The sequence below is a fragment of the Oncorhynchus nerka genome, linkage group LG26, assembly GCF_034236695.1.
Source record: "Oncorhynchus nerka isolate Pitt River linkage group LG26, Oner_Uvic_2.0, whole genome shotgun sequence".
Lineage (NCBI taxonomy): Eukaryota > Metazoa > Chordata > Actinopteri > Salmoniformes > Salmonidae > Oncorhynchus > Oncorhynchus nerka.
This window is the reverse complement of record NC_088421.1, coordinates 55,339,109-55,411,197: the sequence shown is the minus strand read 5'-3', so window position 1 is coordinate 55,411,197 and position 72,089 is coordinate 55,339,109. Positions and strand designations below refer to the sequence as shown.

At 40.5% G+C, this 72,089-nt stretch overlaps 1 protein-coding gene across 1 annotated transcript; it reads left to right on the top strand.

Annotated features, from left to right (window-relative positions):
- The first annotated feature begins 28,379 nt into the window (after positions 1–28,379).
- Positions 28,380–66,747, top strand: LOC135564962 (uncharacterized). The gene is made up of 10 exons (XM_065011040.1): positions 28,380–28,717; positions 44,174–44,248; positions 51,024–51,077; positions 51,189–51,230; positions 52,557–52,625; positions 55,113–55,343; positions 55,961–56,089; positions 56,932–57,000; positions 57,924–57,977; positions 66,538–66,747. The coding sequence occupies exons 1-10, from the start codon at positions 28,549–28,551 to the stop codon at positions 66,657–66,659; spliced, it is 1,014 nt and encodes a 337-aa protein (XP_064867112.1). The 5' UTR covers positions 28,380–28,548; the 3' UTR covers positions 66,660–66,747.
- The last annotated feature ends 5,342 nt before the right edge of the window (positions 66,748–72,089 follow it).

Sequence of the window (72,089 nt, the reverse complement as noted above, 5' to 3'; positions counted from 1 at the left end):
TGGCCATTCAGTTAGTAGACATCATAATGATATGGCCATTCAGTTAGTAGACATAATGATATGGTCATTCAGTTAGTAGACATCATAATGATATGGTCATTCAGTTAGTAGACATAATGATATGGTCATTCAGTTAGTAGACATCATAATGATATGGTCATTCAGTTAGTAGACATCATAATGATATGGTCATTCAGTTAGTAGACAATGATATGGTCATTCAGTTAGTAGACATAATAATATGGTCATTCAGTTAGTAGACATAATGATATGGTCATTCAGTTAGTAGACATCATAATGATATGGTCATTCAGTTAGTAGACATAATGATATGGTCATTCAGTTAGTAGACATCATAATGATATGGTCATTCAGTTAGTAGACATAATGATATGGTCATTCAGTTAGTAGACATCATAATGATATGGCCATTCAGTTAGTAGACAAGGATATGGTCATTCAGTTAGTAGACATAATGATATGGTCATTCAGTTAGTAGACATCATAATGATATGACCATTCAGTTAGTAGACATCATAAAGATATGGTCATTCAGTTAGTAGACATCATAATGATATGGCCATTCAGTTAGTAGACATCATAATGATATGATCATTCAGTTAGTAGACATCATAATGATATGGTCATTCAGTTAGTAGACATAATGATATGGTCATTCAGTTAGTAGACATCATAATGATATGGTCATTCAGTTAGTAGACATCATAATGATATGGTCATTCAGTTAGTAGACAATGATATGGTCATTCAGTTAGTAGACATAATAATATGGTCATTCAGTTAGTAGACATAATGATATGGTCATTCAGTTAGTAGACATCATAATGATATGGTCATTCAGTTAGTAGACATAATGATATGGTCATTCAGTTAGTAGACATCATAATGATATGGTCATTCAGTTAGTAGACATAATGATATGGTCATTCAGTTAGTAGACATCATAATGATATGGCCATTCAGTTAGTAGACAAGGATATGGTCATTCAGTTAGTAGACATAATGATATGGTCATTCAGTTAGTAGACATCATAATGATATGGTCATTCAGTTAGTAGACATAATGATATGGTCATTCAGTTAGTAGACATAATGATATGGTCATTCAGTTAGTAGACATCATAATGATATGGCCATTCAGTTAGTAGACATCATAATGATATGGTCATTCAGTTAGTAGACATCATAATCATATGGTCATTCAGTTAGTAGACATAATGATATGGTCATTCAGTTAGTAGACATCATAATGATATGGTCATTCAGTTAGTAGACATAATAATGATATGGTCATTCAGTTAGTAGACATCATAATGATATGGCCATTCAGTTAGTAGACATCATAATGATATGGTCATTCAGTTAGTAGACATAATGATATGGTCATTCAGTTAGTAGACATCATAATGATATGGTCATTCAGTTAGCAGATATCATAATGATATGGTCATTCAGTTAGTAGACATCATAATGATACGGTCATTCAGTTAGTAGACATCATAATGATATGGCCATTCAGTTAGTAGACATAATGATATGGCCATTCAGTTAGTAGACATAATGATATGGTCATTCAGTTAGTAGACATAATGATATGGTCATTCAGTTAGTAGACATAATGATATGGTCATTCAGTTAGCAGACATAATGATATGGTCATTCAGTTAGTAGACATCATAATGATATGGCCATTCAGTTAGTAGACATCATAATGATATGGTCATTCAGTTAGTAGACATAATGATATGGTCATTCAGTTAGTAGACATCATAATGATATGGTCATTCAGTTAGCAGACATAATGATATGGTCATTCAGTTAGTAGACATAATGATATGGCCATTCAGTTAGTAGACATAATGATATGGTCATTCAGTTAGTAGACATAATGATATGGTCATTCAGTTAGTAGACAACATGATATGGTCATTCAGTTAGTAGACATCATAATGATATGGTCATTCAGTTAGTAGACATCATAATGATATGGTCATTCAGTTAGTAGACATCATAATGATATGGTCATTCAGTTAGTAGACATCATAATGATATGGCCATTCAGTTAGTAGACATAATGATATGGTCATTCAGTTAGTAGACATCATAATGATATGGTCATTCAGTTAGTAGACAACATAATGATATGGTCATTCAGTTAGTAGACATCATAATGATATGGCCATTCAGTTAGTAGACATCATAATGATATGGTAATTCAGTTAGTAGACATAATGATATGGTCATTCAGTTAGTAGACATCATAATGATATGGTCATTCAGTTAGTAGATATCATAATGATATGGTCATTCAGTTAGTAGACATCATAATGATACGGTCATTCAGTTAGTAGACATCATAATGATATAGCCATTCAGTTAGTAGACATAATGATATGGCCATTCAGTTAGTAGACATAATGATATGGTCATTCAGTTAGTAGACATAATGATATGGTCATTCAGTTAGTAGACATAATGATATGGTCATTCAGTTAGCAGACATAATGATATGGTCATTCAGTTAGTAGACATCATAATGATATGGCCATTCAGTTAGTAGACATCATAATGATATGGTCATTCAGTTAGTAGACATAATGATATGGTCATTCAGTTAGTAGACATAATGATATGGTCATTCAGTTAGTAGACATAATGATATGGCCATTCAGTTAGTAGACATCATAATGATATGGTCATTCAGTTAGTAGACATAATGATATGGCCATTCAGTTAGCAGACATAATGATATGGTCATTCAGTTAGTAGACATAATGATATGGCCATTCAGTTAGTAGACATAATGATATGGTCATTCAGTTAGTAGACAACATGATATGGTCATTCAGTTAGTAGACATCATAATGATATGGTCATTCAGTTAGTAGACATCATAATGATATGGTCATTCAGTTAGTAGACATCACAATAATATGGTCATTCAGTTAGTAGACATCATAATTATATGGCCATTCAGTTAGTAGACATCATAATGATATGGCCATTCAGTTAGTAGACATCATAATGATATGGTCATTCAGTTAGTAGACATCATAATGATATGGTCATTCAGTTAGTAGACATAATGATATGGTCATTCAGTTAGTAGACATCATAATGATATGGTCATTCAGTTAGTAGACATCATAATGATATGGTCATTCAGTTAGTAGACATAATGATATGGTCATTCAGTTAGTAGACATCATAATGATATGGCCATTCAGTTAGTAGACATAATGATATGGTCATTCAGTTAGTAGACATCATAATGATATGGTCATTCAGTTAGTAGACATAATGATATGGTCATTCAGTTAGTAGACATCATAATGATATGGTCATTCAGTTAGTAGACATAATGATATGGTCATTCAGTTAGTAGACATCATAATGATATGGCCATTCAGTTAGTAGACATAATGATATGGTCATTCAGTTAGTAGACATCATAATGATATGGTCATTCAGTTAGTAGACATAATGATATGGTCATTCAGTTAGTAGACATCATAATGATATGGCCATTCAGTTAGTAGACATAATGATATGGTCATTCAGTTAGTAGACATCATAATGATATGGCCTTTCAGTTAGTAGACATAATGATATGGTCATTCAGTTAGTAGACATCATAATGATATGGTCATTCAGTTAGTAGACATAATGATATGGTCATTCAGTTAGTAGACATCATAATGATATGGCCATTCAGTTAGTAGACATCATAATGATATGGTCATTCAGTTAGTAGACATAATGATATGGTCATTCAGTTAGTAGACATCATAATGATATGGTCATTCAGTTAGTAGACATCATAATGATATGGTCATTCAGTTAGTAGACAATGATATGGTCATTCAGTTAGTAGACATAATAATATGGTCATTCAGTTAGTAGACATAATGATATGGTCATTCAGTTAGTAGACATCATAATGATATGGTCATTCAGTTAGTAGACATAATGATATGGTCATTCAGTTAGTAGACATCATAATGATATGGTCATTCAGTTAGTAGACATAATGATATGGTCATTCAGTTAGTAGACATCATAATGATATGGTCATTCAGTTAGTAGACAAGGATATGGTCATTCAGTTAGTAGACATAATGATATGGTCATTCAGTTAGTAGACATCATAATGATATGGTCATTCAGTTAGTAGACATAATGATATGGTCATTCAGTTAGTAGACATAATGATATGGTCATTCAGTTAGTAGACATCATAATGATATGGCCATTCAGTTAGTAGACATCATAATGATATGGTCATTCAGTTAGTAGACATCATAATCATATGGTCATTCAGTTAGTAGACATAATGATATGGTCATTCAGTTAGTAGACATCATAATGATATGGTCATTCAGTTAGTAGACAACATAATGATATGGTCATTCAGTTAGTAGACATCATAATGATATGGCCATTCAGTTAGTAGACATCATAATGATATGGTCATTCAGTTAGTAGACATAATGATATGGTCATTCAGTTAGTAGACATCATAATGATATGGTCATTCAGTTAGCAGATATCATAATGATATGGTCATTCAGTTAGTAGACATCATAATGATACGGTCATTCAGTTAGTAGACATCATAATGATATGGCCATTCAGTTAGTAGACATAATGATATGGCCATTCAGTTAGTAGACATAATGATATGGTCATTCAGTTAGTAGACATAATGATATGGTCATTCAGTTAGTAGACATCATAATGATATGGCCATTCAGTTAGTAGACATCATAATGATATGGTCATTCAGTTAGTAGACATAATGATATGGTCATTCAGTTAGTAGACATAATGATATGGTCAGTCAGTTAGTAGACATCATAATGATATGGTCATTCAGTTAGTAGACATCATAATGATATGGTCATTCAGTTAGTAGACATAATGATGTGGTCATTCAGTTAGTAGACATACTGATATGGTCATTCAGTTAGTAGACATAATGATATGGTCATTCAGTTAGTAGACATAATGATATGGCCATTCAGTTAGTAGACATCATAATGATATGGTCATTCAGTTAGTAGACATAATGATATGGCCATTCAGTTAGCAGACATAATGATATGGTCATTCAGTTAGTAGACATAATGATATGGCCATTCAGTTAGTAGACATAATGATATGGTCATTCAGTTAGTAGACAACATGATATGGTCATTCAGTTAGTAGACATCATAATGATATGGTCATTCAGTTAGTAGACATCATAATGATATGGTCATTCAGTTAGTAGACATCATAATGATATGGTCATTCAGTTAGTAGACATCATAATGATATGGCCTTTCAGTTAGTAGACATAATGATATGGTCATTCAGTTAGTAGACATCATAATGATATGGTAATTCAGTTAGTAGACAACATAATGATATGGTCATTCAGTTAGTAGACATCATAATGATATGGCCATTCAGTTAGTAGACATCATAATGATATGGTAATTCAGTTAGTAGACATAATGATATAGTCATTCAGTTAGTAGACATCATAATGATATGGTCATTCAGTTAGCAGATATCATAACGATATGGTCATTCAGTTAGTAGACATCATAATGATACGGTCATTCAGTTAGTAGACATCATAATGATATGGCCATTCAGTTAGTAGACATAATGATATGGCCATTCAGTTAGTAGACATAATGATATGGTCATTCAGTTAGTAGACATAATGATATGGTCATTCAGTTAGTAGACATAATGATATGGTCATTCAGTTAGCAGACATAATGATATGGTCATTCAGTTAGTAGACATCATAATGATATGGCCATTCAGTTAGTAGACATCATAATGATATGGTCATTCAGTTAGTAGACATAATGATATGGTCATTCAGTTAGTAGACATAATGATATGGTCATTCAGTTAGTAGACATAATGATATGGCCATTCAGTTAGTAGACATCATAATGATATGGTCATTCAGTTAGTAGACATAATGATATGGCCATTCAGTTAGCAGACATAATGATATGGTCATTCAGTTAGTAGACATAATGATATGGCCATTCAGTTAGTAGACATAATCAAATCAAATCAAATCAAATCAAATTTATTTATATAGCCCTTCGTACATCAGCTGATATCTCAAAGTGCTGTACAGAAACCCAGTAAAACCCCAAACAGCAAACAATGCAGGTGTAAAAGCATTCAGTTAGAAAGGCCAAACCTAGGAAGAAACCTATGGTCAGGCTTCCAGTCCTCTTCTGTTAGTATAACAGAACATGACCAAGATGTTCAAATGTTCATAAATGACCAGCATGGTCAATAATAATAAGGCAGAACAGTTGAATGATAGTCAGGTGGACTGGGGACAGCAAGGAGTCATCAGTCAGGTAGTCCTGGGGCACGGTCCTGGGCTCATTCCTCCGAGAGAGAGAGAAAGAAAGAGAGAATTAGATATGTGGGGTCATCCTCTTCTGGCTGTGCCGGGTGGAGTTATAACAGAACGTAAGATGTTCAAATGTTCATAAATGACCAGCATGGTTGAATAATAGTAAGGCAGAACAGTTGAAACTGGAGCAGCAGCATGGCCAGGTGGACTGGGGACAGCAAGGAGTCATCATGTCAGGTAGTCCTGGGACATGGTCCTAGTTGAAACTGGAGCAGCAGCATGGCCAGGTGGACTGGGGACAGCAAGGAGTCATCATGTCAGGTAGTCCTGATGGTCCTAGGGCTCATTCCGAGTTAGAGAACGACACTTAGATTCACACAGGACACCGAATAGACAGGAGAAGTACTCCAGATTCAAACTGACCCTAACCCCCCACATAAACTAATGAGCATAAATGGAGGCTGAGACAGGAGGGGTCAGTTGGCCCCAACCCGAGGACACCCCGGACAGGGCCAAACAGGAAGGATATAACCCCACCCACTTTGCCAAAGCACAGCCCCCACACCACTAGAGGGATATCTTCAACCACCAACTTACCATCCTGAGACAAGGCCGAGTATAGCCCACAAAGATCTCCGCCATAATGATATGGTCATTCAGTTAGTAGACAACATGATATGGTCATTCAGTTAGTAGACATCATAATGATATGGTCATTCAGTTAGTAGACATCATAATGATATGGTCATTCAGTTAGTAGACATCACAATAATATGGTCATTCAGTTAGTAGACATCATAATTATATGGCCATTCAGTTAGTAGACATCATAATGATATGGCCATTCAGTTAGTAGACATCATAATGATATGGTCATTCAGTTAGTAGACATCATAATGATATGGTCATTCAGTTAGTAGACATAATGATATGGCCATTCAGTTAGTAGACATCATAATGATATGGTCATTCAGTTAGTAGACATCATAATGATATGGTCATTCAGTTAGTAGACATAATGATATGGTCATTCAGTTAGTAGACATCATAATGATATGGCCATTCAGTTAGTAGACATAATGATATGGTCATTCAGTTAGTAGACATCATAATGATATGGTCATTCAGTTAGTAGACATAATGATATGGTCATTCAGTTAGTAGACATCATAATGATATGGCCATTCAGTTAGTAGACACCATAATGATATGGTCACTCAGTTAGTAGACATAATGATATGGTCATTCAGTTAGTAGACATCATAATGATATGGTCATTCAGTTAGTAGACATCATAATGATATGGCCATTCAGTTAGTAGACATAATGATGTGGTCATTCAGTTAGTAGACATCATAATGATATGGTCATTCAGTTAGTAGACATAATGATATGGTCATTTAGTAGACATCATAATGATATGACCATTCAGTTAGTAGACATCATAATGATATGGTCATTCAGTTAGTAGATATCATAAAGATATGGTCATTCAGTTAGTAGACATCATAATGATATGGCCATTCAGTTAGTAGACATCATAATGATATGATCATTCAGTTTGTAGACATAGATATGGCATTCAGTTAGTAGACATAATGATATGGTCATTCAGTTAGTAGACATCATAATGATATGGTCATTCAGTTAGTAGACATAATGATATGGTCATTCAGTTAGTAGACATAATGATATGGCCATTCAGTTAGTAGACATAATGATATGGCATTCAGTTAGTGACATCATAATGATATGGTCATTCAGTTAGTAGACATAATGATATGGTCATTCAGTTAGTAGACATCATAATGATATGGTCATTCAGTTAGTAGACATAATGATATGGTCATTCAGTTAGTAGACATCATAATGATATGGTCATTCAGTTAGTAGACATCATAATGATATGGTCATTCAGTTAGTAGACAATGATATGGTCATTCAGTTAGTAGACGTAATAATATGGTCATTCAGTTAGTAGACATAATGATATGGTCATTCAGTTAGTAGACATCATAATGATATGGTCATTCAGTTAGTAGACATAATGATATGGTCATTCAGTTAGTAGACATCATAATGATATGGTCATTCAGTTAGTAGACATAATGATATGGTCATTCAGTTAGTAGACATCATAATGATATGGCCATTCAGTTAGTAGACAAGGATATGGTCATTCAGTTAGTAGACATAATGATATGGTCATTCAGTTAGTAGACATCATAATGATATGGTCATTCAGTTAGTAGACATAATGATATGGTCATTCAGTTAGTAGACATAATGATATGGTCATTCAGTTAGTAGACATCATAATGATATGGTCATTCAGTTAGTAGACATCATAATGATATGGTCATTCAGTTAGTAGACATCATAATCATATGGTCATTCAGTTAGTAGACATAATGATATGGTCATTCAGTTAGTAGACATCATAATGATATGGTCATTCAGTTAGTAGACAACATAATGATATGGTCATTCAGTTAGTAGACATCATAATGATATGGCCATTCAGTTAGTAGACATCATAATGATATGGTCATTCAGTTAGTAGACATAATGATATGGTCATTCAGTTAGTAGACATCATAATGATATGGTCATTCAGTTAGCAGATATCATAATGATATGGTCATTCAGTTAGTAGACATCATAATGATATGGTCATTCAGTTAGTAGACATCATAATGATATGGCCATTCAGTTAGTAGACATAATGATATGGCCATTCAGTTAGTAGACATAATGATATGGTCATTCAGTTAGTAGACATAATGATATGGTCATTCAGTTAGTAGACATAATGATATGGTCATTCAGTTAGCAGACATAATGATATGGTCATTCAGTTAGTAGACATCATAATGATATGGCCATTCAGTTAGTAGACATCATAATGATATGGTCATTCAGTTAGTAGACATAATGATATGGTCATTCAGTTAGTAGACATAATGATATGGTCAGTCAGTTAGTAGACATCATAATGATATGGTCATTCAGTTAGTAGACATCATAATGATATGGTCATTCAGTTAGTAGACATAATGATGTGGTCATTCAGTTAATGATATGGTCATTCAGTTAGTAGACATAATGATATGGTCATTCAGTTAGTAGACATAATGATATGGCCATTCAGTTAGTAGACATCATAATGATATGGTCATTCAGTTAGTAGACATAATGATATGGCCATTCAGTTAGCAGACATAATGATATGGTCATTCAGTTAGTAGACATAATGATATGGTCATTCAGTTAGTAGACATCATAATGATATGGTCATTCAGTTAGTAGACATCATAATGATATGGTCATTCAGTTAGTAGACATCATAATGATATGGTCATTCAGTTAGTAGACATCATAATGATATGGTCATTCAGTTAGTAGACATAAATGATATGGTCATTCAGTTAGTAGACATCATAATGATATGGTCATTCAGTTAGTAGACATAATGATATGGTCATTCAGTTAGTAGACATCATAATGATATGGCCATTCAGTTAGTAGACATCATAATGATATGGTAATTCAGTTAGTAGACATAATGATATAGTCATTCAGTTAGTAGACATCATAATGATATGGTCATTCAGTTAGCAGATATCATAATGATATGGTCATTCAGTTAGTAGACATCATAATGATACGGTCATTCAGTTAGTAGACATCATAATGATATGGCCATTCAGTTAGTAGACATAATGATATGGCCATTCAGTTAGTAGACATAATGATATGGTCATTCAGTTAGTAGACATAATGATATGGTCATTCAGTTAGTAGACATAATGATATGGTCATTCAGTTAGCAGACATAATGATATGGTCATTCAGTTAGTAGACATCATAATGATATGGCCATTCAGTTAGTAGACATCATAATGATATGGTCATTCAGTTAGTAGACATAATGATATGGTCATTCAGTTAGTAGACATAATGATATGGCCATTCAGTTAGCAGACATAATGATATGGTCATTCAGTTAGTAGACATAATGATATGGCCATTCAGTTAGTAGACATAATGATATGGTCATTCAGTTAGTAGACAACATGATATGGTCATTCAGTTAGTAGACATCATAATGATATGGTCATTCAGTTAGTAGACATCATAATGATATGGTCATTCAGTTAGTAGACATCATAATGATATGGTCATTCAGTTAGTAGACATCATAATGATATGGTCATTCAGTTAGTAGACATCATAATGATATGGTCATTCAGTTAGTAGACATCATAATGATATGGCCTTTCAGTTAGTAGACATAATGATATGGTCATTCAGTTAGTAGACATCATAATGATATGATCATTCAGTTAGTAGACATCATAATGATATGGCCATTCAGTTAGTAGACATAATGATATGGTCATTCAGTTAGTAGACATCATAATGATATGGTCATTCAGTTAGTAGACATAATGATGTGGTCATTCAGTTAGTAGACATAATGATATGGTCATTCAGTTAGTAGACATCATAATGATATGGTCATTCAGTTAGTAGACATCATAATGATATGGTCATTCAGTTAGTAGACATCATAATGATATGGTCATTCAGTTAGTAGACATCATAATGATATGGCCTTTCAGTTAGTAGACATAATGATATGGTCATTCAGTTAGTAGACATCATAATGATATGGTAATTCAGTTAGTAGACAACATAATGATATGGTCATTCAGTTAGTAGACATCATAATGATATGGCCATTCAGTTAGTAGACATCATAATGATATGGTAATTCAGTTAGTAGACATAATGATATAGTCATTCAGTTAGTAGACATCATAATGATATGGTCATTCAGTTAGCAGATATCATAACGATATGGTCATTCAGTTAGTAGACATCATAATGATACGGTCATTCAGTTAGTAGACATCATAATGATATGGCCATTCAGTTAGTAGACATAATGATATGGCCATTCAGTTAGTAGACATAATGATATGGTCATTCAGTTAGTAGACATAATGATATGGTCATTCAGTTAGTAGACATAATGATATGGTCATTCAGTTAGCAGACATAATGATATGGTCATTCAGTTAGTAGACATCATAATGATATGGCCATTCAGTTAGTAGACATCATAATGATATGGTCATTCAGTTAGTAGACATAATGATATGGTCATTCAGTTAGTAGACATAATGATATGGTCATTCAGTTAGTAGACATAATGATATGGCCATTCAGTTAGTAGACATCATAATGATATGGTCATTCAGTTAGTAGACATAATGATATGGCCATTCAGTTAGCAGACATAATGATATGGTCATTCAGTTAGTAGACATAATGATATGGCCATTCAGTTAGTAGACATAATGATATGGTCATTCAGTTAGTAGACAGGTCATTCAGTTAGTAGACATCATAATGATATGGTCATTCAGTTAGTAGACATCATAATGATATGGTCATTCAGTTAGTAGACATCACAATATATGGTCATTCAGTTAGTAGACATCATAATTATATGGCCATTCAGTTAGTAGACATCATAATGATATGGCCATTCAGTTAGTAGACATCATAATGATATGGTCATTCAGTTAGTAGACATCATAATGATATGGTCATTCAGTTAGTAGACATAATGATATGGCCATTCAGTTAGTAGACATCATAATGATATGGTCATTCAGTTAGTAGACATCATAATGATATGGTCATTCAGTTAGTAGACATAATGATATGGTCATTCAGTTAGTAGACATCATAATGATATGGCCATTCAGTTAGTAGACATAATGATATGGTCATTCAGTTAGTAGACATCATAATGATATGGTCATTCAGTTAGTAGACATAATGATATGGTCATTCAGTTAGTAGACATCATAATGATATGGCCATTCAGTTAGTAGACACCATAATGATATGGTCACTCAGTTAGTAGACATAATGATATTCAGTTAGTAGACATCATAATGTATAGTAGACATCATAATGATATGGTCATTCAGTTAGTAGACATCAATGATATGGTCATTCAGTTAGTAGACATCAATGATATGGTCATTCAGTTAGTAGACATAATGATATGGTCATTCAGTTAGTAGACATCATAATGATATGACCATTCAGTTAGTAGACATCATAATGATATGGTCATTCAGTTAGTAGATATCATAAAGATATGGTCATTCAGTTAGTAGACATCATAATGATATGGCCATTCAGTTAGTAGACATCATAATGATATGGTCATTCAGTTTGTAGACATCATAATGATATGGCCATTCAGTTAGTAGACATAATGATATGGTCATTCAGTTAGTAGACATCATAATGATATGGTCATTCAGTTAGTAGACATAATGATATGGTCATTCAGTTAGTAGACATAATGATATGGCCATTCAGTTAGTAGACATAATGATATGGCCATTCAGTTAGCAGACATCATAATGATATGGTCATTCAGTTAGTAGACATAATGATATGGTCATTCAGTTAGTAGACATCATAATGATATGGTCATTCAGTTAGTAGACATAATGATATGGTCATTCAGTTAGTAGACATCATAATGATATGGTCATTCAGTTAGTAGACATCATAATGATATGGTCATTCAGTTAGTAGACAATGATATGGTCATTCAGTTAGTAGACATAATAATATGGTCATTCAGTTAGTAGACATAATGATATGGTCATTCAGTTAGTAGACATCATAATGATATGGTCATTCAGTTAGTAGACATAATGATATGGTCATTCAGTTAGTAGACATCATAATGATATGGCCATTCAGTTAGTAGACAAGGATATGGTCATTCAGTTAGTAGACATAATGATATGGTCATTCAGTTAGTAGACATCATAATGATATGGTCATTCAGTTAGTAGACATAATGATATGGTCATTCAGTTAGTAGACATAATGATATGGTCATTCAGTTAGTAGACATCATAATGATATGGCCATTCAGTTAGTAGACATCATAATAATGATATGGTCATTCAGTTAGTAGACATCATAATGATATGGTCATTCAGTTAGTAGACATAATGATATGGTCATTCAGTTAGTAGACATCATAATGATATGGTCATTCAGTTAGTAGACAACATAATGATATGGTCATTCAGTTAGTAGACATCATAATGATATGACCATTCAGTTAGTAGACATCATAATGATATGGTCATTCAGTTAGTAGACATAATGATATGGTCATTCAGTTAGTAGACATCATAATGATATGGTCATTCAGTTAGTAGACATAATGATATGGTCATTCAGTTAGTAGACATCATAATGATACGGTCATTCAGTTAGTAGACATCATAATGATATGGCCATTCAGTTAGTAGACATAATGATATGGCCATTCAGTTAGTAGACATAATGATATGGTCATTCAGTTAGTAGACATAATGATATGGTCATTCAGTTAGTAGACATAATGATATGGTCATTCAGTTAGCAGACATAATGATATGGTCATTCAGTTAGTAGACATCATAATGATATGGCCATTCAGTTAGTAGACATCATAATGATATGGTCATTCAGTTAGTAGACATAATGATATGGTCATTCAGTTAGTAGACATAATGATATGGTCAGTCAGTTAGTAGACATCATAATGATATGGTCATTCAGTTAGTAGACATCATAATGATATGGTCATTCAGTTAGTAGACATAATGATGTGGTCATTCAGTTAGTAGACATACTGATATGGTCATTCAGTTAGTAGACATAATGATATGGTCATTCAGTTAGTAGACATAATGATATGGCCATTCAGTTAGTAGACATCATAATGATATGGTCATTCAGTTAGTAGACATAATGATATGGCCATTCAGTTAGTAGACATAATGATATGGTCATTCAGTTAGTAGACATAATGATATGGTCATTCAGTTAGTAGACAACATGATATGGTCATTCAGTTAGTAGACATCATAATGATATGGTCATTCAGTTAGTAGACATCATAATGATATGGTCATTCAGTTAGTAGACATCATAATGATATGGTCATTCAGTTAGTAGACATCATAATGATATGGCCTTTCAGTTAGTAGACATAATGATATGGTCATTCAGTTAGTAGACATCATAATGATATGGTCATTCAGTTAGTAGACAACATAATGATATGGTCATTCAGTTAGTAGACATCATAATGATATGGCCATTCAGTTAGTAGACATCATAATGATATGGTAATTCAGTTAGTAGACATAATGATATAGTCATTCAGTTAGTAGACATCATAATGATATGGTCATTCAGTTAGCAGATATCATAATGATATGGTCATTCAGTTAGTAGACATCATAATGATACGGTCATTCAGTTAGTAGACATCATAATGATATGGCCATTCAGTTAGTAGACATCATAATGATATGGTCATTCAGTTAGTAGACATCATAATGATATGGCCATTCAGTTAGTAGACATCATAATGATATGGTCATTCAGTTAGTAGACATAATGATATGGTCATTCAGTTAGTAGACATAATGATATGGTCATTCAGTTAGTAGACATAATGATATGGTCATTCAGTTAGTAGACATCATAATGATATGGTCATTCAGTTAGTAGACATAATGATATGGCCATTCAGTTAGCAGACATAATGATATGGTCATTCAGTTAGTAGACATAATGATATGGCCATTCAGTTAGTAGACATAATGATATGGTCATTCAGTTAGTAGACAACATGATATGGTCATTCAGTTAGTAGACATCATAATGATATGGTCATTCAGTTAGTAGACATCATAATGATATGGTCATTCAGTTAGTAGACATCATAATGATATGGTCATTCAGTTACATCATAATGATATGGTCATTCAGTTAGTAGACATCATAATGATATGGTCATTCAGTTAGTAGACATCATAATGATATGGCCTTTCAGTTAGTAGACATAATGATATGGTCATTCAGTTAGTAGACATCATAATGATATGATCATTCAGTTAGTAGACATCATAATGATATGGCCATTCAGTTAGTAGACATAATGATATGGTCATTCAGTTAGTAGACATCATAATGATATGGTCATTCAGTTAGTAGACATAATGATGTGGTCATTCAGTTAGTAGACATAATGATATGGTCATTCAGTTAGTAGACATCATAATGATATGGTCATTCAGTTAGTAGACATAATGATGTGGTCATTCAGTTAGTAGACATAATGATATGGTCATTCAGTTAGTAGACATCATAATGATATGGTCATTCAGTTAGTAGACACTTATCCACAGAGAATCAGTCATCTCTCTGCCATCTACAGGAAGTCAGGTGTGTTCATGCCGGCAGCTCTTGAAATAACACTGGTTCTCTTTGACTATGTTTAGTTTGGATTTGAGTCAAAGCTGCCGTTTGGTATTTGAGTCCGATTGAAAGACCAGAGAGGTGGTGTGTGTGGGTGGGGTGGGGGGGGGGGGACAGTGCTTGGAAAAATTACCCGATTTGTTGTACTTGAGTAAAAGTAAAGATACCTTTTAATAGAAAATGACTGTAACCGAGCCTGTTTCTACTGTGTCATGAGGAGAGGTTCAAGGCAGGTTGGATTGATGTGCCCACCCAGGAAGAGAGCAGTGAAATCTGATCACAGACCCCAGTTGTTGTCAGCGAGAAACACATTTCATTACCAAATGACTGTAACCGAGCCTGTTTCTACTGTGTCATGAGGAGAGGTTCAAGGCAGGTTGGATTGATGTGCCCACCCAGGAAGAGAGCAGTGAAATCTGATCACAGTTGTTAGCTAGAAACACATTTCATTACCGAATGACTGTAACCGAGCCTGTTTCTACTGTGTCATGAGGAGAGGTCAAGGCAGGTTGGATTGATGTGCCCACCCAGGAAGAGAGCAGTGAAATCTGATCACAGACCCCAGTTGTTGTCAGCTAGAAACACATTTCATTACCATTTGTAGACGCAACCGAATCTCCATCGGATAGTGATCGGATCGGATGACGATAACCACATGTTAATGCAAAGGTGTAACCGTGGCGAGAGAGAGACCAGCAAGGTGGGAGAAAATACCCAATCATAGATGAGTAAAGAATCCGTAATAGAACGTGACCCAATCAGAGATGAGTAAAGATACCGTAATAGAACGTGACCCAATCAGAGATGAGTAAAGAATCCGTAATAGAACGTGACCCAATCAGAGATGAGTAAAGAATCCGTAATAGAACGTGACCCAATCAGAGATGAGTAAAGAATCCGTAATAGAACGTGACCCAATCAGAGATGAGTAAAGATACCGTAATATAACGTGACCCAATCATAGATGAGTAAAGAATCCGTAATAGAACGTGACCCAATCATAGATGAGTAAAGATACCGTAATAGAACGTGACCCAATCATAGATGAGTAAAGATACCGTAATAGAACGTGACCCAATCATAGATGAGTAAAGAATCCGTAATAGAACGTGACCCAATCATAGATGAGTAAAGATACCGTAATAGAACGTGACCCAATCATAGATGAGTAAAGATTCCGTAATAGAACGTGACCCAATCAGAGATGAGTAAAGAATCCGTAATAGAACATGACCCAATCAGAGATTAGTAAAGATTCCGTAATAGAACGTGACCCAATCAGAGATGAGTAAAGAATCCGTAATAGAACATGACCCAATCAGAGATTAGTAAAGATTCCGTAATAGAACGTGACTCAAAGTGAAAGTGAAAGTCACCCCAGTAAAATACGACTTGAGTAAAAGTTTTTTTTAAAGGATTTGGTTTTAAGTATCAAAAGTAAATATAATTACAAAAATATACTTAAGTATCAGAAGTAAAAGTATAAATCATTTAAAATTCCTTGTATTAAGCAAACCAGATGGCACAATTGTTTAAAAAAATACCTATAGCCAAGGGCACATTCTAACACTCAGACATCATTTACAAACAAAGCATTTGTGTTTAGTGAGTCTGTCAGATCAGAGGCAAATGGTCATATACTTTCCAGGTGTAACCTAACACATTTTATTCCAGTTTGATATGCTGTTGTGTATATCAGCTAAAGAACACATGCTGGCTAGCTGGCTTTAGAACACATGCTGGCTAGCTGGCTAAAGAACACATGCTGGCTAGCTGGCTTTAGAACACATGCTGGCTAGCTGGCTTTAAGAACACATGCTGGCTAGCTGGCTAAAGAACACATGCTGGCTTTGGCTTTGACCACATCCTGGCCAGCTGACAAAGTGAACACATGAGGCATCATCTGGCCCAAAGCAAAACACTGGCTATATAACTTTAAAACACATGCACAGTTGGCTTTAGAACACTCTTGAACATTTATTGGACAACATGTTTTTTCTTCAAAATGTATTCATTTATTTATTTAATATTTCTGGCTATTGAACTGGCTAGCTGGCTTTGAACAGCTGGCTAGCTGGCCCGTTGAACACATGCTGGCTAGCTGGCTTTGAACACATAATTTAGAACACATGAACTGGCTAATTGGCTAGGCCTTTAGAACACATGCTGGCTAGCTGGCTTTAACCACTGAACAATGCTGGCCTAGTTGAGACCGGAGACTATGCTGGCCCGTTGCTGGCTAATTTGGCCCGTTGAACAGGATGCTGGCTATTTGGCCCGTTGAACAAAGATGCTGGCCCGTTGCTGGCTAGCTGGCCCGTTGAACACATGCTGGCTAGGCTGGCTTTAGAACTACATGCTGGCCCGTTGAACCAGACTGGCTTTAGAAAACATGCTGGCTAGCTGGCCCGTTGAACAGGATGCTGGCTTAGCTGGTTGAACAGAACAATGCTGGCCCGTTGAACAGGGACTAATTGAACAGGAGACTAATTTAGGCCGTGTTAAAGGAGCTAATTTAGGCCCGTTGAACAGCGAGACTCAGCGGTTTGCTAATTTAGGCCTGTTGAACCACAATTTAGGCCTCGGACCATGAGACAAAGTGTTGAACGTCTGAGGACATCATCTGACCCAAAGCAAAACACATATTTATATATAATATAAAAATACTGCCCAGTTGAACAGGAGACTTTATTTTTTCTCTTGAACATTTATTGACAATTCATGTTTTTTGAACAAAATGTACTCATTTATTTATTTAATATTTCGGCCTATTGAACCGGAGACTAATTTAGGCCTGTTGAACAGGAGACTAATTTAGGCCTGTTGAACAGGAGACTAATTTAGGCCCGTTGAACAGGAGACTAATTTAGGCCCGTTGAACAGGAGACTAATTTAGGCCTGTTGAACAGGAGACTAATTTAGGCCTGTTGAACAGGAGACTAATTTAGGCCCGTTGAACAGGAGACTAATTTAGGCCCGTTGAACAGGAGACTAATTTAGGCCCGTTGAACAGGAGACTAATTTAGGCCTATTGAACAGGAGACTAAGTTAGGCCTGTTGAACAGGAGACTAATTTAGGCCCGTTGAACAGGAGACTAATTTAGGCCCGTTGAACAGGAGACTAATTTAGGCCTATTGAACAGGAGACTAATTTAGGCCTGTTGAACAGGAGACTAATTTAGGCCTGTTAAACAGGAGACTAATTTAGGCCCGTTGAACAGGAGACTAATTTCTACTAGGCTATTTTGCCCTTGAACAATTTATTAAACTGAACAATGACGTTTACCTTGAGCATTTAGGTCCTATTCATTGAAAACGGTTTTTTGAACAGTAGCCTCGTGTTGCTGAAACCTAACAAAGTGTGAAACAATTGGCCCTAAATGGCCCTCTTGTTGGCCGACTGCCTATGTGGGCTAATAGCATATGAATTAACTTCTTTAAATATATATATATATATGTAATGATTTTTTTGTTGTTGTCTATGACAACATAAAGTTTAGAAAATCAAAGTACCCACAGGATTACTCATTACTGTTGACTCCATCAGGTTTAACCACTGAACAATAGTCAGTAGTAGTTAGTACCCACAGCATTACTCATTACTGTTGACTCCATCAGGTTTAACCACTGAACAATAGTCAGTAGTAGTTATTACCCACAGGATTACTCATTACTGTTGACTCCATCAGGTTTAACCACTGAACAATAGTCAGTAGTAGTTAGTACCCACAGGATTACTCATTACTGTTGACTCCATCAGGTTTAACCACTGAACAATAGTCAGTAGTAGTTAGTACCCACAGCATTACTCATTACTGTTGACTCCATCAGGTTTAACCACTGAACAATAGCCTTTAATCAGTAGTTAGTACCCACAGCATTACTCATTACTGTTGACTCCATCAGGTTTAACCACTGAACAATAGTCAGTAGTAGTTAGTACCCACAGGATTACTCATTACTGTTGACTCCATCAGGTTTAACCACTGAACAATAGTCAGTAGTAGTTAGTACCCACAGCATTACTCATTACTGTTGACTCCATCAGGTTTAACCACTGAACAATAGTCAGTAGTAGTTAGTACCCACAGCATTACTCATTACTGTTGACTCCATCAGGTTTAACCACTGAACAATAGTCAGTAGTAGTTAGTACCCACAGCATTACTCATTACTGTTGACTCCATCAGGTTTAACCACTGAACAATAGTCTGTAGTAGTTAGTACCCACAGGATTACTCATTACTGTTGACTCCATCAGGTTTAACCACTGAACAATAGCCAATAGTAGTTAGTACCCACAGCATTACTCATTACTGTTGACTCCATCAGGTTTAACCACTGAACAATAGTCAGTAGTAGTTAGTACCCACAGGATTACTCATTACTGTTGACTCCATCAGGTTTAACCACTGAACAATAGTCAGTAGTAGTTAGTACCCACAGGATTACTCATTACTGTTGACTCCATCAGGTTTAACCACTGAACAATAGTCAGTAGTAGTTAGTACCCACAGCATTACTCATTACTGTTGACTCCATCAGGTTTAACCACTGAACAATAGTCAGTAGTAGTTAGTACCCACAGCATTACTCATTACTGTTGACTCCATCAGGTTTAACCACTGAACAATAGTCTTTAATCAGTAGTTAGTACCCACAGCATTACTCATTACTGTTGACTCCATCAGGTTTAACCACTGAACAATAGTCAGTAGTAGTTAGTACCCACAGCATTACTCATTACTGTTGACTCCATCAGGTTTAACCACTGAACAATAGTCAGTAGTAGTTAGTACCCACAGGATTACTCATTACTGTTGACTCCATCAGGTTTAACCACTGAACAATAGTCTTTAATCAGTAGTTAGTACCCACAGCATTACTCATTACTGTTGACTCCATCAGGTTTAACCACTGAACAATAGTCAGTAGTAGTTAGTACCCACAGCATTACTCATTACTGTTGACTCCATCAGGTTTAACCACTGAACAATAGTCTGTAGTAGTTAGTACCCACAGCATTACTCATTACTGTTGACTCCATCAGGTTTAACCACTGAACAATAGTCTGTAGTAGTTATTACCCACAGCATTACTCATTACTGTTGACTCCATCAGGTTTAACCACTGAACAATAGTCAGTAGTAGTTAGTACCCACAGGATTACTCATTACTGTTGACTCCATCAGGTTTAACCACTGAACAATAGTCAGTAGTAGTTAGTACCCACAGGATTACTCATTACTGTTGACTCCATCAGGTTTAACCACTGAACAATAGTCAGTAGTAGTTAGTACCCACAGCATTACTCATTACTGTTGACTCCATCAGGTTTAACCACTGAACAATAGTCAGTAGTAGTTAGTACCCACAGCATTACTCATTACTGTTGACTCCATCAGGTTTAACCACTGAACAATAGTCTGTAGTAGTTAGTACCCACAGCATTACTCATTACTGTTGACTCCATCAGGTTTAACCACTGAACAATAGTCAGTAGTAGTTAGTACCCACAGGATTACTCATTACTGTTGACTCCATCAGGTTTAACCACTGAACAATAGTCAGTAGTAGTTAGTACCCACAGCATTACTCATTACTGTTGACTCCATCAGGTTTAACCACTGAACAATAGCCTTTAATCAGTAGTTAGTACCCACAGCATTACTCATTACTGTTGACTCCATCAGGTTTAACCACTGAACAATAGCCTTTAATCAGTAGTTAGTACCCACAGCATTACTCATTACTGTTGACTCCATCAGGTTTAACCACTGAACAATAGTCAGTAGTAGTTAGTACCCACAGGATTACTCATTACTGTTGACTCCATCAGGTTTAACCACTGAACAATAGTCTGTAGTAGTTAGTACCCACAGCATTACTCATTACTGTTGACTCCATCAGGTTTAACCACTGAACAATAGTCAGTAGTAGTTAGTACCCACAGCATTACTCATTACTGTTGACTCCATCAGGTTTAACCACTGAACAATAGCCTTTAATCAGTAGTTAGTACCCACAGGATTACTCATTACTGTTGACTCCATCAGGTTTAACCACTGAACAATAGTCAGTAGTAGTTAGTACCCACAGCATTACTCATTACTGTTGACTCCATCAGGTTTAACCACTGAACAATAGCCTTTAATCAGTAGTTAGTACCCACAGCATTACTCATTACTGTTGACTCCATCAGGTTTAACCACTGAACAATAGTCAGTAGTAGTTAGTACCCACAGCATTACTCATTACTGTTGACTCCATCAGGTTTAACCACTGAACAATAGTCAGTAGTAGTTAGTACCCACAGGATTACTCATTACTGTTGACTCCATCAGGTTTAACCACTGAACAATAGCCAGTAGTAGTTAGTACCCACAGGATTACTCATTACTGTTGACTCCATCAGGTTTAACCACTGAACAATAGCCTTTAATCAGTAGTTATTACCCACAGCATTACTCATTACTGTTGACTCCATCAGGTTTAACCACTGAACAATAGTCTGTAGTAGTTAGTACCCACAGCATTACTCATTACTGTTGACTCCATCAGGTTTAACCACTGAACAATAGTCAGTAGTAGTTAGTACCCACAGCATTACTCATTACTGTTGACTCCATCAGGTTTAACCACTGAACAATAGTCTTTAATCAGTAGTTAGTACCCACAGCATTACTCATTACTGTTGACTCCATCAGGTTTAACCACTGAACAATAGTCAATAGTAGTTAGTACCCACAGCATTACTCATTACTGTTGACTCCATCAGGTTTAACCACTGAACAATAGTCAGTAGTAGTTAGTACCCACAGCATTACTCATTACTGTTGACTCCATCAGGTTTAACCACTGAACAATAGTCTTTAATCAGTAGTTAGTACCCACAGCATTACTCATTACTGTTGACTCCATCAGGTTTAACCACTGAACAATAGTCAGTAGTAGTTAGTACCCACAGGATTACTCATTACTGTTGACTCCATCAGGTTTAACCACTGAACAATAGTCAGTAGTAGTTAGTACCCACAGCATTACTCATTACTGTTGACTCCATCAGGTTTAACCACTGAACAATAGTCAGTAGTAGTTAGTACCCACAGCATTACTCATTACTGTTGACTCCATCAGGTTTAACCACTGAACAATAGTCAGTAGTAGTTAGTACCCACAGCATTACTCATTACTGTTGACTCCATCAGGTTTAACCACTGAACAATAGTCTTTAATCAGTAGTTAGTACCCACAGCATTACTCATTACTGTTGACTCCATCAGGTTTAACCACTGAACAATAGTCAGTAGTAGTTAGTACCCACAGGATTACTCATTACTGTTGACTCCATCAGGTTTAACCACTGAACAATAGTCAATAGTAGTTAGTACCCACAGCATTACTCATTACTGTTGACTCCATCAGGTTTAACCACTGAACAATAGCCTTTAATCAGTAGTTAGTACCCACAGCATTACTCATTACTGTTGACTCCATCAGGTTTAACCACTGAACAATAGTCAGTAGTAGTTAGTACCCACAGGGATTACTCATTACTGTTGACTCCATCAGGTTTAACCACTGAACAATAGTCAGTAGTAGTTAGTACCCACAGCATTACTCATTACTGTTGACTCCATCAGGTTTAACCACTGAACAATAGTCAGTAGTAGTTAGTACCCACAGCATTACTCATTACTGTTGACTCCATCAGGTTTAACCACTGAACAATAGTCAGTAGTAGTTAGTACCCACAGCATTACTCATTACTGTTGACTCCATCAGGTTTAACCACTGAACAATAGCCTTTAATCAGTAGTTAGTACCCACAGCATTACTCATTACTGTTGACTCCATCAGGTTTAACCACTGAACAATAGCCTTTAATCAGTAGTTAGTACCCACAGCATTACTCATTACTGTTGACTCCATCAGGTTTAACCACTGAACAATAGTCTTTAGTAGTAGTTAGTACCCACAGCATTACTCATTACTGTTGACTCCATCAGGTTTAACCACTGAACAATAGTCAGTAGTAGTTAGTACCCACAGCATTACTCATTACTGTTGACTCCATCAGGTTTAACCACTGAACAATAGTCTTTAATCAGTAGTTAGTACCCACAGGATTACTCATTACTGTTGACTCCATCAGGTTTAACCACTGAACAATAGTCAGTAGTAGTTAGTACCCACAGCATTACTCATTACTGTTGACTCCATCAGGTTTAACCACTGAACAATAGTCTTTAGTAGTTAGTACCCACAGCATTACTCATTACTGTTGACTCCATCAGGTTTAACCACTGAACAATAGTCAGTAGTAGTTAGTACCCACAGCATTACTCATTACTGTTGACTCCATCAGGTTTAACCACTGAACAATAGTCAATAGTAGTTAGTACCCACAGCATTACTCATTACTGTTGACTCCATCAGGTTTAACCACTGAACAATAGCCTTTAATCAGTAGTTAGTACCCACAGCATTACTCATTACTGTTGACTCCATCAGGTTTAACCACTGAACAATAGTCAGTAGTAGTTAGTACCCACAGCATTACTCATTACTGTTGACTCCATCAGGTTTAACCACTGAACAATAGTCAGTAGTAGTTAGTACCCACAGGATTACTCATTACTGTTGACTCCATCAGGTTTAACCACTGAACAATAGCCTTTAATCAGTAGTTATTACCCACAGCATTACTCATTACTGTTGACTCCATCAGGTTTAACCACTGAACAATAGTCAGTAGTAGTTAGTACCCACAGCATTACTCATTACTGTTGACTCCATCAGGTTTAACCACTGAACAATAGTCTGTAGTAGTTAGTACCCACAGCATTACTCATTACTGTTGACTCCATCAGGTTTAACCACTGAACAATAGTCAGTAGTAGTTAGTACCCACAGGATTACTCATTACTGTTGACTCCATCAGGTTTAACCACTGAACAATAGTCAGTAGTAGTTAGTACCCACAGCATTACTCATTACTGTTGACTCCATCAGGTTTAACCACTGAACAATAGTCAGTAGTAGTTAGTACCCACAGCATTACTCATTACTGTTGACTCCATCAGGTTTAACCACTGAACAATAGTCAGTAGTAGTTAGTACCCACAGCATTACTCATTACTGTTGACTCCATCAGGTTTAACCACTGAACAATAGTCAGTAGTAGTTAGTACCCACAGGATTACTCATTACTGTTGACTCCATCAGGTTTAACCACTGAACAATAGTCAGTAGTAGTTAGTACCCACAGGATTACTCATTACTGTTGACTCCATCAGGTTTAACCACTGAACAATAGTCAGTAGTAGTTAGTACCCACAGCATTACTCATTACTGTTGACTCCATCAGGTTTAACCACTGAACAATAGTCAGTAGTAGTTAGTACCCACAGCATTACTCATTACTGTTGACTCCATCAGGTTTAACCACTGAACAATAGTCAGTAGTAGTTAGTACCCACAGGATTACTCATTACTGTTGACTCCATCAGGTTTAACCACTGAACAATAGTCAGTAGTAGTTAGTACCCACAGCATTACTCATTACTGTTGACTCCATCAGGTTTAACCACTGAACAATAGTCAGTAGTAGTTAGTACCCACAGCATTACTCATTACTGTTGACTCCATCAGGTTTAACCACTGAACAATAGTCAGTAGTAGTTAGTACCCACAGGATTACTCATTACTGTTGACTCCATCAGGTTTAACCACTGAACAATAGTCAGTAGTAGTTAGTACCCACAGCATTACTCATTACTGTTGACTCCATCAGGTTTAACCACTGAACAATAGTCAATCAGTAGTTAGTACCCACAGGATTACTCATTACTGTTGACTCCATCAGGTTTAACCACTGAACAATAGTCAGTAGTAGTTAGTACCCACAGCATTACTCATTACTGTTGACTCCATCAGGTTTAACCACTGAACAATAGTCAGTAGTAGTTAGTACCCACAGGATTACTCATTACTGTTGACTCCATCAGGTTTAACCACTGAACAATAGTCAATAGTAGTTAGTACCCACAGCATTACTCATTACTGTTGACTCCATCAGGTTTAACCACTGAACAATAGTCAGTAGTTAGTACCCACAGCATTACTCATTACTGTTGACTCCATCAGGTTTAACCACTGAACAATAGTCTGTAGTAGTTAGTACCCACAGCATTACTCATTACTGTTGACTCCATCAGGTTTAACCACTGAACAATAGTCAGTAGTAGTTAGTACCCACAGCATTACTCATTACTGTTGACTCCATCAGGTTTAACCACTGAACAATAGCCTTTAATCAGTAGTTATTACCCACAGCATTACTCATTACTGTTGACTCCATCAGGTTTAACCACTGAACAATAGTCAGTAGTAGTTAGTACCCACAGGATTACTCATTACTGTTGACTCCATCAGGTTTAACCACTGAACAATAGTCAGTAGTAGTTAGTACCCACAGCATTACTCATTACTGTTGACTCCATCAGGTTTACCCACTGAACAATAGTCTGTAGTAGTTAGTACCCACAGGATTACTCATTACTGTTGACTCCATCAGGTTTAACCACTGAACAATAGTCTGTAGTAGTTAGTACCCACAGCATTACTCATTACTGTTGACTCCATCAGGTTTAACCACTGAACAATAGTCAGTAGTAGTTAGTACCCACAGCATTACTCATTACTGTTGACTCCATCAGGTTTAACCACTGAACAATAGTCAGTAGTAGTTAGTACCCACAGCATTACTCATTACTGTTGACTCCATCAGGTTTAACCACTGAACAATAGTCAGTAGTAGTTAGTACCCACAGCATTACTCATTACTGTTGACTCCATCAGGTTTAACCACTGAACAATAGCCTGTAGTAGTTAGTACCCACAGCATTACTCATTACTGTTGACTCCATCAGGTTTAACCACTGAACAATAGTCAGTAGTAGTTAGTACCCACAGCATTACTCATTACTGTTGACTCCATCAGGTTTAACCACTGAACAATAGTCAGTAGTAGTTAGTACCCACAGGATTACTCATTACTGTTGACTCCATCAGGTTTAACCACTGAACAATAGTCTGTAGTAGTTAGTACCCACAGCATTACTCATTACTGTTGACTCCATCAGGTTTAACCACTGAACAATAGTCTGTAGTAGTTAGTACCCACAGGATTACTCATTACTGTTGACTCCATCAGGTTTAACCACTGAACAATAGTCAGTAGTAGTTAGTACCCACAGCATTACTCATTACTGTTGACTCCATCAGGTTTAACCACTGAACAATAGTCTGTAGTAGTTAGTACCCACAGGATTACTCATTACTGTTGACTCCATCAGGTTTAACCACTGAACAATAGTCTGTAGTAGTTAGTACCCACAGCATTACTCATTACTGTTGACTCCATCAGGTTTAACCACTGAACAATAGCCTTTAATCAGTAGTTAGTACCCACAGCATTACTCATTACTGTTGACTCCATCAGGTTTAACCACTGAACAATTACTAGTCTCCATCAGTAACCACTGAACAATAGTCAGTTAGTACCCACAGGATTACTCATTACTGTTGACTCCATCAGGTTTAACCACTGAACAATAGTCAGTAGTAGTTAGTACCCACAGCATTACTCATTACTGTTGACTCCATCAGGTTTAACCACTGAACAATAGTCTGTAAATCAATAGTTATTCTGAACAAAATACATTTTTCGATGAATTCTTGTTGTTTGGTTTTATTGTCTGAACAGTCGCTGAGATTATATTTGTTTATCAATGCAACAACAACAAAAACATTTTTTTTTAAATAGTTTACTTTGATGAATAGGTTATAGATCAAGGAAGCCGGTGACAACACTGCCCCGCATTGGCTGCGGAAGAAATGATAGATCGTGTTTCCATTTTTCAGGTTGTAACATGTCGGAATGCTGGAGGGCGTTTTACACGGAGTCCGTTTTGTCACGTTCTGTGTTAGAGCGTTTGAGGACACACTGGCGTGTGGGTTTTGCGTCCGGCGTCCGTTTGATGCGATTACGTCAGCGCCTGGTAACCAAACTGGTATTACCATGCCAACTACAATGTCAGTGAAAGGAATGAGGAGGAGGAGGAGGAGGAGGAGGGGGAGGAGGGGGAGTATGGTGAAGTAAGTGGCGAGGCTGGTATCTGTTTATGTTGCGCCTGTGCGTGTGTATGCGCCTATCAGACTGGTATGGCATATGGCCACACAGATAGACCGGTTGGTATGGCTGGTACTTTCCCAGCTAGACTGAAGCCAAACTACCATGTAATTTCCCCCTTTAAAAAAACAGAGGGAGGGAGAGAAAGAGGGAGAGGTCCTCTGGTCCAGGAGTCTTATTCTGTCTTTTTTTTTTGTCCTACGTTTTGTCCTTGCAACATAATCAGCTCTTCAACATTACCAATAGTTAGTCAGGCATTAGTGGGGTTCCCCAGTCTCTCCTGTATCTGAGTGTAGCCATTGAAAGGTTGCATGTTCAAATCCCTGAGCTGACAAGGTACAAATCTGTCGTTCTGCCCCTGAACAGGCAGTTAACCCACTGTTCCTAGGCCGTCATTGAAAATAAAAAATGTGTTCTTAACTGACTTGCCTAGTTAAATAAAGGTAAAATAAATACAAATTTACACCCCTTGGTCTGAGTGATGAAAGCACTTGGTCTTTAAGTTTGTAGATCAGTGGAAACGAATCGGAGAGAGATTAGAGAATAGACGCACAATGAGATTCCTATCGAAAGTAAAAGTAATTCGATGCCCTGGGTGCGACGCGAACAGACAGACGCACGACAAAACGGCAACAAAGTGCACGGAGTGTTCAAGGACAGCTATAGCTTAATGCATGGATCATATAGTTGGTCATATAGTGGAAGCTGTTGCGTTTTAACCGAGGGGATGGAGACTCTCGATGCCCGCCGGACAGGTGAGATTTTTGGGGGTCTTTTTCTGCTGGTCTCCTCAATATAGTTTTTATCCGACGCACTTGCACCGATACCATCTCCAATGCATGGTGAAATAAAAAAAAACATATATTTTTTTTTGAAAAGACAATAAATGTAAACTTATTTTGTACTATTTATTTAAGAGTTTTACTGTTTTTATATTTGTAAATGAAATTTAATTTCGCCGTATTTTTTGTTTGTGAATGATTGCATGTGGCGTGTGATTTGATGCGGGTTTTTTGGGGGGGTTTTGAGGGGGGGTTCCAGTCAGCAACGACAGAAAGTGAATAACCTGGTGTCCTCGAATGGCCCCCGGTAGGTGCTGTTCTCCGTTCTGTTATTCAGAAGGAATTACTACCGTGTGTTGCAATCTTGTCTTCTGTAATGTTTAATTGATTTATGTCAGGTTATCTGGAACTTATTCTTTTATTATAGGACTTGTATCATGTCCCCCCCCCACACACACACACATGTTTAAAAGAGCAATACAACTGTGACATGTGGGGGGACGTGGAGTTCATTAATTAGGCCATACTTTTACTTTCTGATCTGTTTTAATATCATTCTCTCACCTCCCCCCCAGGATGTGGGTAGCTCATAGGCTAGTTATAGTGTAAATCAACAACTGTAAGACCAGTCTGTTTATGCTTTGGACCAGAGACATTATGAACAGAGAGATGGGACACACATTCTAGCTGCTCTGGGGTCCCTGCTGATGCCCAATAGGCTAGTTACAGAGTAAAACAACAACTGTAAGACCAGTCTGTTTCAGCTTTGGACCAGAGACATTATGACCAGAGACAGAGACCAGACAGACAGACCAGAGACATTATGACCAGAGACAGAGACCAGACAGACAGACCAGACAGAGACCAGAGACATTATGACCAGAGACAGAGACCAGACAGACAGACCAGACAGAGACCAGAGACATTATGTTTAGAGAGACGGGACAAAACATTGAGAATGTTGAATATTTCTAGAAATTCAGTTTTTTATTTTATTTAACTAGACAATTTCAGTTAAGAACAAATTCTTATTTTACAATGATGGCCTACCCCGACCAAACCCTCCCCTAACCCGACCAAACCCTCCCCTAACCCGAACGACCCTCCCCTACCCCGACCAAACCCTCCCCTAACCCGAACGACCCTCCCCTAACCCGAACGACCCTCCCCTACCCCGACCAAACCCTCCCCTACCCCGACCAAACCCTCCCCTACCCCGAACGACCATCCTCTTCCCGACCAAACCCTCCCCTAACCCAAACAACCCTCCCCTACCCCGACCAAACCCTCCCCTAACCCGAACGACCCTCCCCTACCCCGACCAAACCCTCCCCTACCCCGACCAAACCCTCCCCTACCCCGAACGACCCTCCGCTACCCCGACCAAACCCTCCCCTACCCCGACCAAACCCTCCCCTACCCCGAACGACCCTGGGCCAATATTGCACCGCCCTATGGGACCCTCGATCACGTTCCGGTCCTAATGCTAGAGACCGTAACCCAATGAGAGGTTCTGATGCTAGAGACCGTAACCCAATGAGAGGTCCTGATGCTAGAGACCATAACCCAATGAGAGGTCCTGATGCTAGAGACCGTAACCCAATGAGAGGTCCTGAAGCTAGAGGCCGTAACCCAATGAGAGGTCCTGATGCTAGAGACCGTAACCCAATGAGAGGTCCTGATGCTAGAGACCGTAACCCAATGAGAGGTCCTGATGCTAGAGACCGTAACCCAATGAGAGGTCCTGATGCTAGAGGCCGTAACCCAATGAGAGGTCCTGATGCTAGAGACCGTAACCCAATGAGAGGTCCTGATGCTAGAGACCGTAACCCAATGAGAGGTCCTGATGCTAGAGACCGTAACCCAATGAGAGGTCCTGATGCTAGAGACCGTAACCCAATGAGAGGTCCTGATGCTAGAGACCGTAACCCAATGAGAGGTCCTGATGCTAGAGACCGTAACCCAATGAGAGGCCCTGATGCTAGAGACCGTAACCCAACACCTTATTGAGAGGTCCTGATGCTAGAGACCGTAACCCAATGAGAGGTCCTGATGCTAGAGACCGTAACCCAATGAGAGGTCCTGATGCTAGAGACCGTAACCCAATGAGAGGTCCTGATGCTAGAGACAGTAACCCAATGAGAGGTCCTGATACTAGAGACCGTAACCCAATGAGAGGTCCTGATGCTAGAGACCGTAACCCAATGAGAGGTCCTGATGCTAGAGACCGTTACCCAATGAGAGGCCCTGATGCTAGAGACCGTAACCCAACACCTTATTGAGAGGTCCTGATGCTAGAGACCGTAACCCAATGAGACGTCCTGATACTAGAGACCGTAACCCAATGAGAGGTCCTGATGATAGAGACCGTAACCCAATGAGAGGCCCTGATGCTAGAGACCGTAACCCAATGAGAGGTCCTGATGCTAGAGACCGTAACCCAATGAGAGGTCCTGATGCTAGAGACCGTAACCCAATGAGATGTCCTGATGCTAGAGACCGTAACCCAATGAGAGGCCCTGATTCCTACACCTAGCTGAGCTGCAGACATCATTGCTCCCCCTTAACATGTATTTTTAACCTCACGCTTGATGTTAAAGATTTTCCCACATTATGGAAATCTGCTTTTGTACTGCCTCTCCTGAAAGGTGGAGATCCTTCGCTACTTGACAACTATTATTAACCCAATGTGGTAGTAGTTTATCTGTTCTCTATTCTAGTGGTAGTAGTTTATCTGTTCTCTATTCTAGTGGTAGTAGTTTATCTGTTCTCTATTCTAGTGTAGTTTATCTGTTCTCTATTCTAGTGTAGTTTATCTGTTCTCTATTCTAGTGGTAGTAGTTTATCTGTTCTCTATTCTAGTGTAGTTTATCTGTTCTCTATTCTAGTGGTAGTAGTTTATCTGTTCTCTATTCTAGTGGTAGTAGTTTATCTGTTCTCTATTCTAGTGGTAGTAGTTTATCTGTTCTCTATTCTAGTGGTAGTAGTTTATCTGTTCTCTATTCTAGTGGTAGTTTATCTGTTCTATTCTAGTTCTCTATTCTAGTGGTGGTAGTTTATCTGTTCTCTATTCTAGTGGTAGTAGTTTATCTGTTCTTATTCTAGTGTAGTTTATCTGTTCTCTATTCTAGTGGTAGTAGTTTATCTGTTCTCTATTATAGTGGTAGTAGTTTATCTGTTCTCTATTCTAGTGGTAGTAGTTTATCTGTTCTCTATTCTAGTAGTAGTAGTTTATCTGTTCTCTATTCTAGTGGTAGTAGTTTATCTGTTCTCTATTCTAGTGGTAGTTGTTTATCTGTTCTCTATTCTAGTGGTAGTAGTTTATCTGTTCTCTATTCTAGTGGTAGTAGTTTATCTGTTCTCTATTCTAGTGGTGGTAGTTTATCTGGTCTCTATTCTAGTGGTAGTAGTTTATCTGTTCTCTATTCTAGTGTAGTTTATCTGTTCTCTATTCTAGTGGTAGTAGTTTATCTGTTCTCTATTCTAGTGGTAGTAGTTTATCTGTTCTCTCTATTCTAGTGGTAGTAGTTTATCTGTTTCTATTCTAGTGTCTGTTCTCTATTCTAGTGGTAGTAGTTTATCTGTTCTCTATTCTAGTGGTATCTGTTCTCTAGTTTATCTGTTCTCTATTCTAGTGGTAGTAGTTTATCTGTTCTCTATTCTAGTGGTAGTAGTTTATCTGTTCTCTATTCTAGTGGTAGTAGTTTATCTGTTCTCTATTCTAGTGGTAGTAGTTTATCTGTTCTCTATTCTAGTGGTAGTAGTTTATCTGTTCTCTATTCTAGTGGTAGTAGTTTATCTGTTCTCTATTCTAGTGGTGGTAGTTTATCTGGTCTCTATTCTAGTGGTAGTAGTTTATCTGTTCTCTATTCTAGTGTAGTTTATCTGTTCTCTATTCTAGTGGTAGTAGTTTATCTGTTCTCTATTCTAGTGGTAGTAGTTTATCTGTTCTCTATTCTAGTGTAGTTTATCTGTTCTCTATTCTAGTGGTAGTAGTTTATCTGTTCTCTATTCTAGTGGTAGTAGTTTATCTGTTCTCTATTCTAGTGTAGTTTATCTGTTCTCTATTCTAGTGGTAGTAGTTTATCTGTTCTCTATTCTAGTGGTAGTAGTTTATCTGTTCTCTATTCTAGTGGTAGTAGTTTATCTGTTCTCTATTCTAGTGGTAGTAGTTTATCTGTTCTCTATTCTAGTGTAGTTTATCTGTTCTCTATTCTAGTGGTAGTAGTTTATCTGTCCTCTATTCTAGTGGTAGTAGTTTATCTGTTCTCTATTCTAGTGGTAGTAGTTTATCTGTTCTCTATTCTAGTGGTAGTAGTTTATCTGTTCTCTATTCTAGTGGTAGTAGTTTATCTGTTCTCTATTCTAGTGGTAGTAGTTTATCTGTTCTCTATTCTAGTGGTAGTAGTTTATCTGTTCTCTATTCTAGTGTAGTTTATCTGTTCTCTATTCTAGTGGTAGTAGTTTATCTGTTCTCTATTCTAGTGGTAGTAGTTTATCTGTTCTCTATTCTAGTGGTAGTAGTTTATCTGTTCTCTATTCTAGTGTAGTTTATCTGTTCTCTATTCTAGTGGTAGTAGTTTATCTGTTCTCTATTCTAGTGGTAGTAGTTTATCTGTTCTCTATTCTAGTGGTAGTAGTTTATCTGTTCTCTATTCTAGTGGTAGTAGTTTATCTGGTCTCTATTCTAGTGGTAGTAGATTATCTGGTCTCTATTCTAGTGGTAGTAGTTTATCTGTTCTCTATTCTAGTGGTGGTAGTTTATCTGGTCTCTATTCTAGTGGTAGTAGTTTATCTGTTCTCTATTCTAGTGTAGTTTATCTGTTCTCTATTCTAGTGGTAGTAGTTTATCTGTTCTCTATTCTAGTGGTAGTAGTTTATCTGTTCTCTATTCTAGTGTAGTTTATCTGTTCTCTATTCTAGTGGTAGTAGATTATCTGGTCTCTATTCTAGTGGTAGTAGATTATCTGGTCTCTATTCTAGTGGTAGTAGTTTATCTGTTCTCTATTCTAGTGGTAGTAGTTTATCTGTTCTCTATTCTAGTGGTAGTAGATTATCTGGTCTCTATTCTAGTGGTAGTAGATTATCTGGTCTCTATTCTAGTGGTAGTAGTTTATCTGTTCTCTATTCTAGTGGTAGTAGTTTATCTGTTCTCTATTCTAGTGGTAGTAGTTTATCTGTTCTCTATTCTAGTGGTAGTAGTTTATCTTTAGTTTTTGAAAAATGCCCAAAGACCATTTAACCATCATCATACAACAGAATCTGTATGATTTTAAAGCTGGTTCAAAAATGTTTGGTATTTTCAAATGCCAGGCATGTTACCGAATTCCCAATCTGGTCTCAAACACCATATTTGGTGTTTAGTATCTTTGGTGTTTAGTATCTTTGGTGTTTAGTATCTTTGGTGTTTAGTATCATTGGTGTTTAGTATCATTGGTGTTTAGTATCATTGGTGTTTAGTATCTTTGGTGTTTAGTATCTTTGGTGTTTAGTATCTTTGGTGTTTAGTATCTTTGGTGTTTAGTATCTTTGGTGTTTAGTATCTTTGGTGTTTAGTATCTTTGGTGTTTAGTATCATTGGTGTTTAGTATCTTTGGTGTTTAGTATCATTGGTGTTTTAGTATCATTGGTGTGTAATATCTTTGGTGTTTAGTATCTTTGGTGTTTATATCTTTGGTGTTTAGTATCATTGGTGTTTAATTCTAGTGTAGTTTATCTGTTCTCTATTCTAGTATCATTGGTGTTTAGTATCTTTGGTGATTAGTATCTTTATCTGTTTAGTATCTTTGGTGTTTAGTATCATTGGTGTGTAATATCTTTGGTGTAGTGTAGGGGTGTTAACTAGTGGTAGTAGTTTATCTGTCTCTATTCTAAATTCCCAATCTGGCCCTCAAACCATCACGGTCACCTAATAATCCCCAGTTTACTATGGTGGCTATTTATCCCCCTCCTCTCCCCTGTAACTATTCCCCATCTAGTTGCTGCAAATGAGAACGTGTTCTCAGTCAATTTAGCTGGTAAAATAACAGATAAATAAATTAATACAAAAATTGGAGAAGGGTGTATACTATATATCTGATTGGAATGGGTGTATTCTATTTGGTAATACTGTATATCTGATTGGAGGGGGTGTATTCTCTATGTTAATTCTATATATCTGATTGGAGTAGGTCTCTATTCTAGTGTATTTATCTGTTAATACTATATATCTGATTGGATGGGGTGTATTCTATATGTTAAAACTTTATATCTGATTGGCTGGGGTGTATTCTATATGGTAATACTGTATATCTGATTGGATGGGATGTATTCTATATGTTAAAACTATATATCTGATTGGCTGGGGTGTATTCTATATGTTAATACTATATATCCGATTGGAGGGGGTGTATTCTATATGGTAATAAGAGTGTAATTGTCTTTTTTTTTTTTTTTTTGGCTAACTTGTTGGGTTGACAGTCGCTGGTTCGTAGTCATGACTACCCCCTGAATTGTATTTGTGTTTATTATGGATTCTCTTCCTGGGTTACGGCAAAATTAAGGAAGTAAATACAATTTTTTTAAACATAACAAAACATTTATTACAGAATTCACAAAACACACTTAAGTGTGTGGCCCTCAGGCCCATACTCTACTACCACATCTCTAGAACACAAAATCCATGTGAGTATAGTGTGTGGCCCTCAGGCCCTCTACTCTACTACCACATCTCTACAACACAACATCCATGTGAGTATAGTGTGTGGCCCTCAGGCCCTCTACTCTACTACCACATCTCTACAATCTGTTCAACATCCATGTTTATCTGAGTAGTAGTTTATCTGCCCTTCAGGCCCTCTACTCTACTACCACATCTCTATCTGTTCTATTCTAGTGGTAGTAGTTTATCTGTTCTCTATTCTAACATCCATGTGAGTATAGTGTGTGGCCCTCAGTGCCCTCTATTCTAGTGTAGTTTATCTACCACATCTCTACAACACAACATCCATGTGAGTATAGTGTGTGGCCCTCAGGCCCTCTACTCTACTACCACATCTCTACAACACAAAATCCATGTGAGTATAGTGCGTGTGTTATCATGCGTCTGTGTCTATGTTTGTGTTACTTCACAGACCCCACTGTTCCATAAGGTGTATTTGTATCTGTCATTTTTAAAATCTAATTATTTTGCTTGCATCAGTTACCTGATGTGGAATAGAGTTCCACGTAGTCATGGCTCTATGTAGTACTGTGGAATATCTGTTCTCTATTCGTAGTCATGGCTCTATGTAGTACTGTGGAATAGAGTTCCATGTAGTCATGGCTCTGTGTAGTACTGTGGAAGTAGTTTAGTTCCATGTAGTCATGGCTCTATGTAGTACTGTGGAATAGAGTTCCACGTATCATGGCTCTATGTAGTACTGTGGAATAGAGTTCCATGTAGTTTATGTGTTCTCTATTCTAGTGGTACTGTGGAATAGAGTTCCTACGTAGTCATGGCTCTATGTAGTACTGTGGAATAGAGTTCCACGTAGTCATGGCTCTATGTAGTACTGTGGAATAGAGTTCTGTTCTCTATTCTAGTGGTAGTTTATGGCTCTATGTAGTACTGTGGAATAGAGTTCCATGTAGTCTGGCTCTATGTAGTACTGTGGAATAGTTTAGTTCCTATTCTAGTAGTCATGGCTCTATGTAGTACTGTGGAATAGAGTTCCGTGTAGTCTGGCTCTATGTAGTACTGTGGAATAGAGTTCTCTAGTCATGGCTCTATGTAGTACTGTGGAATAGAGTTTATGTAGTCATGGCTCTATGGTAGTACTGTGGAATAGAGTTCCTAGTGGTAGTAGTCATGGCTCTATGTAGTACTGTGGAATAGAGTTCTGTTCACTAGTAGTCATGGCTCTATGTAGTACTGTGGAATCTGAGTTCCGTGTAGTCATGGCTCTGTGTTTATCTGTACTGTGGAATAGAGTTCCTAGTGTAGTCTGGCTCTATTCTAGTAGTACTGTGGAATAGAGTTCCATGTAGTCATGGCTCTATGTAGTACTGTGGAATAGAGTTCCATGTAGTCATCTGGCTCTATGTAGTACTGTGGAAGTAGAGTTCTATCTGTCTCTATGGCTCTAGTGTAGTACTGTGGAATAGAGTTCCATGTAGTCATGGCTCTATGTAGTACTGTGGAATTCTAGTGGTAGTTTTATCTGTCATGGCTCTGTGTATCTGTACTGTGGAATTTATCTGTTCTCTATTCTAGTGGTAGTAGTCATGGCTCTAGTGTAGTACTTATGGAAGTGGTAGTAGTTTAGTTCCTAGTGTAGTCATGGCTCTGTGTAGTACTGTGGAATAGAGTTCCATGTAGTCATGGCTCTATTCTAGTGTAGTACTGTGGAATAGAGTTCCATTCTAGTCAGTTTATCTGGCTCTATGTAGTACTGTGGAATAGAGTTCCATGTAGTCATGGCTCTGTGTAGTACTGTGGAATAGAGTTCCATGTAGTCATGGCTCTGTGTAGTACTGTGTGAATAGAGTTCTATTCTACGTAGTCATGGCTCTCTATTCTATGTAGTACTGTGGAATAGATCTGTTCCGTTAGTCATGGCTCTGTGTAGTATCTGTGGAATAGAGTTCCATGTAGTCATGGCTCTATGTAGTACTGTGGAATAGAGTTCCATGTAGTCATGGCTCTATGTAGTACTGTGTGAATAGAGTTCCATGTAGTCATGGCTCTATTCTAGTACTGTGGAATAGAGTTCCATGTAGTCATGGCTCTATTCTAGTGGTAGTACTGTGGAATAGAGTTCCATTCTAGTCATGGCTCTAGTGTAGTACTGTGTGAATTATCTGAGTTCCATGTAGTAGTTTATCTGGCTCTGTGTAGTACTAGTGGAATAGAGTTCCATGTAGTCATGGCTCTATGTAGTACTGTGGAATAGTTTATCTGTTCCTATTCTAGTAGTTTATCATGGCTCTGTGTAGTACTGTGGAATAGAGTTCCACGTAGTCATGGCTCTATGTAGTACTGTGGAATAGTTTAGTTCTCATTCTAGTGGTCATGGCTCTGTGTAGTACTGTGGAATAGTTTAGTTCCATGTAGTCATGGTTCTTCTATGTAGTTTATCTGTGGAATTCTAGAGTTCCACGTAGTCATGGCTCTATGTAGTACTGTGGAAGTGGTAGAGTTCCATGTAGTCATGGCTCTTATCTGTAGTACTGTAGTGGTAATAGTTTATCTGTTCCTAGTGTAGTCATGGCTCTAGTGGTAGTAGTTTATCTGTGGAATAGAGTTCCATGTAGTCATAGGCTCTATGTAGTACTGTGGAATAGAGTTCCGTGTAGTCATGGCTCTATGTAGTTTATCTGTGGAATAGAGTTCTCTATGTAGTCATGGCTCTATGTAGTACTGTGGAATAGTTTAGTTCCATGTAGTCATCTGCTCTATGTAGTACTGTGGAATAGAGTTCCTAGTGTAGTCATGGCTCTATGTAGTATCTGTGTCTCTAATAGAGTTCCATGTGGTAGTAGTTTATCTGGCTCTATGTAGTACTGTGGAATGGTAGATCTGTTCTCATGTAGTCATGGCTCTATGTAGTACTAGTGGAATAGTTTAGTTCCATGTAGTCATGGCTCTATTCTAGTGGTAGTAGTTTATCTGTGTGAATAGAGTTCCATGTAGTCATGGCTCTATGTAGTACTGTGGAATAGTAGTTCCATGTAGTCTGGCTCTGTGTAGTAGTTTATCTGGTCTCTATTCTAGTGGTAGAGTTTATCTGTCATTCTAGTGCTCTATGTAGTACTGTGGAACAGAGTTCCATGTAGTCATGGCTCTATGTAGTACTGTGGAATAGAGTTCCATGTAGTCATGGCTCTATGTAGTACTGTGGAATAGAGTTCCATGTAGTCATGGCTCTATGTAGTACTGTGGAATAGAGTTCCATGTAGTCATGGCTCTATGTAGTACTGTGGAATAGAGTTCCATGTAGTCATGGCTCTATGTGGTACTGTGGAATAGAGTTTCATGTAGTCATGGCTCTATGTAGTACTGTGGAATAGAGTTCCATGTAGTCATGGCTCCATGTAGTACTGTGCGCCTCCCCATAGTCTGTTCTGGACTTTGGGGACTGTGAAGAGACCTCTGGTGGAATGTTTTGTGGGGTATGCATGGGGTGTCTGAGCTGTGTGTTCTAGTTGTTTAAACAGACTACTCGGTGCTTTCAACATGTCAATACCTCTCATAAATATAAGTAGTGATAAAGTCAATCTCTCCTCCACTTTGAGCCAGGAGAGATTGACATGCATATTATTCATATTAGCTCTCTGTGTACATCCAAGGGCCAGCTGTGATGCCCTGTTCTGAACCAATTGCAATTTTCCTAAATCCATTTTTTTTGTGGCACCTGACCACACGACTGAACAGTAGTCCAGGTGCGACAAAACTAGGGCCTGTAGGACCTGCCTTGTTGATAGTGTTGTTAAGAAGGTAGAAACTAGGGCCTGTAGGACCTGCCTTGTTGATAGTGTTGTTAAGAAGGTAGAAACTAGGGCCTGTAGGACCTGCCTTGTTGATAGTGTTGTTAAGAAGGCAGAAACTAGGGCCTGTAGGACCTGCCTTGTTGATAGTGTTGTTAAGAAGGTAGAGCAGCGCTTTATAATGGACAGACTTCTCCCCATCTTAGCTACTGTTGTATCAGTATGACCATGTTTGACCATGACAGTTTATATTTCAGTGTTACATCAAGCAGTTTAGTCACCTCTACTTGGTACATTTCCACGTTATTCATTACAAGATTTAGTTGATGTTTGGGGTTTAGTGAACGATTTGTCCCAAATACAATGCTTTTAGTTTATAGATATTTAGGACTAACTTATTCCATTCATTCTGAAACTATCTGCAGCTGTTTGTTTAAGTGTTGCAGTCATTTCAGTCGCTGTCGTAGCTGACTTGTCTAGTGTTGAGTCATCCGCATACATAGAAACATCTGGCTTTACTTAAAGCCAGTGGCATGTCATTAGTAAAGATTGAAAAAAGCAAGGGGCCTAGACAGCTGCCCTGGGGAATTCCTGATACTACCTGGATTATGTTTGAGAGGCTTCCACTAAAGAACACCCTCTGTGTTCTGTTAGACAGGTCACTACTTGGTACATTTCACGTTATTCATTACAAGATTTAGTTGATGTTTGGGGTTTAGTGAGCTTTATCCACAGTATAGCAGGGGGGTGTAAAGCCATAACACCCTCTGTGTTCTGTTAGACAGGTAACTCTTTATCCACAATATAGCAGGGGGGTGTAAAGCCATAACACCCTCTGTGTTCTGTTAGACAGGTCACTCTTTATCCACAATATAGCAGGGGGGTGTAAAGCCATAACACCCTCTGTGTTCTGTTAGACAGGTCACTATCCACAGCAGGGGGTGTAAAGCCATAACACCCTCTGTGTTCTGTTAGACAGGTCACTCTTTATCCACAATATAGCAGGGGGGTGTAAAGCCATAACACCCTCTGTGTTCTGTTAGACAGGTCACTCTTTATCCACAATATAGCAGGGGGGTGTAAAGCCATAACACCCTCTGTGTTCTGTTAGACAGGTCACTCTTTATCCACAATATAGCAGGGGGGTGTAAAGCCATAACACATATGTTTTGTCCAGCAGCAGACTATGATCGATAATGTCAAAAGTGGCATTGAAGTCTAACAAGACAGCCCCCCCACAATCTTTTTTAAATCAATTGCTCTTAGCCAATCATCAGTCATTTGTGTTAAGTGCTGTGCTTGTTGAGTGTCCTTCCCTGTAAGTGTGCTGAAAGTCTGTTGTTTACTGTGAAATAGCATTGTAATCTCAGCAAAAAAAAAGAAACGCCCCATTTTTCAGGACCTTGTCTTTCAAAGATAATTCGTAAAAAATAAAAATCGAAATAACTTCACAGATCTTCATTGTAAAGGGTTTAAACACGGTTTCCCCATGCTTGCTCAATGAACCATAAACAATTAATGAACATGCACCTGTGGAACGGTCATTAAGACACTAACAGCTTACAGACGGTAGGCAATTAAGGTCAGAGTTATAAAAACTTAGGACACTAAAGAGGCCTTTGTACTGACTGAAAAATACCAAAAGAAAGATGCTCATCTGCGTGAACGTGCCTTAGGCATGCTGCAAAGAGGCGTGAGGACTGCAGATGTGGCCAGGGCAATAAATTGCAATGCCCGTACTGTGAGATGCCTGAGACTGCGCTACAGAGAGACAGGACGGACAGCTGATCGTCCTTGCAGTGGCAGACCACGTGTAACAACACCTGCACAGGATCGGTACATTCGAACATCACACCTGCGGGACAGGTACAGGATGGCAACAACAACTGTCTGAGTTACACCAGAAACGCACAATCCCTCCATCAGTGCTCAGTCTGTCTGCAATAGGTTGAGAGAAGCTGGACTGAGGGTTTCTAGGCCTGTTGTAAGGCAGGTCCTCACCAGACATCACCGGCAACAACGTCGCCTATGGGCACAAACCCACCGTCGCTGGACCAGACAGGACTGGCAAAAAGTGCTCTTCACTGACGAGTCAGGGTTTTGTCTCACCAGATGGTGGGATTCGCATTTATTGTCAAAGGAATGAGCGTTACACCGAGGCCTGTACTCTGGAGCGGGATGGATTTGGAGGGGGAGGGTCCGCATGGTCTGGGGCGGTGTGTCACTGCATCATCGGACTGAGCTTGTTGTCATTGCAGGCAATCTCAACTCTGTGTGTTAAAGGGAAGACATCCTCCTCCCTCATGTGGTACCCTTCCTGCAGGGTCATCCTGACATGACCCTCCAGCATGACAATGCCACCAGCCATACTGCTCGTTCTGTGCATGATTTCCTGCAAGACAGGAAAGTCAGTGTTCTGCCATGGCCAGCGAAGAGCCCGGATCTCAATCCGATTGAGCACATCTAGGAACTGTTGGATCGGAGGGTGAGGACTCGGGCCATTCCCCCCAGAAAGGTCCGGGAACATGCAGGTGCCTTGGTGGAAGAGTTGGGTAACATCTCACAGCAAGAACTGGCAAATCTGTTGCAGTCCATGAGGAGAAGATGCACTGCAGTACTTAATGCAGCTGGTGGCCACACCAGATACTGACTGTTACTTTTGATTTTGACCCCCCTTTGTTCAGGGACACATTATTCCATTTCTGTTAGTCACATGTCTGTGGAACTTGTTCAGTTTATGTCTCAGTTTTTTTGATGAGTTTATATGGTCAAACACAATTGGTAACAGGCTGATTGGTCAGCTATTTGAGCCAGTAAAAGGTGCTTTACTATTCTTAGGTAGTGGAATGACTTTAGCTTCCCTTCAAGCCTGAGGGTTCACACACTTTCTAGTAGGCTTAAATTGAAGATGTGACAAATGGGAATAAATCAATATCGTCCGCGATTATCCTCAGTCATTTTCCATCCAGATTGTCAGACCCTCGGTGGCTTGTCCTTATTGTCAATACTTTGTTCACCTCTTTCACACTTGTTGCTGGCGTGTCATCATGCCTAAGTTTGCTTATCTTGCCAACTAAAAAGATCCTTGAGGTAGTTTGGCAATATCAGTGGGTTTTATAATGAATCTGATTCAATGAATGACGGAGCTGAGTTTGCCTTATTTCCCAAAATGTCATTGAAGGTGCTCCAAAGCTTTTTACGGTCATTATTTATGTAATTGACCTTTGTTTCATAGTTTCTTCTTTTTTTTTATTCAGTTTGGTCACATGATTTCTCAACGTGCGGTATGTTTGCCAATCGGTTGTGCAGCCAGACTTATTTTCCATTCCTTTTGCCTCATCCCTCTCAAACCAAACTATTTTTCAATTCCTCATTAATCCGTTTTTTTTTATTTTTTAACAGTTTTTTTTTTTACAAGTCATGTTCGTAACGTGTGTGTGCTGGGATAATCAATTTCTATAATATATAATAATAATATAATTATTATATAATATAATTAGTAACTAGCAATTTCATAAATGTGTCAAGTGTCTATAATACATAATAATATTATTATTATTATTATTATTATTATTATATATAATTAGTATAATTAGTAACTTTATAAATGTGTCAAGTGCAACATCTGGGTTGCTTCTCATTACACACCACGGACCAACAAATATTCTTTACATCAACAACAACATGGGAATCACTACAAAACGTATTGTATGACCTCTTATACACTATATTAGGCCCAGCCTTTGGAACTGGTTTTCCTAAGTTGAGAGAATGCCAAGAGTGGTGCAAAGCTGTCATCAAGGCAAAGGGTGGCTATTTTGAAGAATCTCAAATATATTCTAATTTTTTTAAACACTATTTTTGGTTACTACATGATTCCATATTGTGTTATTTCATAGTTTTGATGTCTTCACTATTATTCTACAATGTAGAAAATAGTTAAAAAAGAAAAGAAAACCCTGGAATGTGTAGGCGTGTCCAAATTTTTGACTGGTACTGTGTGTGGCCGGCTTGATGAGAGCCAGTCAATATTTAAAATCACCCAGAAAATATACCTCTCAGTTGATATCACATACATTATCAAGCATTTCACACACATTATCCAGATAGTGACTGTTAGCACTTGGTGGTCTATAGCAGATTCCCACCAGAATGGGCTTTAGGTGAGGCAGATGAACCTGTAGCCATTATTACTTCAACAGTATTTAACATTATCCAGATACTGACTGTTAGCACTTGGTGGTCTGTAGCAGCTTCCCACCAGAATGGGCTTTAGGTGAGGCAGATGAACCTGTAGCCATTATTACTTCAACAGTATTTAACATTATCCAGATACTGACTGTTAGCACTTGGTGGTCTGTAGCAGCTTCCCACCAGAATGGGCTTTAGGTGAGGCAGATGAACCTGTAGCCATTATTACATCAACAGTATTTAACATGAGATCCTCTCTAAGCTTTACAGGGATGTGGTTCTGAATATAAACAGCAACACCTCCACCTTTGGAATTCCTGTCTTTTCTAGTAAATGTTATGACCATGTATTGCTACCACTGTATCATCAAAGGTATTGTCTAAGTAGAGTTTCAGAATATGATGGGGTATTGTGATGTCATTATGGGGTATTGTGATGTCATTATGGGGTATTGTGTGTAGATGTAATCCATAGTCAGAATATGAATGCAATCTGTTACTAGCAAGTTATTAATATCATGAACCTTGTTTCTTAAAGCTACATATGTTAACGTGGGCTATTTTTGAGCACTTTTCTGTGATGCTTGCTTGTTTTCATTGCTTTACTGGGAAACTTATCAGAAGTAGACATTCTCATGTTATTTGTGTTAGTGTAGGGTGAGCTGCACACGGTGGACTTCCTCCTAGGGCAAACCCGCATCAGTGTTAACAGCATAAATCTGGTTCCTAGGCACGTGATTGCCTGCGTACAATAGATGTAGTATATGGTAATCCAATGTGATTTGGTCAACAGGTGCCAGGATGCAGGATATGGACATCATGGATCTGCACCCCTCCCTTACACCTGAGGTTGAAGACTTTCTGCCAGGTAACCCTGGACTAAACACGGATCTACAGAGATATAGTTACCCTGGGCTAACACAGAGATATAGTTACCCTGGACTAACACAGAGATATAGTTACCCTGGACTAACACAGAGATATAGTTACCCTGGACTAACACAGAGATATAGTTACCCTGGACACTATCTACATAGATATAGTTACCCTGGACTAAACAGAGATATATAGTTACCCTGGACTAACACAGAGATATAGTTACCCTGGACTAACACAGAGATATAGTTACCCTGGACTAAACACAGAGATATAGTTACCCTGATAACACAGAGATATAGTTACCCTGGACTAACACAGAGATATAGTTACCCTGGACTAAACAGAGATATAGTTACCCTGGACTAACACAGAGATATAGTTACCCTGGACTAAACACAGAGATATAGTTACCCTGGACTAACACAGAGATATAGTTACCCTGGACTAACACAGAGATATAGTTACCCTGGACTAAACACTGATCTACAGAGATATAGTTACCCTGGACTAACACATAGTATAGTTACCCTGGACTAAATACATCTAGAGATATAGTTACCCTGGACTAAATACTGACCTACAGAGATATAGTTACCCTGGACTAACACAGAGATATAGTTACCCTGGACTAAACACGGATATACAGAGATATAGTTACCCTGGACTAACACAGAGATATAGTTACCCTGGACTAACACAGAGATATAGTTACCCTGGACTAACACAGAGATATAGTTACCCTGGAAACACAGATATATAGTTACCCTGGACTAACACATAGACATAGTTACCCTGGACTAACACAGAGATATATAGTTACCCTGGACTAACACAGAGATATAGTTACCCTGGACTAAACACTGATCTACAGAGATATAGTTACCCTGGACTAACACAGAGATATAGTTACCCTGGACTAACACATCTACAGAGATATAGTTACCCTGGACTAACACAGAGATGTTACCCTGACTAAACACATACCCTGGACTAACACAGAGATATAGTTACCCTGGACTAACACAGATATATAGTTACCCTGGACTAAACACAGAGATATACCCTGGACTAAAACAGAGATATAGTTACCCTGGACTAACACAGAGATATAGTTACCCTGGACTAAACACAGAGATATAGTTACCCTGGACTAACACAGAGATATAGTTACCCTGGACTAACACAGAGATATAGTTACCCTGGACTAAACACAGAGATATAGTTACCCTGGACTAACACAGAGATATAGTTACCCTGGACTAACACAGAGATATAGTTACCCTGGACTAAACACTGTTCTACATAGATATAGTTACCCTGGACTAGCCTGTTATCGCTGTTAGCTCTGTTAGCTCTGTTAGCCCTGTTAGCTTTGTTAGCCCTGTTAGCCCTGTTATCTCTGTTAGCCCTGTTAACTCTATTAGTTATGTTAACTCTGTTAGCCTTGTTAGCCCTGTTAGCTCTTTTAGCCTTGTTAGCTCTGTTAGCTCTGTTAGCCCTGTTAGCCTGGCCCCAGAGCAGGTTTGTACCTGGTTAAATGGTGAACCACTTTTGTGGTACCAGTTATCCTGAATTTAACTCAAGAGTTGACCAAAGTTACTTTGGTAGTTTATAGGACTCAGGTAACCGTGCAACAATTACCTTGGTAGTTATAGGGCTCAGGTAACCATGCAACAATTACCTTGGTAGTTTATAGGGGCGCCAGGGTAGCCTAGTGGTTAGAGCGTTGGACTAGTAACCGGAAGGTTGCAAGTTCAAATCCCCGAGCTGACAAGGTACAAATCTGTAACCATGCAACAATTACCTTGGTAGTTATAGGGCTACCAGGTAACCATGCAACAATTACCTTGGTAGTTATAGGGCTACCAGGTAACCGTGCAACAATTACCTTGGTAGTTACACATAACACTGTTCTACAAAGGACAATGTTCAGAAATGTTTTGTTCCGTATGGAGAACTCACACACGCGCACGCACACACACACACACACAATGTTAAACCCTGCACCCAAACCACAGGAGGTTGGTGGCACTTTAATTTGGGAGGACGGGCTTGTGGTAATGGCTGGGGAGGACGAGGTGGAATGGTATCAAACACTTGGTTTCCATGGTTTCCGTGGTTTGATGCCATTCCATTCGCTCCGTTCCAGCCATTGTTATGAGCCGTCCTCCAATCAGCAGCAGTCCCCCCGAAACACTGTTCTATAAAGGGGAACTGTTCATTACAAAACGTTAAGTTCCACATATCTCTCACACACACACACACACACACACACACACACACACACACACACACACACACACACACACACACACACACACACACACACACACACACTGTTAACCCCTGCAGCCAAACCTTGTCCTATAAAGGGAAATGTTCTTCTATACAGGACATAGTGTTGATGAAGGGACATGATTAGAGGACGTTAAGTCCCTCAACTCTGCCCCGTAACACTCTATTCCTCCTGATAAATCCACCTTCCTGTCTCCCTGTCCCAATATTCCTCCTCCTCCTCTATTCCTCCTCTTCCTCTATTCCTCCTCCAGAAATCCACCTTCCTGTCTCCCTGTCCCAATATTCCTCCTCCTCCTCTATTCCTCCTCCTGATGAATCCACCTTCCTGTCTCCCTGTCCCAATATTCCTCCTCCTCCTCTATTCCTCCTGATAAATCCACCTTCCTGTCTCCCTGTTCCAATATTCTTCTTCCTCCTCTATTCCTCCACCTTCTTCCTCTATTCCTCCTCCAGAAATCCACCTTCCTGTCTCCCTGTCCCAATATTCCTCTTCCTCCTCTATTCCTCCTCCAGTAATCCACCTTCCTGTCTCCCTGTCCCATCATTCATTCCTCCTCCTCCTCTATTCCTCTTCCTGATAAATCCACCTTCCTGTCTCCCTGTCCCAATATTGCTCCTCCTCCCTTATTCCTCCTCCTGATAAATCCACCTTCCTGTCTCCCTGTCCCATCATTCCTCTTCCTCCTCTATTCCTCCTGATAAATCCACCTTCCTGTCACCCTGTCCCAATATACCTCCTCCTCCTCCTCTATTCCTCCTCCTGATAAATCCACCTTCCTTTCTTCCTGTCCCAATATTCTTCCTCCTCTATTCCTCCTCCTGATAAATCCACCTTCCTGTCTCCCTGTCCCAACATTCCTCTTCCTCCTCTATTCCTCCTCCTGATAAATCCACCTTCCTGTCTCCCTGTCCCAATATTCCTCCTCCTCTATTCCTCCTCCTGATAAATCCACCTTCCTGTCTCCCTGTCCCAATATTCCTCCTCCTCCTCCTCTATTCCTCCTCCTGATGAATCCACCTTCCTGTCTCCCTGTCCCAATATTCCTCCTCCTCCTCCTCTATTCCTCCTCCTGATGAATCCACCTTCCTGTCTCCCTGTCCCAATATTCCTCCTCCTCTATTCCTCCTCCAGTAATCCACCTTCCTGTCTCCCTGTCCCAATATTCCTCTTCCTCCTCTATTCCTCCTCCAGTAATCCACCTTCCTGTCTCCCTGTCCCAACATTCCTCCTCCTCCTCTATTCCTCCTCCTGATAAATCCACCTTCCTGTCTCCCTGTCCCAATATTCCTCTTCCTCCTCTATTCCTCCTCCTGATAAATCCACCTTCCTGTCTCCCTGTCCCAATATTCCTGTTCCTCCTCTATTCTTCCTCCTGATAAATCCACCTTCCTGTCTCCCTGTCCCAATATTCCTCTTCCTCCTCTATTCCTCCTCCTGATAAATCCACCTTCCTGTCTCCCTGTCCCAATATTCCTCCTCCTTCTCTATTCCTCCTCCTGATAAATCCACCTTCCTGTCTCCCTGTCCCAATATTCCTCCTCCTTCTCTATTCCTCCTCCTGATAAATCCACCTTCCTGTCTCCCTGTCCCAATATTCCTCTTCCTCCTCTATTCCTCCTCCTGATAAATCCACCTTCCTGTCTCCCTGTCCCAATATTCCTCCTCTTCCTCCTCTATTCCTCCTCCTGATAAATCCACCTTCCTGTCTCCCTGTCCCAATATTCCTCCTCTTCCTCCTCTATTCCTCCTCCTGATAAATCCACCTTCCTGTCTCCCTGTCCCAATATTCCTCCTCTTCCTCCTCCTCTATTCCTCCTCCTGATAAATCCACCTTCCTGTCTCCCTGTCCCAATATTCCTCCTCTTCCTCCTCCTCTATTCCTCCTCCTGATAAATCCACCTTCCTGTCTCCCTGTCCCATCATTCCTCTTCCTCCTCCTCTATTCCTCCTCCTGATAAATCCACCTTCCTGTCTCCCTGTCCCATCATTCCTCTTCCTCCTCTATTCCTCCTGATAAATCCACCTTCCTGTCACCCTGTCCCAATATACCTCCTCCTCCTCCTCTATTCCTCCTCCTGATAAATCCACCTTCCTTTCTTCCTGTCCCAATATTCCTTCCTCCTCTATTCCTCCTCCTGATAAATCCACCTTCCTGTCTCCCTGTCCCAACATTCCTCTTCCTCCTCTATTCCTCCTCCTGATAAATCCACCTTCCTGTCTCCCTGTCCCAATATTCCTCCTCCTCTATTCCTCCTCCTGATAAATCCACCTTCCTGTCTCCCTGTCCCAATATTCCTCCTCCTCCTCCTCTATTCCTCCTCCTGATGAATCCACCTTCCTGTCTCCCTGTCCCAATATTCCTCCTCCTCCTCCTCTATTCATCCTCCTGATGAATCCACCTTCCTCCTCCCTGTCCCAATATTCCTCCTCCTCTATTCCTCCTCCAGTAATCCACCTTCCTGTCTCCCTGTCCCAATATTCCTCTTCCTCCTCTATTCCTCCTCCAGTAATCCACCTTCCTGTCTCCCTGTCCCAACATTCCTCCTCCTCCTCTATTCCTCCTCCTGATAAATCCACCTTCCTGTCTCCCTGTCCCAATATTCCTCTTCCTCCTCTATTCCTCCTCCTGATAAATCCACCTTCCTGTCTCCCTGTCCCAATATTCCTGTTCCTCCTCTATTCTTCCTCCTGATAAATCCACCTTCCTGTCTCCCTGTCCCAATATTCCTCTTCCTCCTCTATTCCTCCTCCTGATAAATCCACCTTCCTGTCTCCCTGTCCCAATATTCCTCCTCCTTCTCTATTCCTCCTCCTGATAAATCCACCTTCCTGTCTCCCTGTCCCAATATTCCTCCTCCTTCTCTATTCCTCCTCCTGATAAATCCACCTTCCTGTCTCCCCGTCCCAATATTCCTCTTCCTCCTCTATTCCTCCTCCTGATAAATCCACCTTCCTGTCTCCCTGTCCCAATATTCCTCCTCTTCCTCCTCTATTCCTCCTCCTGATAAATCCACCTTCCTGTCTCCCTGTCCCAATATTCCTCCTCTTCCTCCTCCTATTCCTCCTCCTGATAAATCCACCTTCCTGTCTCCCTGTCCCAATATTCCTCCTCTTCCTCCTCCTCTATTCCTCCTCCTGATAAATCCACCTTCCTGTCTCCCTGTCCCAATATTCCTCCTCCTCCTCCTCCTCCTATTCCTCCTCCTGATAAATCCACCTTCCTGTCTCCCTGTCCCAATTCCTTCCTCCTCTTTCCTCCTCCAGATAAATCCACCTTCCTGTCTCCCTGTCCCAATATTCCTCCTCTTCCTCCTCCTCTATTCCTCCTCCTGATAAATCCACCTTCCTGTCTCCCTGTCCCAATATTCCTCCTCTTCCTCCTCCTCTATTCCTCCTCCTGATAAATCCACCTTCCTGTCTCCCTGTCCCATCATTCCTCTTCCTCCTCCTCTATTCCTCCTCCTGATAAATCCACCTTCCTGTCTCCCTGTCCCATCATTCCTCTTCCTCCTCCTCTATTCCTCCTCCTGATAAATCCACCTTCCTGTCTCCCTGTCCCAATATTCCCCCTCTTCCTCCCCTCCTCTATTCCTCCTCCTGATAAATCCACCTTCCTGTCTCCCTGTCCCAATATTCCTCCTCTCCTCCTCCTCTATTCCTCCTCCCTGATAAATCCACCTTCCTGTCTCCCTGTCCCAATATTCCTCCTCCTTCCTCCTCCTCTATTCCTCCTCCTGATAAATCCACCTTCCTGTCTCCCTGTCCCATATTCCTCTTCCTCCTCCTCTATTCCTCCTCCTGATAAATCCACCTTCCTGTCTCCCTGTCCCAATATTCCTCCTCTTCCTCCTCTATTCCTCCTCCTGATAAATCCACCTTCCTGTCTTCCTGTCCCAATATTCCTTTTCTCCCGACTTCGTTTGTGTCTCCATCTCCTAATAGTCCTGCTCACCTTGGAAAGGTGTCTTTGCCCCAAGAACCTTTCACTCACGAGGGAACGGATATAGTTGTTGTTATAATATTCACTTCACTTCCTGTTTAGTCACAGCCAGGGAGGTGATTGGCTGTTTAGTCACAGCCGGGGAAGGTGATTGGCTGTTTAGTCACAGCCGGGGAAGGTGATTGGCTGTTTAGTCACAGCCGGGGAAGGTGATTGGCTGTTTAGTCACAGCCAGGGAGGTGATTGGCTGTTTAGTCACTGCCGGGGAAGGTGATTGGCTGTTTAGTCACAGCCAGGTAAAGTGATTGGCTGTTTAGTCACAGCCGGGGAAGGTGATTGGCTGTTTAGTCACAGCCGGGGAAGATGATTGGCTGTTTATTCAGAACCAGGGAAGGTGATTGGCTGTTTAGTCACAGCCAGGTAAAGTGATTGGCTGTTTAGTCAGAACCAGGGAAGGTGATTGGCTGTTTAGTCAGAACCAGGGAAGGTGATTGGCTGTTTGACTGTTTTGTTCCTGTTTCTCAGAATTAGACCTGGATGGCTTTCTGGAACACGAGGATTTTCCTTTTGACTTCAATGGTAAGTTATATATATATATATATATATATATATATACACACACACACACACACACACACACACACACACACACACACAGATTGACTCAAAGCATTTTTCTCTCTGTTTCAGATGCTCTGTTTGACCTGGACTTTAATGTGGACATACAGACTGGTGAGGAGTTTAGAAACAGGTGCTTCTAGTCGTTGTGTTTCTATACCTGGTGAGGTCCCAGAGTCGCTCCACTTTAATGTGGACATACAGACTGGTGAGGAGTTTAGAAACAGGTGCTTCTAGTCGTTGTGTTTCTATACCTGGTGAGGTCCCAGAGTCGCTCCACTTTAATGTGGACATACAAACTAGTAAGGAGTTTAGAAACAGGTGCTTCTAGTCATTGTGTTTCTATGATGCCGTCTGTCTGTTCTAGTCGTTGTGTTTCTATGATGCCGTCTGTCTGTTCTAGTCGTTGTGTTTCTATGATGCCGTCTGTCTGTTCTAGTGGTTGTGTTTCTATGATGCCTTCTGTCTGTTCTAGTAGTTGTGTTTCTATACCCGGTGATGCCGTCTGTCTGTTCTAGCAGTTGTGTTTCTATGATGCCGTCTGTCTGTTCTAGCGGTTGTGTTTCTATGATGCCATCTGTCTGTTCTAGTGGTTGTGTTTCCATGATGCCGTCTGTCTGTTCTAGTGGTTGTGTTTCTATACCCAGTGATGCCGTCTGTCTGTTCTAATGGTTGTGTTTCTATACCTGGTGATGCCGTCTGTCTGTTCTAGTGGTTGTGTTTCTATGGTGCAGTCTGTCTCTTCTAGTGGTTGTGTTTCTATGATGCCGTCTGTCTGTTCTAGTGGTTGTGTTTCTATGATGCCGTCTGTCTGTTCTAGTGGTTGTGTTTCTATGATGCCGTCTGTCTGTTCTAGTGGTTGTGTTTCTATACCCGGTGATGCCGTCTGTCTGTTCTAATGGTTGTGTTTCTATGGTGCCGTCTGTCTGTTCTAGTGGTTGTGTTTCTATGATGCCGTCTGTCTGTTCTAGCGGTTGTGCTTCTATACCCGGTGACACCGTCTGTCTGTTCTAGCGGTTGTGCTTCTATACCCGGGTGACACCGTCTGTCTGTTCTAGTGGTTGTGTTTCTATACCCGGTGACGCCGTCTGTCTGTTCTAGTGGTTGTGTTTCTATACCCGGTGACGCCGTCTGTCTGTTCTAGCGGTTGTGTTTCTATACCCGGTGACACCGTCTGTCTGTTCTAGTGGTTGTGTTTCTATACCCGGGTGACACCGTCTGTCTTTTCTAGCGGTTGTGTTTCTATACCCGGTGACACCGTCTGTCTGTTCTAGCGGTTGTGTTTCTATACCCGGGTGACACCGTCTGTCTGTTCTAGCGGTTGTGTTTCTATACCCGGGTGACACCGTCTGTCTGTTCTAGCGGTTGTGTTTCTATACCCGGTGACGCCAGGTCCCCAGAGTCAAATCTCTCCCTTCCTCTGTCTGGTGTGGTGTGTAGGTGAGGTTGCCATACCGACAGCTGTGGCCGAGCCAGGCGACCAGAAACAGAACTGCGAGACACAGAGAGGTAAACGCGCCTCATTCAGATATAAAAGGCTCGGCGTATTAAAGACTTTAATAAACTTGTTGTTGCTTCTTGACTTATTATTATTTATTTTTTTAAACGCCTTCCTCACCATAAACACGCCCCATTCAAGAAAGTTAGAACCAGGAACAGATATAGCCCTTGGTTCTCTCCAGCTGCCCTTAACCAGCACAAAAAACATCCCATGGCGTTCTGCATTCGCATCGAACAGCCCCCGTGATATGCAAGTTTTCAGGGAAGTTAGAAACCAATATACACAGGCAGTTAGAAAAGCCAAGGCTAGCTTTTTCAAGCAGAAATTTGCTTCCTGCAACACTAACTCAAAAAGGTTCTGGGACACTGTAAAGTCCATGGAGAATAAGAGCACCTCCTCCCAGCTGCCCACTGCACTGAAGATAGGAAACACTGTAAAGTCCATGGAGAATAAGAGCACCTCCTCCCAGCTGCCCACTGCTCTGAGGATAGGAAACACTGTAAAGTCCATGGAGAATAAGAGCACCTCCTCCCAGCTGCCCACTGCACTGAGGATAGGAAACACTGTAAAGTCCATGGAGAATAAGAGCACCTCCTCCCAGCTGCCCACTGCACTGAGGATAGGAAACACTGTAAAGTCCATGGAGAATAAGAGCACCTCCTCCCAGCTGCCCACTGCACTGAAGATAGGAAACACTGTAAAGTCCATGGAGAATAAGAGCACCTCCTCCCAGCTGCCCACTGCACTGAAGATTTTTCACTGTAAAGTCCATGGAGAATAAGGCACCTCCTCCCAGCTGCCCACTGCACTGAAGATAGGAAACACTGTCACCACTGATAAATCCACTATAATTGAGAATTTCAATAAGCATTTTTCTACGGCTGGCCGTGCTTTCCACCTGGCTACCCTTACCCTGGGTAAACTCTGTGTTGTTGTATGTGACGAACTGCTTTGCTTTATCTTGGCCAGGTTGCAATTGTAAATGAGAACTTGTCCTCAACTAGCCTACCTGGTTAAATAAAGGTGTTCTCAACTAGCCTACCTGGTTAAATAAAGGTGTTCAACTAGCCTACCTGGTTAAATAAAGGTGTTCTCAACTAGCCTACCTGGTTAAATAAAGGTGTTCTCAACTAGCCTACCTGGTTAAATAAAGGTGTTCTCAACTAGCCTACCTGGTTAAATAAAGGTGTTCTCAACTAGCCTACCTGGTTAAATAAAGGTGTTCTCAACTAGCCTACCTGGTTAAATAAAGGTGTTCTCAACTAGCCTACCTGGTTAAATAAAGGTGTTCTCAACTAGCCTACCTGGTTAAATAAAGGTGTTCTCAACTAGCCTACCTGGTTAAATAAAGGTGTTCTCAACTAGCCTACCTGGTTAAATAAAGGTGTTCTCAACTAGCCTACCTGGTTAAATAAAGGTGTTCTCAACTAGCCTACCTGGTTAAATAAAGGTGTCTCAACTAGCCTACCTGGTTAAATAAAGGTGTTCTCAACTAGCCTACCTGGTTAAATAAAGGTGTTCTCAACTAGCCTACCTGGTTAAATAAAGGTGTTCTCAACTAGCCTACCTGGTTAAATAAAGGTGTTCTCAACTAGCCTACCTGGTTAAATAAAGGTGTTCTCAACTAGCCTCCTGGTTAAATAAAGGTGTTCTCAACTAGCCTACCTGGTTAAATAAAGGTGTTCTCAACTAGCCTACCTGGTTAAATAAAGGTGTTCTCAACTAGCCTACCTGGTTAAATAAAGGTGTTCTCAACTAGCCTACCTGGTTAAATAAAGGTGTTCTCAACTAGCCTACCTGGTTAAATAAAGGTGTTCTCAACTAGCCTACCTGGTTAAATAAAGGTGGTTCTCAACTAGCCTACCTGGTTAAATAAAGGTGTTCTCAACTAGCCTACCTGGTTAAATAAAGGTGTTTGGTTAAATAAAGGTGTTCTCAACTAGCCTACCTGCTCCACTAGCCTGGTTAAATAAAGGTGTTCTCAACTAGCCTACCTGTGGTGTTGAACTAGCCTGGTTAAATAAAGGTGTTCTCTGGTTAAATAAAGGTGTTCTCAACTAGCCTACCTGGTTAAATAAAGGTGTTCTCCTAACTAGCCTACCTGGTTAAATAAAGGTGTTCTCAACTAGCCTACCTGGTTAAATAAAGGTGGTCTCAACTAGCCTACCTGGTTAAATAAAGGTGTTCTCAACTAGCCTACCTGGTTAAATAAAGGTGTTCTCAACTAGCCTACCTGGTTAAATAAAGGTGTTCTCAACTAGCCTACCTGGTTAAATAAAGGTGTTCTCAACTAGCCTACCTGGTTAAATAAAGGTGTTCTTGTTTCTGCTTGGCCGTAGCAGAAGCCTGCACTCACAATGAGCTGTTGTTTCTGCTTGGCCGTGGCAGAAGCCTGCACTCACAACGGCCCTCTCATATAGAGGTATGACGTCAGCAACAGTTGATTGATTGGTTGATTGAAACAACAGTGTCCTCTGTGATGTTGTCCCTGACAGCGCTTGGTGACGGACAGAGGAAGAGGAGATCGACAGAGGCTGGTGATGGACAGAGGAAGAGGAGAGCGACAGAGCTTGGTAACGGACAGAGGAAGAGGAGAGCGACAGAGCCTGGTGACGGACAGAGGAAGAGGAGAGCGACAGAGCCTGGTGACGGACAGAGGAAGAAAGCGACAGAGCCTGTGGACGGACAGAGGAAGAGAGAGACCCAGACAGACTCTCCCATCAGAGGTAAGAACCAACTCTGTTTCTACCTTCTCCCTTATCCCTGAAGTGTACACTCCATCACTCTCTCTTATCCCTGAAGTGTACACTCCATCACTCTCTCTTATCCCTGAAGTGTACACTCCATCACTCTCTCTTATCTCTGAAGTGTACACTCCATCACTCTCTCTTATCCCTGAAGTGTACACTCCTTATCACTCTCTCTCTTATCCCTGAAGTGTACACTCCATCACTCTCTCTTATCCCTGAAGTGTACACTCCATCACTCTCTCTTATCCCTGAAGTGTACACTCCATCACTCTCTCTTATCCCTGAAGTGTACACTCCATCACTCTCTCTTATCCCTGAAGTGTACACTCCATCATCTCTCTCTCTCTTATCCCTGAAGTGTACACTCCTTCACTCTCGACGCCCCGGACTTATCTTATCACTCTAGGTATTGACTGTCTTTACTTCAGGTCCTCTACAGTGAGGTCGTGTGGCTGTAATAAAGGAACATGGGGTTCAGAAGTGATGAATCCTAACCTTTAGTTTAGGTATTGATGTTCTTGGCTTTTTTTTTTTTTTTAAATGGACCTGAATAAATCAAACTGAATATATTTTTTTGTGTTGTGTCTCTATAGGTTGTGCTGGTTCTCCTCCCCTCTCGGCCGTGACTCTCTCTTCTCCTCCTCCCAGACTTGTCCAGATCGCTCCTTCTCTCTTTTACATTCCTGGGTTTGGGACTGCTACTTTCATCTCTTCGTGTAGCAGTAAGTATGATGATGATGATGATGATGATGATATTATGGGCTGGTTTCCCCACGATGAAGAGTTAATGCTGGACTCATAAAGCACTTTCAATGGAGATGTTTCAGATAGTCCATCTGTGGAGAGAGAGGGGGGAGGGGGAGGAGAGGGAGGGAGGGAGGGAGAGAGAGAGAGAGACAGGGGAGGGAGGGAGGGAGGGAGGGAGGGAGGGAGGGAGAGGAGGAGAGAGAGAGAGAGAGAGAGAGGAGGGAGGGAGGGAGGGAGGGAGGGAGGGAGAGGGAGGGAGGGAGAGAGGGGAGGGAGAGGGAGGGGGGAGGGAGGGAGGGAGAGAGGGAGGGGAGGAGAGAGAGAGGGGAGGGAGGGAGAGAGAGAGAGAGTAACCTGTGCTCTGTGTGTGAGAGAGAGACCTGTGCTCTGTGTGTGAGAGAGTAACCTGTGCTCTGTGTGTGAGAGAGAGACCTGTGCTCTGTGTGTGAGAGAGAGACCTGTGCTCTGTGTGTGAGAGAGAGACTTGTGCTCTGTGTGTGAGAGAGAGACTTGTGCTCTGTGTGTGAGAGAGAGACCTGTGCTCTGTGTGTGAGAGAGAGACCTGTGCTCTGTGTGTGAGAGAGAGACCTGTGCTCTGTGTGTGAGAGAGAGACCTGTGCTCTGTGTGTGAGAGAGAGACCTGTGCTCTGTGTGTGAGAGAGAGACCTGTGCTCTGTGTGTGAGAGAGAGACCTGTGCTCTGTATGTGAGAGAGAGACTTGTGCTCTGTGTGTGAGAGAGAGACCTGTGCTCTGTGTGTGAGAGAGAGACCTGTGCTCTGTGTGTGAGAGAGAGACCTGTGCTCTGTGTCTCTACAGATGGCTCAGAGCTGCAGCTCGTTCAAGCCCCTGTTTTCGGCTTCTCAAGACCTCCCACCTACATACTGAGTGAGTGTGTGTGTGTCCGTGAGTCAAATCAAAGATCATTGGTAGCGTACAAAGTTTAGCAAAATGCTTCTGTTTCTAGCTCCAACAGTGGAGGAACATGTGTGTCCGTGACTCTGTGTGTCCGTGAGTCTGTGTGTCCGTGAGTCTGTGTGTCCGTGAGTCTGTGTGTCCGTGACTCTGTGTGTCAGTGAGTCTGTGTGTCCGTGAGTCTGTGTGTCCGTGAGTCTGTGTGTCCGTGAGTCTGTGTGTCCGTGAGTCTGTGTGTCCGTGACTCTGTGTGTCCGTGACTCTGTGTGTCCGTGAGTCTGTGTGTCCGTGAGTCTGTGTGTCCGTGACTCTGTGTGTCCGTGACTCTGTGTGTACTGAGTGAGTCTGTGAGCGTGACTCTGTGTGTCTGTGACTCTGTGTGTCTGTGAGTCTGTGTGTCCGTGACTCTGTGTGTCCGTGACTCTGTGTGCCTGCGTGTGTGTCCGTGACTCTGTGTGTCCGTGACTCTGTGTGTCCGTGAGTCTGTGTGTCCGTGACTCTGTGTGTCTGTGACTCTGTGTGTCCGTGAGTCTGTGTGTCTTTGACTCTGTGACTCTGTGTGTCCGTGACTCTGTGTGTCCGTGAGTCTGTGTGCCTGCGTGAGTCTGTGTGTCCGTGAGTCTGTGTGTCTGTGACTCTGTGACTCTGTGTGTCCGTGACAAGGTGTGTCCGTGACTCTGTGTGCCTGCGTGAGTCTGTGTGTCCGTGAGTCTGTGTGTCTGTGACTCTGTGACTCTGTGTGTCCGTGACTCTGTGTGTCCGTGACTCTGTGTGCCTGTGTGACTCTGTGTGTCCGTGACTCTGTGTGTCCGTGACTCTGTGTGCCTGCGTGACTCTGTGTGCCTGCGTGAGTCTGTGTGTCTGCATGTGTTACCTGACGTACTGTGTCCTTGCAGTGTCTTCTCCCTCGCTGTCTCCTAGAACCCTCGACGTCCTACCTCTCTCTCCAGGTGAGTAGTGACCAACATCAACACCTCAATTTGACCCAACTTTATACTGTGTTGTGACTGATATGGTGACTCCCATATGGCACCCTATTCCCTATCTAGTGCACTACTTTAGACCAGAGCCCTATTCCCTATATAGTGTACTACTTTAGACCAGAGCCCTATTCCCAATATAGTTCACTACTTTAGACCAGAGCCCTATTCCCTATCTAGTGCACTACTTTAGACCAGAGCCCTATTCCCTATATATAGTGCACTACTTTAGACCAGAGCCCTATTCCCAATATAGTTCACTACTTTAGACCAGAGCCCTATTCCCTATCTAGTGCACTACTTTAGACCAGAGCCCTATTCCCTATATATAGTGCACTACTTTAGACCAGAGCCCTATTCCCTATCTAGTGCACTACTATAGACCAGGGCCCTATTCCCTATATAGTGTACTACTATAGACCAGAGCCCTATTCCCTATATAGTGCACTACTATAGACCAGAGCCCTATTCCCTATATAGTGCACTACTATAGACCAGAGCCCTATTCCCTATATAGTGCACTACTTTAGACCAGAGCCCTATTCCCTATATAGTGTACTACTTTAGACCAGAGCCCTATTCCCTATATAGTGCACTACTTTAGACCAGAGCCCTATTCCCTATATAGTGTACTACTTTAGACCAGAGCCCTATTCCCTATATAGTGGTACTACTATAGACCAGAGCCCTATTCCCTATATAGTGCACTACTTTAGACCCTATTCCCTATATAGTGCACTACTTTAGACCCTATTCCCTATATAGAACACTACTATAGACCAGAGCCCTATTCCCTATATAGAACACTACTATAGATCAGAGCCCTATTCCCTATCTAGTGCACTACTTTAGACCAGAGCCCTATTCCCTATATAGAACACTACTATAGACCAGAGCCCTATTCCCTATCTAGTGCACTACTTTAGACCAGAGCCCTATTCCCTATCTAGTGCACTACTTTAGACCAGAGCCCTATTCCCTATCTAGTGCACTACTTTAGACCAGAGCCCTATTCCCTATATAGTGGTACTACTTTAGACCAGAGCCCTATTCCCTATATAGTGGTACTACTTTAGACCAGAGCCCAATTGGGGAATAGGTGTAATGGGTCCTGTGTGTAGCTGGTGTAGAGAGTCAGGCGCAGGACAGCAGATATGAGTAATCAACGTACTTTTACTCAAATTAACAAATGTACAAAGTAACAAAACAAGCACACAATGACGGACCGAAAATACAACAATCACTCACAATACCTGGGGAACAGAGGGTTAATATAGTAATCACTCACAATACCTGGGGAACAGAGGGTTAATATAGTAATCACTCACAATACCTGGGGAACAGAGGGTTAATATAGTAATCACTCACAATACCTGGAGAACAGAGGGTTAATATAGTAAACAATCACTCACAATACCTGGGGAACAGAGGGTTAATATAGTAAACAATCACTCACAATACCTGGGGAACAGAGGGTTAATATAGTAAACAATCACTCACAATACCTGGGGAACAGAGGGTTAATATAGTAATCACTCACAATACCTGGGGAACAGAGGGTTAATATAGTAAACAATCACTCACAATACCTGGGGAACAGAGGGTTAATATAGTAAACAATCACTCACAATACCTGGGGAACAGAGGGTTAATATAGTAAACAATCACTCACAATACCTGGGGAACAGAGGGTTAATATAGTAATCACTCACAATACCTGGGGATAAGAGGGTTAATATAGTAAACAATCACTCACAATACCTGGGGAACAGAGGGTTAATATAGTAAACAATCACTCACAATACCTGGGGAACAGAGGGTTAATATAGTAAACAATCACTCACAATACCTGGGGAACAGAGGGTTAATATAGTAAACAATCACTCACAATACCTGGGGAACAGAGGGTTAATATAGTAAACAATCACTCACAATACCTGGGGAACAGAGGGATAATATAGTAATCACTCACAATACCTGGGGAACAGAGGGTTAATATAGTAAACAATCACTCACAATACCTGGGGAACAGAGGGTTAATATAGTAAACAATCACTCACAATACCTGGGGAACAGAGGGTTAATATAGTAATCACTCACAATACCTGGGGAACAGAGGGTTAATATAGTAAACAATCACTCACAATACCTGTGGAACAGAGGGATAATATAGTAATCACTCACAATACTTGGGGAACAGAGGGTTAATATAGTAATCACTCACAATACCTGGGGAACAGAGGGTTAATATAGTAAACAATCACTCACAATACCTGGGGAACAGAGGGTTAATATAGTAAACAATCACTCACAATACCTGGAGAACAGAGGGTTAATATAGTAAACAATCACTCACAATACCTGGGGAACAGAGGGTTAATATAGTAAACAATCACTCACAATACCTGGGGAACAGAGGGTTAATATAGTAAATAATCACTCACAATACCTGGGGAACAGAGGGTTAATATAGTAAACAATCACTCACAATACCTGGGGAACAGAGGGTTAATATAGTAAACAATCACTCACAATACCTGGGGAACAGAGGGTTAATATAGTAAACAATCACTCACAATACCTGGGGAACAGAGGGATAATATAGTAAACAATCACTCACAATACCTGGGGAACAGAGGGTTAATATAGTAAACAATCACTCACAATACCTGGGGAACAGAGGGTTAATATAGTAAACAATCACTCACAATACCTGGGGAACAGAGGGATAATATAGTAATCACTCACAATACCTGGGGAACAGAGGGTTAATATAGTAAACAATCACTCACAATACCTGGGGAACAGAGGGTTAATATAGTAAACAGGTAATTGGTTGAGTGAAGCCAGGTGTGGTAAGACTAAGACAAAACAAATGGAAAATGAAAAGTGGATCGGCGGTGGCTAGAAGGCCGGTGACGTAGACCCCCTCGACTTCGGCCGACGTCGTGACAATAGGGTTCTATAGGGCTCTGGTCTAGAGTAGTGCACTATATATAGGGAATAGGGTTCTATAGGGCCCTGGTCTAGAGTAGTGCACAATATATATAGAGAGAATAGGGTTCTATAGGGCTCTGGTCTAGAGTAGTGCACTATATATAGGGAATAGGGTTCTATAGGGCTCTGGTCTAGAGTAGTGCACTATATATAGGGTATAGGGTTCTATAGGGCCCTGGTCTAGAGTAGTGCACTATATATAGGGAATAGGGTTTCTATAGGGCTCTGGTCTAGAGTAGTGCACTATATATATAGAGAGAATAGGGTTCTATAGGGCTCTGGTCTAGAGTAGTGCACTATATATAGGGAATAGTGTTCTATAGGGCCCTGGTCTAGAGTAGTGCACTATATATATATAGAGAATAGGGTTCTATAGGGCCCTGGTCTAGAGTAGTGCACTATATATAGGGAATAGGGTTCTATAGTGCCCTGGTCTAGAGTAGTGCACTTTATATATATAGAGAATAGGGTTCTATAGGGCTCTGGTCAGAGTAGTGCACTATATATAGGGAATAGGGTTCTATAGGGCTCTGGTCTAGAGTAGTGCACTATATATAGGGTATAGGGTTCTATAGGGCCCTGGTCTAGAGTAGTGCACTATATATATAGAGAGAATAGGGTTCTATAGGGCTCTGGTCTAGAGTAGTGCACTATATATAGGGAATAGGGTTCTATAGGGCTCTGGTCTAAAGTAGTGCACTATATATAGGGAATAGGGTTTCTATAGGGCTCTGGTCTAGAGTAGTGCACTATATATATATATAGAGAATAGGGTTCTATAGGGCTCTGGTCTAGAGTAGTGCACTATATATAGGGAATAGGGTTCTATAGGGCTCTGGTCAAGAGTAGTGCACTATATATATAGAGAGAATAGGGTTCTATAGGGCTCTGGTCTAGAGTAGTGCACTATATATATAGAGAGAATAGGGTTCTATAGGGCTCTGGTCTAGAGTAGTGCACTATATATATAGAGAGAATATGGTTCTATAGGGCCCTGGTCTAGAGTAGTGCTCTATATATAGGGAATAGGGTTCTATAGGGCCCTGGTCTAGAGTAGTGCACTATATATATAGAGAGAATATGGTTCTATAGGGCTCTGGTCTAGAGTAGTGCACTATATATATATAGAGAATAGGGTTCTATAGGGCCCTGGTCTAGAGTAGTGCACTATATAGGGAATAGGGTTCTATAGGGCCCTGGTCTAGAGTAGTGCACTATATATAGGGAATAGGGTTCTATAGGGCCCTGGACTAAAGTAGTGCACTACATAGGGAATAGGGTTCTATAGGGCCCTGGTCTAGAGTAGTGCACTATATATAGGGAATAGGGTTCTATAGGGCTCTGGTCTAGAGTAGTGCACTATATATAGGGTATAGGGTTCTATAGGGCTCTGGTCTAAAGTAGTGCACTATATATAGGGAATAGGGTTTCTATAGGGCTCTGGTCTAGAGTAGTGCACTATATATATATAGAGAATAGGGTTCTATAGGGCTCTGGTCTAGAGTAGTGCACTATATATAGGGAATAGGGTTTCTATAGGGCTCTGGTCTAGAGTAGTGCACTATATATATAGAGAGAATAGGGTTCTATAGGGCCCTGGTCTAGAGTAGTGCACTATATATATAGAGAGAATAGGGTTCTATAGGGCCCTGGTCTAGAGTAGTGCACTATATATAGGGAATAGGGTTCTATAGGGCTCTGGTCTAGAGTAGTGCACTATATATAGAGAATAGGGTTCTATAGGGCTCTGGTCAGAGTAGTGCACTATATATAGGGAATAGGGTTCTATAGGGCTCTGGTCTAGAGTAGTGCACTATATATAGAGAGAGAATAGGGTTCTATAGGGCCCTGGTCTAGAGTAGTGCACTATATATAGGGAATAGGGTTCTATAGGGCTCTGGTCTAGAGTAGTGCACTATATATAGGGAATAGGGTTCTATAGGGCTCTGGTCAAGAGTAGTGCACTATATATATATAGAGAGAATAGGGTTCTATAGGGCTCTGGTCTAGAGTAGTGCACTATATATAGGGAATAGGGTTCTATAGGGCTCTGGTCAAGAGTAGTGCACTATATATATAGAGAGAATATGGTTCTATAGGGCTCTGGTCTAGAGTAGTGCACTATATATAGGGAATAGGGTTCTATAGGGCTCTGGTCTAGAGTAGTGCACTATATATATAGAGAGAATATGGTTCTATAGGGCTCTGGTCTAGAGTAGTGCACTATATATAGGGAATAGGGTTCTATAGGGCTCTGGTCTAGAGTAGTGCACTATGGTTCTATAGGGCTCTGGTCTAGAGGTAATAGGGAATAGTGTTCTATAGGGCCCTGGTCTAGAGTAGTGCACTATATATATAGAGAGAATAGGGTTCTATAGGGCTCTGGTCTAGAGTAGTGCACTATATATAGGGAATAGTGTTCTATAGGGCTCTGGTCTAGAGTAGTGCACTATATATAGGGAATAGTGTTCTATAGGGCCCTGGTCTAGAGTAGTGCACTATATATAGGGAATAGTGTTCTATAGGGCCCTGGTCTAGAGTAGTGCACTATATATAGGGAATAGTGTTCTATAGGGCTCTGGTCTAGAGTAGTGCACTATATAGAGAGAATAGGGTTCTATAGGGCCCTGGTCAAGAGTAGTGCACTATATATATATAGGAAATAGTGTTCTATAGGGCCCTGGTCTAGAGTAGTGCACTATATATATAGAGAGAATAGGGTTCTATAGGGCTCTGGTCTAGAGTAGTGCACTATATATAGGGAATAGGGTTCTATAGGGCCCTGGTCTAGAGTAGTGCACTATATATAGGGTATAGGGTTCCATAGGGCTCTGGTCTAGAGTAGTGCTCTATATATAGGGAATAGGGTTCTATAGGGCCCTGGTCTAGAGTAGTGCACTATATATATAGAGAGAATAGGGTTCTATAGGGCTCTGGTCTAAAGTAGTGCACTATATATAGGGAATAGGGTTCTATAGGGCTCTGACCTAGAGTAGTGCACTATATATAGAGAATAGGGTTCTATAGGGCTCTGGTCAGAGTAGTGCACTATATATAGGGAATAGGGTTCTATAGGGCTCTGGTCTAGAGTAGTGCACTATATATATATAGAGAATAGGGTTCTATAGGGCTCTGGTCTAGAGTAGTGCACTATATATAGAGAATAGGGTTCTATAGGGCTCTGGTCTAAAGTAGTGCACTATATATAGGGAATAGGGTTTCTATAGGGCTCTGGTCTAGAGTAGTGCACTATATATATAGAGAGAATAGGGTTCTATAGGGCCCTGGTCTAGAGTAGTGCACTATATATATAGAGAGAATAGGGTTCTATAGGGCCCTGGTCTAGAGTAGTGCACTATATATAGGGAATAGGGTTCTATAGGGCTCTGGTCTAGAGTAGTGCACTATATATAGGGAATAGGGTTCTATAGGGCTCTGGTCAAGAGTAGTGCACTATATATATAGAGAGAATAGGGTTCTATAGGGCTCTGGTCTAGAGTAGTGCACTATATATAGGGAATAGGGTTCTATAGGGCTCTGGTCAAGAGTAGTGCACTATATATATAGAGAGAATATGGTTCTATAGGGCTCTGGTCTAGAGTAGTGCACTATATATAGGGAATAGGGTTCTATAGGGCTCTGGTCTAGAGTAGTGCACTATATATATAGAGAGAATATGGTTCTATAGGGCTCTGGTCTAGAGTAGTGCACTATATATAGGGAATAGTGTTCTATAGGGCTCTGGTCTAGAGTAGTGCACTATATATAGGGAATAGTGTTCTATAGGGCCCTGGTCTAGAGTAGTGCACTATATATATAGAGAGAATAGGGTTCTATAGGGCTCTGGTCTAGAGTAGTGCACTATATATAGGGAATAGTGTTCTATAGGGCTCTGGTCTAGAGTAGTGCACTATATATAGGGAATAGTGTTCTATAGGGCCCTGGTCTAGAGTAGTGCACTATATATAGGGAATAGTGTTCTATAGGGCTCTGGTCTAGAGTAGTGCACTATATAGAGAGAATAGGGTTCTATAGGGCCCTGGTCAAGAGTAGTGCACTATATATATATAGGGAATAGTGTTCTATAGGGCCCTGGTCTAGAGTAGTGCACTATATATATAGAGAGAATAGGGTTCTATAGGGCTCTGGTCTAGAGTAGTGCACTATATATAGGGAATAGGGTTCTATAGGGCCCTGGTCTAGAGTAGTGCACTATATATAGGGTATAGGGTTCCATAGGGCTCTGGTCTAGAGTAGTGCTCTATATATAGGGAATAGGGTTCTATAGGGCCCTGGTCTAGAGTAGTGCACTATATATATAGAGAGAATAGGGTTCTATAGGGCTCTGGTCTAAAGTAGTGCACTATATATAGGGAATAGGGTTCTATAGGGCTCTGGTCTAGAGTAGTGCACTATATATATATAGAGAATAGGGTTCTATAGGGCTCTGGTCTAGAGTAGTGCACTATATATAGGGAATAGGGTTCTATAGGGCCCTGGTCTAGAGTAGTGCACTTTATATATATATATATATAGAGAATAGGGTTCTATAGGGCTCTGGTCTAGAGTAGTGCACTATATATAGGGAATAGGGTTCTATAGGGCCCTGGTCTAGAGTAGTGCACTTTATATATATATATAGAGAATAGGGTTCTATAGGGCCCTGGTCTAGAGTAGTGCACTATATATAGAGAATAGGGTTCTATAGGGCCCTGGTCTAGAGTAGTGCACTATATATAGGGAATAGGGTTCTATAGGGCCCTGGTCAGAGTAGTGCACTATATATAGGGAATAGGGTTCTATAGGGCTCTGGTCTAGAGTAGTGCACTATATATATAGAGAGAATAGGGTTCTATAGGGCTCTGGTCTAGAGTAGTGCACTATATATATATAGAGAATAAGGTTCTATAGGGCCCTGGTCTAGAGTAGTGCACTATATATATAGAGAGAATATGGTTCTATAGGGCCCTGGTCTAGAGTAGTGCACTATATATAGGGAATAGTGTTCTATAGGGCCCTGGTCTAGAGTAGTGCACTATATATAGGGAATAGTGTTCTATAGGGCCCTGGTCTAGAGTAGTGCACTATATATATATATATAGAGAATAGGGTTCTATAGGGCCCTGGTCTAGAGTAGTGCACTATATATAGGGAATAGGGTTTCTATAGGGCTCTGGTCTAAAGTAGTGCACTATATATAGGGAATAGGGTTCATTGATGAGACAGGGGGATTTACTTCCTGCATGACTGAGAGCAGCTTCCTTCAGAGGGGGAATACCATCCATTCATCCATCCATTCATCCATCCATTCATTCATCCATCCATTCATTCATTCATTCATTCATTCATTCATTCATTCATCCATCCAGTCATCACTGACCTCACTGATACTGAGTCAACATGAGTCAGTTTGAATACCGGGTGCGGTTGTTACTCATGTTGTGTGTGTGTGTGTCTGTGTGTGTGTGTGTGTGTGTGTGTGTGTGTGTGTGTGTGTGTGTGTGTGTGTGTGTGTGTGTGTGTGTGTGTGTAGTTGACGGCGCGTTAGCTCCAGACTCTATGTGTTCGTATCCTCCTGGGTCTCTGTCTGACTGTGCCAGCCAAGCCCTGCCTCCCCCCTCTGCCTCCCCCCTCCCCCCAGGACAGGTGAGTTAGTGTCCTCTCCCTGTCCCTCTGTCCTCTCCCTGTCCCTCTGTCCTCTCCCTGTCTCTCTGTCCTCTCCCTGTCTCTCTGTCCTCTCCCTGTCCCTCTGTTCTCTCTCTGTCTCTCTGTCCTCTCCCTGTCCCTCTGTCCTCTCCCTGTCTCTCTGTCCTCTCCCTGTCCCTCTGTCCTCTCCCTGTCTCTCTGTCCTCTCCCTGTCTCTCTGTCCTCTCCCTGTCCCTCTGTCCTCTCCCTGTCTCTCTGTCCTCTCCATGTCTCTCTGTCCTCTCCCTGTCTCTCTGTCCTCTCCCTGTCCCTCTGTCCTCTCCCTGTCTCTCTGTCCTCTCCCTGTCCCTCTGTCCTCTCCCTGTCTCTCTGTCCTCTCCCTGTCTCTCTGTCCTCTCCCTGTCCCTCTGTCCTCTCCCTGTCCCTCTGTCCTCTCCCTGTCTCTCTGTCCTCTCTTCCTCCTGACCATGTACCCTATATATACAAAAAAACATCTTAAACAAAGCCAATCACATGAGAATGTTACTGTGTGTGTGTGTGTATGTGTGTGTGTGTGTGTGTGTGTGTGTGTGTGTGTGTGTGTGTGTGTGTGTGTGTGTTACAGAGGAGTACATTCACCAAGCCAAGGCTCACCTGAGGGGAATGTGCCAGGTAAGACCAAGGGGGACAGACAAGAGGGACCGTTGAGTTGGGACTTTTTTCAAAAGACAACTCTACCTGTCTCTCCAACCAATGACGTTGTCTCAACAGGAGATGGAGGCGGGCCTTAGCCTGGCGTCCCACTATGTTGACGTGCGATTGGTCCAGAGGCAGATCCTGATTGGCTCAGGGAAGAACACCAGCAAGTGCCTGGAGAAAGATTTGGTCGTTATCGGAGACGCGGAGAGGAGGCGGGGCTCGTTGGCCAGGAGTCAGGTCAGACCCTGTGACATCATCGTTACGTCATCACCTACAGAGACACTATTAGTATTTAGTCTACAGGCTGTCGTTACGTCATCACCTACAGAGACACTATTAGTATTTAGTCTTCAGGCTGTCGTTACGTCATCGCCTACAGAGACACTATTAGTATTTAGTCTTCAGGCTGTCGTTACGTCATCACCTACAGAGACACTATTAGTATTTAGTCTACAGGCTGTCGTTACGTCATCGCCTACAGAGACACTATTAGTATTTAGTCTACAGGCTGTCGTTACGTCATCACCTACAGAGACACTATTAGTATTTAGTCTGAAGGCTGTCGTTACGTCATCACCTACAGAGACACTATTAGTATTTAGTCTGAAGGCTGTCGTTACGTCATCACCTACAGAGACACTATTAGTATTTAGTCTACAGGCTGTCGTTACGTCATCACCTACAGAGACACTATTAGTATTTAGTCTACAGGCTGTCGTTACGTCATCACCTACAGAGACACTATTAGTATTTAGTCTACAGGCTGTCGTTACATCATCACCTACAGAGACACTATTAGTATTTAGTCTACAGGCTGTCGTTACGTCATCACCTACAGAGACACTATTAGTATTTAGTCTACAGGCTGTCGTTACGTCATCACCTACAGAGACACTATTAGTATTTAGTCTACGGGCTGTCGTTACGTCATCACCTACAGAGACACTATTAGTATTTAGTCTACAGGCTGTCGTTACATCATCACCTACAGAGACACTATTAGTATTTAGTCTACAGGCTGTCGTTACGTCATCACCTACAGAGACACTATTAGTATTTAGTCTACAGGCTGTCGTTACGTCATCACCTACAGAGACACTATTAGTATTTAGTCTACAGGCTGTCTTTACGTCATCACCTACAGAGACACTATTAGTATTTAGTCTACAGGCTGTCTTTACGTCATCACCTACAGAGACACTATTAGTATTTAGTCTGAAGGCTGTCGTTACGTCATCACCTACAGAGACACTATTAGTATTTAGTCTACAGGCTGTTGTTAGGTCATCACCTACAGAGACACTATTAGTATTTAGTCTACAGGCTGTCGTTACGTCATCACCTACAGAGACACTATTAGTATTTAGTCTACAGGCTGTCGTTACGTCATCACCTACAGAGACACTATTAGTATTTAGTCTACAGGCTGTCGTTACGTCATCACCTACAGAGACACTATTAGTATTTAGTCTACAGGCTGTCGTTACGTCATCACCTACAGAGACACTATTAGTATTTAGTCTGAAGGCTGTCGTTACGTCATCACCTACAGAGACACTATTAGTATTTAGTCTACAGGCTGTCGTTACGTCATCACCTACAGAGACACTATTAGTATTTAGTCTACAGGCTGTCGTTACGTCATCACCTACAGAGACACTATTAGTATTTAGTCTACAGGCTGTCGTTACGTCATCACCTACAGAGACACTATTAGTATTTAGTCTGAAGGCTGTCGTTACGTCATCACCTACAGAGACACTATTAGTATTTAGTCTACAGGCTGTCGTTACGTCATCACCTACAGAGACACTATTAGTATTTAGTCTACAGGCTGTCGTTACATCATCACCTACAGAGACACTATTAGTATTTAGTCTACAGGCTGTCGTTACGTCATCACCTACAGAGACACTATTAGTATTTAGTCTACAGGCTGTCGTTACGTCATCACCTACAGAGAGACACTATTAGTATTTAGTCTACAGGCTGTCTTTACGTCATCACCTACAGAGACACTATTAGTATTTAGTCTACAGGCTGTCTTTACGTCATCACCTACAGAGACACTATTAGTATTTAGTCTGAAGGCTGTCGTTACGTCATCACCTACAGAGACACTATTAGTATTTAGTCTACAGGCTGTTGTTAGGTCATCACCTACAGAGACACTATTAGTATTTAGTCTACAGGCTGTCGTTACGTCATCACCTACAGAGACACTATTAGTATTTAGTCTACAGGCTGTCGTTACGTCATCACCTACAGAGACACTATTAGTATTTAGTCTACAGGCTGTCGTTACGTCATCACCTACAGAGACACTATTAGTATTTAGTCTACAGGCTGTCGTTACGTCATCACCTACAGAGACACTATTAGTATTTAGTCTGAAGGCTGTCGTTACGTCATCACCTACAGAGACACTATTAGTATTTAGTCTACAGGCTGTCGTTACGTCATCACCTACAGAGACACTATTAGTATTTAGTCTACAGGCTGTCGTTACGTCATCACCTACAGAGACACTATTAGTATTTAGTCTGAAGGCTGTCGTTACGTCATCACCTACAGACACACTATTATTATTTAGTCTACAGGCTGTCGTTACGTCATCACCTACAGAGACACTATTAGTATTTAGTCTACAGGCTGTCGTTACGTCATCACCTACAGAGACACTATTAGTATTTAGTCTACAGGCTGTCGTTACGTCATCACCTACAGAGAGACACTATTAGTATTTAGTCTGAAGGCTGTCGTTACGTCATCACCTACAGAGACACTATTAGTATTTAGTCTGAAGGCTGTCGTTACGTCATCACCTACAGAGACACTATAAGTATTTAGTATACAGGCTGTCGTTACGTCATCACCTACAGAGACACTATTAGTATTTAGTCTACAGGCTGTCGTTACGTCATCACCTACAGAGACACTATTAGTATTTAGTCTTCAGGCTGTCGGTACGTCATCACCTACAGAGACACTATTAGTATTTAGTCTACAGGCTGTCGTTACGTCATCACCTACAGAGACCCTATTAGTATTTAGTCTACAGGCTGTCGTTACGTCATCACCTACAGAGAGACACTATTAGTATTTAGTCTACAGGCTGTCGTTACGTCATCACCTACAGAGAGACACTATTAGTATTTAGTCTACAGGCTGTCGTTACGTCATCACCTACAGAGACACTATTAGTATTTAGTCTACAGGCTGTCGTTACGGCATCACCTACAGAGAGACACTTAGTATTTAGTCTACAGGCTGTCGTTACGTCATCACCTACAGAGACACTATTAGTATTTAGTCTACGGGCTGTCGTTACATCATCACCTACAGAGACACTATTAGTATTTAGTCTACAGGCTGTCGTTACGTCATCACCTACAGAGACACTATTAGTATTTAGTCTGAAGGCTGTCGTTACGTCATCACCTACAGAGACATTATTAGTATTTAGTCTACAGGCTGTCGTTACGTCATCACCTACAGAGACACTATTAGTATTTAGTCTCAAGGCTGTCATTACGTCATCACCTACAGAGACACTATTAGTATTTAGTCTACAGGCTGTCGTTACGTCATCACCTACAGAGACACTATTAGTATTTAGTCTACAGGCTGTCGTTACGTCATCACCTACAGAGACACTATTAGTATTTAGTCTGAAGGCTGTCGTTACGTCATCACCTACAGAGACACTATTAGTATTTAGTCTACAGGCTGTTGTTACGTCATCACCTACAGAGACACTATAAGTATTTAGTATACAGGCTGTCGTTACGTCATCACCTACAGAGACACTATTAGTATTTAGTCTACAGGCTATCGTTACGTCATCACCTACAGAGACACTATTAGTATTTAGTCTTCAGGCTGTCGTTACGTCATCGCCTACAGAGACACTATTAGTATTTAGTCTACTGGCTGTCGTTACGTCATCACCTACAGAGACACTATTAGTATTTAGTCTACAGGCTGTCGTTACGTCATCACCTACAGAGAGACACTATTAGTATTTAGTCTACAGGCTGTCGTTACGTCATCACCTACAGAGACACTATTAGTATTTAGTCTACAGGCTGTCGTTACGTCATCACCTACAGAGACACTATTAGTATTTAGTCTACAGGCTGTCGTTACGTCATCACCTACATAGTATTTAGTCTACAGGCTGTCGTTACGTCATCACCTACAGAGACACTATTAGTATTTAGTCTACAGGCTGTCGTTACGTCATCACCTACAGAGACACTATTAGTATTTAGTCTACAGGCTGTCGTTACGTCATCACCTACAGAGACACTATTAGTATTTAGTCTTCAGGCTGTCGTTACGTCATCACCTACAGAGACACTATTAGTATTTAGTCTACAGGCTGTCGTTACGTCATCACCTACAGAGACACTATTAGTATTTAGTCTACAGGCTGTCGTTACGTCATCACCTACAGAGACACTATTAGTATTTAGTCTACAGGCTGTCGTTGCGTCATCACCTACAGAGACACTATTAGTATTTAGTCTACAGGCTGTCGTTACGTCACCACCTACAGAGACACTATTAGTATTTAGTCTACAGGCTGTTGTTAGGTCATCACCTACAGAGACACTATTAGTATTTAGTCTACAGGCTGTCGTTACGTGATCACCTACAGAGACACTATTAGTATTTAGTCTACAGGCTGTCGTTACGTCATCACCTACAGAGAGACACTATTAGTATTTAGTCTACAGGCTGTCGTTACGTCATCAC

Bases quoted from the DNA above. Each gene is read 5' to 3' on its own strand.
- LOC135564962 (XM_065011040.1), top strand. From the start codon at position 28,549: ATGCCCTGGGTGCGACGCGAACAGACAGACGCACGACAAAACGGCAAC. The intron at 51,231-52,556 runs GTGAGGAGTTTA...TGTGGTGTGTAG, and splicing joins TAATGTGGACATACAGACTG to GTGAGGTTGCCATACCGACA. The intron at 56,090-56,931 runs GTAAGTATGATG...GTGTCTCTACAG, and splicing joins TTTCATCTCTTCGTGTAGCA to ATGGCTCAGAGCTGCAGCTC.